The sequence below is a fragment of the Dreissena polymorpha genome, chromosome 3, assembly GCF_020536995.1.
Source record: "Dreissena polymorpha isolate Duluth1 chromosome 3, UMN_Dpol_1.0, whole genome shotgun sequence".
Taxonomy (NCBI): Eukaryota; Metazoa; Mollusca; class Bivalvia; order Myida; family Dreissenidae; genus Dreissena; species Dreissena polymorpha.
In genome coordinates, this window is record NC_068357.1 from 144551643 (window position 1) to 144612590 (window position 60948).

A 60948-nucleotide genomic window follows, 5' to 3' on the forward strand; every position below is an offset into this window, starting at 1 on the left:
AGGCTGGCCAAGAGCAACGCTGACTGCATGTTGATTAAGACCCATTTTCGCATTTTAAGATGCTTTAATCTATTCGCAAGGTATTTTTATACAATAAATCGTGATAAAATAAGAAGTTTGAATATGCATATTGACATATAAAATACATATATTTAATATAAAAAAATTGCCTACAAAATGACCAAAAAATAATTTTTAAAACAACAAAATAAATATGTTATACTTCAATGTATATGCTTTTATGTTATTGCGTGTCATTAATTAAAAAATCCATTAATAACATACCAACATTTGATTATAAATGATTAAAAAAATCTATTGATAATTTATTAGAAACGATATAAAAAAAACAAATCATATAACGCTATAAAGATGCATTTAAATGTGAAAAGTTGCAAATAAGAGAGACATATCTGAAGGATATTAACAAAAACAGCAACACTTGATTATATATGCAAAAATTATTCATGAATAGTACTAGAAAGTGTAAACAGTTAACAATAACTTAAGCTCTCAGTGTTTCAACCTCGTTCCATTTAAGCATTTTTTTTACATTGATACCATTGGATCCTCCTATGTACCCCATTGCTATGGACCCCGTTGCTATGAACGCTTTTGGTTTCCGCTTGTTGATATCTTTCTGATCTCCGACACCCTCGATTTCCTCGGAGGGGTTTACCGGGAACGGTGTCTCTTAACGCGGGAGTAGGGTCCGATGGCGGGATCGTAGACGAAGTCCCATATGACATTGACCCAGGACGTGAGGAACGGCAGGTTGGCGTAATACTCTGGCGCAATATTGCGAACCTGCAAACGATAATAAATGGATTTTAGAAAAGTGAAAAACTTGCATATAACTCGAATTTACCGTCCGCGTATTACTGCACAGCGCAACATGTGTGCGTGCATTACAATTTTACAAAGATTTTGTATAATCAGTAATTAAAAGAAAGCTAACGAACACACGTTTTGCTTGAAATCCGTGCTCAATATTTCAATGTAATTAACACCGGGTTTGCTTCTCAGGAACATACTTGATGTACTATCGTGTAATTCAACTTGTGATTTACTTCTTACGAAGGTCATTTGACGATAAGTCTCAGCCTTATGTAGGTCGTTTGGTCTAGACTTATACAACCAATAATTGCGCCGAGTCATGATACAAAGGGTCTTATGCGAAATGCGTCTAACGTTGCTCAATAGCAGCCTGTGCATTCGGCAGTCTGGTTAGGAACATCCCGGTCCATAAACGAGACTACGCAACTTTGCTTGAGTTTATAGCGCACAGGAAAAACGCTAAACGCATATGATATAAGACACATTATCGCACGACGAAAGTGCACTCCAAGTTTTGCTTCAAAACGATTGCCTTACATAAGAGAGCGCTTAACAATAGCGAATCCAAAAGATCACCAGTTCGTTATAATCAGCTCGGATAATCTAAAGTACAACAAATAAATTACAACAGTTAATTACATATTTCAAAATGACATTTTGAGGGCCGAGTTGAATCTGTAAATGTTTAAATCTGCAATTGCTCAATTATTTGAGTGTCAGCTAATATTGACACAAATACGTTAGCTAATATTGACACAAATACGTTCACATTTGATAACATCGAATCATCGAAACAGATATTAAACTATTCCCAAAAGTTCACTTTACCAGCAGCGTAGACAGGCGTACTCAAGTACTTATTTGAGTACAATTCGTTTGCATAGATGGAAAAGTCAAGTGGTCGAAAAATGCAATAAAAATATAATCCTAAGGGCAGAGGGGGTAATCACGTGATAGTCAAGATGGCGACGTCCATACCGAGACGGTCATTTTGCGCCGTTTTATACCCTTTATTACTTCTGTTTTTTTTTAAAAGGACGCTCACTTTCCAGCCATATCATTTAAAATGTGATTAGCGTTTATTTCGTATTTAAATTCGCTTTATATCTCGACTTTACTCCCCGCAAATTTTCTTAGTGGAGCCCTAATTAGGTCATCCCGGTAAGAAATTTCGCACCGAGTAAAGTCGAGAAATAGAGTGAATATTACTGTGAAATAAAAGCCAGTAACTTTCTTCCTAATATGACTGGAAAGTGAGCGGAATAAAAAAATAATACAAGTAATACAGGGTATAAAACGACGAAAAATACCTGCCTCGGGATGGACGTCGCCATCTTGTTTGTCACGTGATTACCCCCTCTGAAGGGGGGTCAGGTTTAAGGCATTCAATAAAGTCAGTAATTTTCGACAAAAGTCACATGTTTAAAGATCGGGTATTTATTCATTATTTACGATTTGCTCCATTTACTTTAAAACCCCTTACACTAACCTACTGTAATCGTATGCGATTAAAGGTGCACAAACTGTGTTAATAAATAGGTAGTTATTTAAGATGCTGCTACATGTCACTCGGTGTTTCGTCTACACATGCACACCATTTTAATTTTATAACGCGTTATCTGGTTGGTTGTTCTAATAGCCAGCATTGTGCTGGCCAATGATATGGCGTTTTACAGCCGAGCATTCGGTCGACAAAAAATGGCAGCAAAACACATACCTATGCGAGGGGTATTTTTTCACCATACACAATAATAGTACATTTAACAATCTTGAACCCCTGGAGTAACCTCGGGGGGGGGGGGGGGGGGCAAATATATGATACTGCTGCCTGTGACAAGAAATACCCGTCCATGGAATGTTTGATCTACTGAAGCATTAAGTTATTGTAGATCTATTATTATCTTTTTCATTACAATGTTGAATTAAAACTTATTTATTATATTTTAATCATTAAATCAAAATATGGAAAAGCTGTTTTTGTGAAATTATAACAAGTATTTGATTATATATTGATTTAATTTTTCGTCTTACGCAATTATGGCTCAGTGATTAGAGTGGACAACTAGAAATATGGCGATGCGAATTCGAATCCTTCCAAAGGCATGTATTTTTTTTCGTTTTTTTTATTGTTGAATTTGTAACAGGATAAGCGGCGACTCATTAAGAAAAGCGCAACAAGCCTTGTTTCAAAAGCACACCTTGATGCGATATTCTCTAGCTGCAGATGGTATATTATGTGCACAATTGTTGACTTTTTTGCTAATACTCAAAATAGGAGGCTTGCACTGTTATTTAGAAACGAACATTGCAATCAGTAAATATTCAGAGGTTGCTGTTAGAAATGATGGTTTTGTTATACTGCTTGTAGATTTATAGCAATCACTAATTGATTGGTTTGCATGAAAACATTGACATTTGAAAGGTGCATTTGTTATGTGTTAAACCCTATCCTTTGTGCATAGGAAGCGATTTAAAGGGTCCGCCGATGTTTGTTTTTTTTGCGTAGCTTCCAGGGGCCTCCGGCCGACGGACCACTGGCCAGGGCTTTAATCGAAAATAAATGGTATCATACACGAGTTTATCACGCCATATTTTGCACTAATATCTATTATATTGTCTGAAACCTCTCTAGAATGCACGTACGGCTTCGTAGAGATTAAAAAAATACGGGGAGCATGCCCCCGGACCCCCTAGCATGCCGTTTGCGTACACTGAATATCAGCCCAGCTACGCCCCTGTTTACGTTTAAAACTGTTACCGTCTAACCTTTATCTTGACATTGGGGGAAAACTCTTATACGGATAAACTCAAATGCAAACACTTAACTAATTTTGTTGAATGACACTGAGTCAAAAGTAATGTTAATATAAGTTAATGAAGCGCTAAGCATACATAAACCATCTTCAGTGTTAGAGAAGTAGATTGCGGAAAAGCATTTTCATATATGCTGACGCTATCGCCTTCGACTTTATTTTCTTTGAAAGTTTAAGTAACCGAAAGAAGTTTTTCTTAACTGATTGTTTGCATGATGGGAAATAACTAATTCATTTCAATTTCAAGACAAGGATTATTATTTAAGATTAACTTCAAGCATATCAGTTATTGGCGCATAACCCATACACTCGAGGTTATACAAGCAAGTTCAAAAAGGAGGCCTTCTCTGTTAGAATTATGTAAGGTCGCATACAGGTGTGCGCCTACAAGTGATTAAACGTAAGGCCGGGTCTAAAACAGTATCCCCATTAACCGTTTAAGTCATTGACTATTAGCTGTAAAGAAAACACTGTTAAATGTACATATATTTCGACCATGGCGTGACCTCGATTTAAAAGATACAGCAAATAAGTAAGCGGATTGTTGTCGGTATATAATCCTAACCCTTATGAACACATTGAGACCCGGGGATATCATAAGCCATTGACTACAGACCATGTTGAAGCAGGTGGACCCAATCGTGGTAAATGTCAACAGACAACGCGATATACAAGATTGAGTTCGCGGCATGCTACATTCCGTGGCTGTCCGGTAAGCGTACTGGTTTGTTGGTTTGTTTACGACACGATTTCACTTCCGATCCAGACGGGGTTTTATAATTGTACGCGTGAATTTCATTTGACACAATGTGAGCGCATCGGGCATTTGATCCTATCCAAACATTAAGTCCAATAGACAAGTAAATTTAAAGTTAGATGACTGCAACATGTACAAATTAATATCACATGAAGATATTTTCCGAAAGTCGGGCGAAATGGACGTTTTCTGATGATTATCAACTTGCATTTTTTCTGCATTTTAATTACATTTTTGTTTACTGACACACAAAATCTTTGTTTTGACACATATTACGGGCTCTTTTTAACCTATGGCGGTATAATAAGTTTTTCCTTAAATTTGACATAACCTCTTATTCTTTTATATATGAAAGACATGGCTCTGGTCTAAGGCTCCCATTCAAACTCATGTGTTATCGACATGTTGCAAAAACATACAATAAGGCCTAATCGGTTCTACAAGGGTGAGGCCCCAGTAGCTCACCACCAAGTAGTCTATTGTCAACTGGAGGGATAGATTGACAACATCTAAGGGTTGCAATGACTTAATTTGTTCTAAAGAAGAACGGTTGAATAGCGTTAATGAACGGTTTCAAGAGCACCAGATGAATTTGGTTAAAGTTTTCACGAATAGTTTGGCTTCAAGGTCGGTGGGAATGTCCGCATCATTTTAATTGCCGCACTTGTCACGGTGGTGCTCGAGATGATACTTCCGAAAACAACTCGAGACGGGTATTCCAAGCGGTATGTTCGTGATGACGCGGATGATTCGGATCGCCAGCGGATGCGCGTGTCCGAAGGCGAGATTGTGTGAAATCCCTTAGATGGTGAGAGACATGGAATGGTTGATGTTCCCCCCCCCCCCCCGAGGTAGTAAGCGAGGGACTGGACGGTCACCCAGCTTGCGCCGCGGATCACGTACGTCATAAACATATAGAAGGCGACGGCGTCCACTATGATGTACTTGATGCTCGACTCGTGGCCCATGAGCTTCTTTATTTCCGGGTACTTTTCTGAAATAGAAGAAATGTACAGTTTGTATACTAATAAGTTTTCTTTTTCTATGCATATGAGCCACGCTCTAGGGCTTAATCCATGTGCCTAAAGTGTAGTCCCGGATTAGCATGTGCAGATTTAGGACATACTAGTTTGTTTTCTTGTCTGATTTTAGGGTGGTTGGCCAGTGGGCTCCAATTCATTCCCACATCTGCTGTTGCATATGCAATATTAAATTATATTAGAAGAAATCGAACTCAGTTTGGTCCACAGTAGAAACAATGTTTTAGTTCAGTAAATTCACTCGGTATATTCAAGTACATGGGATCGGTTTGTGTTGAAATGATTTTCTTGCATTGTGTTTGTTTTCTAATGTTAATTGCTGTGATTGAAATTAAAGTATTTCGTAGTTTTAAAAGGTTGAAACATGTGCTCTTTGTTTATTGTTACTCTAAAAAATCATAATTACGTACACATTCACATAACGCTTCATCGGACCATGCCTGTTTTCCCAGATAAAACATAGTATAGTTCAATTATTAAGCAGTTCCGGTTTTGTTTTTAAGTGTATTGTAACAAAACCGCACCAATCAAGAACAGATGTGGCCGAACAAAAACGCATCAACATATTTACTTGTAAACACATGATCAGTTATACAACATATACATGTATATTGAATACAGATTAAGCCAAACACTTAAGAGGGCAGGTTTTTCAATTCTGGGTTGCGATAGGTTATTTTTTACCATCGTCTTTTCACATTGCAACCCTGAAATCTGAACATGTAAACAGTTTTATTCAAACTCTATAATTTCGTGTTCAATATAAATTACTACTAGTGTAAAGCTTATCCCTCCTCCAACGGTAAAATCGTCCTTTAATGTACATTACAATGTAATGCATGAATGTTTATAGCGTGGTTTGTTGCGTTCATTGTATCAGTTCACTATTTCACAATATTAATCAGTCGAGTAGTCATGGGCGAAATGTATCCTTAACTCACGTTCATTGAAATTCAAAATAAAGTATATTATATATGAGTAACGATCTAAAAAAATAATTAGGCCTTGTGCGTACAGTGTCGTTCCATATTAGCCTCTGCAGTCCAAAACAGGCAAACCATGGACGACACTTTCCGCTGTTATAGAACTTTTATTTAAAGGAAGTATCGGTCACCATAAATCCAGTTTAGGCGGAAAGTGTCGTTCCGCATTAACATATGCGGACTGTATCGGCCAATCTGGGGCAACACTTAACGCACATGAATTACGCCACATTCCCGAACAGCGAGACTAATGTTTCTTATTCATCAATTTTTTGCGCACTAACATATAGGAATTTAAATCGCACCAACTGGAAAACTTCCTCATTCCATTTAACATTCATTTTGTGAAAGTTGTGTTGTGAAGTTGCTATTATTTGTGTGGTTCAAACGCACAGGTTATTTCTATACAAAGAATTCACATTGAAAAAGCAAAAACAACAATTATATAAAACTAAAATGATCAACACATTATTCCCTATATCCCCTTGTGAGACACCAAAGTAACGTCAGAAAGGACTAATTGTAAAAACGCTCAGTTTTACCATCTTAATATACACATAAGAAGGAGGCGTGGATTGGGTTTTGAAAAAAAATGTTTACATTTTGCACATATCATTACCAAAAAGAACGAACAGAAACAAACATTTACATGCGTGCATTGTCGGAGATGTTTGCAAAGCTGTCAACTTGAAGTCAATAGATACAAATTTAGTTCACATTTATGAAAGTCTACCCATAATTGGAACTATAGGCAGAAAATATTATTATAAATGTTTTGATTGTCTACCGGACGTATATTTTTACCTGTATGAATCAATTGTTTTACATTTGCAATGATTTTCAAACAATAAAAAAAGATACATATAAGCTGGAAATTAACTTATCTTCAGAACGGATATAATTATAAAACCTCAAAGTTCAATGAAAATGATCTACAGTGCATCAGAGTGGGCATAAATCAGCTGTAACAGTGATCTTTTAAGTATATAAATGAACTGCACTCATGTCATATCTCGACATCTTTGTACAGCACCATGTCATATCATTTTTTCATCAACATGTTGAATGTAAAGTCGAATTTTTTTAAGAAACCCTGGCGGATATTTTACTCGGGGACATTGGTTAATATAATTGTCGGTGCAAAAACTTTTTCACTGGCATACCTTTAAAGAAATTTGTAAATTAAGTGCTAAATATGGGACAAATCCCTGCATCGTCGATATTAAATAGTCATATTTCAATAAATCGTGAATATTAATAACCAGGATTTTTCTAACATACACGGTAATACCTCCTTTGCATACACCAAAATATATTTTAATTAAAAAATGCCGTTAAACCATTATAGAACTGGATTTACTTACCCTACCGAAATTCATCGAAATCTATCGGCAACTTCTCCTAGCACATCCAACTTCTCACAGCATATCAGGTTTCCGGGGATGATTATGAACGCTCCTGAACTATATTGATGTTTTCTGTAGGAAATATCTGTTTAATTCAACACTACCATACCCGTAGCCAGGGGGGGGGGGGGGGGGGGGGGGGGGATGGCGTTCGCACCCAATGTTTTCTGACAAGTAAAATAAATGTGTACTAAAAGTTGCACCCAACTTTATTCGACGCAAAAACGGTTGTTTACCTTTTCCCTGATTCCAGTGAGTCTTCGTATTTAAGCGTTACAATAATTTTGAATTCAATAGGCTACCGACAGGTAACCATATAATTACATTTCTCTATGAAGTCATTTCCAAGATAGACCGTGATTTTTATTTACAATTTTTAACAGCAGAATTGCTGAAATCAATAGAAGTTTTAACAGCAACATGTGAGCAGATCTATGCTGTTATAATGAATTTAAACCGTTATAACATTTGATCAGGTGGACGTTAATGTTTAATGTTCATTAATTGTGACGGATCTTGAGCATAAAGGGCAAATACGTCCTTTGTTTAATGTCCTGGTATACACTGTTAAGGACTTTGAGACCCAAGGGCCAGGAGTTTGTGGTTATATGGTCTATATGAAGCCTTAAGTTTTATATGTTTCTGAAATTCGTTTAGAAAACAGTTAAAAATAGTGGACAAAAGTAAAAGTAACCAGTTATACCATTTTGTTTCTGTTTAGTATTCAGGGTGCAAAATAAGACTGGTTTTCAGGTATTTTACACACGGGCTGGACAGAATGTAAACACACCGTTCAAAACTTTAGTTTTACAAATATGTCACGTTATTGAAATATATTTGCACAAATCTTTAGTGCATAAAAGAAAGTTTTTCTTGCAGTTTGTGCCGATCCTTGAGAATACGTCTGAAATCGGTGACAACACTGCAATTTGCGTGAAGCATATTTGTGCAGTATAAAATTATAAATGAAATTTTTGATAAAAGAACACATGCTTATTATATAAAGTAATTCTGATGTATTTCACATTGACATACGCAGCTTAAAAATCTATCTTTTATGCACAAGTTGAAATTCTTATAAAAAATTGTTACAAATTGTTTTATTTGGAAAAAAGCAGCACTTACCGGTGTGTTGACTTTCATTAAAAAAGTCGCGTGATCCTGCACCCTGGTATTGATGCAAATTAGAGATGACCCATTTTTGTTAAAGCGGGTATATACGATTTTGTCAAATATTTATGAATTTATATAAACTGTGTAAAAAACTTATTATATATATATTTCAATATAAATTAAAATAAAAGTTAAGAAGAACATGTGTCGAAAAATGCGAAATAAGCCAGACATTTAATTCTGAAATTGAAAACGGCTGTACAGCCGAATTCGCCAGCATGTATACCATACATGTACGATGTGCATCTAAACTTAGTTTAACGGTTTATTTGAATTCCTGCAACGATATCTATTCATACGACACACGAATACTATATCCGATTCTACTGCAAAGACGAATGCTTCGGTTATTGTAGGAAAATATGTACGTCACTATCGGCTCGGGGCGCTAATTTGCGTTTGCTGCATTTTATGAAATTCGGCTTTAATGTATAATTTTTCTTGCCTATTTTGTGTTATTGTAACATATTTTATCAATATATTACAATTAAACACATATAAAAAAATCGTATATACCCGCTTTAAACAGTGTTTGTTGTACAAAACACTGTTAGCACGATTAGAGCAATGCTAGGCCTCTGGTACTATCATCCATAGTAGCAGACACATAATCGTTTAGAAAAAAGTCAAATATTTCCTTTCAATTTACTTGACTTATGAATGGTAATATTTTGGAATGGTAAAATACACTAATTTTATCAAGATTCCAATAAATAATGATATTTTATATCGTTCTTATTGTTGATTTCACTTTCTATAAATGTGTTGTTGCATATGTAAACAAAGTATGTGCGCATACTAGTGGGTTAAACGCCGTATAATATAATGTTTTTTCCGTGACTGGTCGATATAGGTGGTAAATGAAAAACGGTAATGGGAAATACATGTATGTTATATTATATACATGTTGCTCAGTCACTGAGTATGGTCAATGAAAGGGAAATTTCTTATAAAAATGCTCTATGACTTCAGTCTCTAAATACAGTTAAAAGTCACCAGAATGCAGTGTTTTACGTTTCATTTCTAAAATGTTTCTATGGTGAGGACCTTCAAACCCCCGATTGCAGGAGGGGAACATCCCCTCCCGCACCTACCCCCTTCGCCACTTCGTTGGTCAATATCATTCGTTGATGGGAAAATTCGCAACCCCCTTTTCAAAACTCTGGTTATGGGCCTGACCTTTTATTTTTATTAAATAATGTTCATAAAACAAGTGGCTTTACATATTGGACATATTTTCCACGCTTTCGTACCACATTAGGGCCTAATCACTGCATTTCTCATAGAAAAAATGTAATGTTTGTCTTAAAATAATAACATTGTATTGTGCTAACATTGATAAGGAGCTAAGTGAAAACCGACCCTTTCATCCAGAATTTCATATCAACCTGTTACCTTCAGTCGCTGCATACAGGCGATTAAGAATTGAACTTTACCGACAGGATCTGGTAAATGTTTGACTAATCCATTACTCATATTCATGACCTCTCGATTCAATTCAGCACACTTTCAAACAAACATACTCAACATTATTATATTGCAAACAAACTCATTTATGGCAAGCGCATACGAAATACTTCGAAAAAAACATCACTCTAACCCATTAAAGCCTAGTGGACTCTCCCATCCTTATAAATTGGATCAATATATTTCCAAAATTAGGGATATCTAGTATATTTATTTCTATATTTAGAATATTTTTACAGAAATTCCATTAAGCAAACAGCGCAGATCCTGATGAGACGCCGCATCATGCGGCGTCTCATCTGAGTCTACGCTGTTTGCCAAGGCCTTTTGTCGTCTAGGCATAAATGGGTTAAACAAAAGAAAATCGAGCTTTAAATGCACAGCTTCCTTAAGACACAAAGGTTTGCAAATCTTTATCAAATATTTAACTTAAATCACTTAGAACCTTGACTGATAGTAAAACCATGACCGTTCAAACATTATTGAATATTCAAGAAATTATCGCTGATCTTCATGTGAGCCGCGTCATTCGAAAATGGGTCTTATGCCAAAATGTGGCCAACGAAGCCCCATACCAGCCTGCGCAATTACATATAGGTAAATAACACATTTAGCAAATATGCTTTTAAAAAACACAGGCTATCGCTTTCTACACGCATACCTTATTGTTCTGCTTTGGCAGATATATAACGATGTATTGACATTTTTTAAACACAATACTGCCAACTTCAAACATGCATGGGAAAGTTAATTCACGTTCAATTGCCTAAAACCTCTTCAATAAGCTGAATATTCACCAACATACAAGAATTTTAGACCCCGTCATTTAAATTCAATGATATTCAATTGCAAATTATCGGGGAAACACTAGACAGACTAGGAGCCATATCAGCTTACCATATTATGTAACACAATTTGTACAGGTCGTTATGTTTATAAATCGAACAAGGTATTTTTTCACGTTGTAAAATCAATATCAAATACAGACCAGTTTTTAACTTTTTTCGGATCAGTATAAACGTTTCTTTGTTAAACGTTGTACATATATTTCAGGTTTTAATGCACACACGATACTTAAAGAATCAATCTGCGTCGTGCGACAATGGGTCTTTGCCGTAAGCGGCCAGAGCTTAGACCAGTTTCAGACCAGTATGGACATCAGCGAAGAATGATCAATGTGTCTGCTTATGAGACCACAAAATCTTGCGTGACTTTATAGCAAACAGCGAGGCTAAAGGCCAGCCTGCGAATGTGGCAAAAGACCCATTTTCGCATTTCATTGGTCACAAGCTCTGTTTTGCATATGACCGAAAATGTTAAAAATTGGATTAATTCTTTACACAGACTAACACCGTTCCAACGACTTTTGTAATTTAACGACAATAATCAACTAAAGCCGTGACGAATACCCCCACATGCCGCATTGACACATAATATTTTGCATGTCGTCTTCACAAAAAACAGCGGACACCATGCTCAATGTGTAAAACGTACTAAGTGACCATGTGACCTAGTTTTTGATCTGGCATGGCCCATGTTCGACCTTGGCCTTCAGATCATCTAGATACAACTTCTGACAAAGTTTGGTGCAGATCGGATGTAAACTTCTTGAATTAGAGAGCGGACACCATGCTGAATGTTAAAAAATGCACTTAGTGACCCCGTGACCTAGTTTTTGACCCAGAAAGGCCCATGTTCTAAATTGGCCTTAAGATCATCTCCATAAAACTTCTGACCAAGTTTGGTGAAGATCGGATGTAAACTACTTGAATTAGAGAGCAGCCACCATGCTGAATGTTAAAAAACGCATTTAGTGACCCCGTGACCTAGTTTAAGGCCCGGAATGGCCCATGTTCAAATTTGTTCTAGAGATCATTTAGATAAAACTTGTGACCAAGTTTGTTGAGGATTGGTTGAAACTACTTGAATTAGAGAGCGGACAACATGGTGATGTTTAAAACGCACTAAGATACCCCGTGACCTAGTTTTTGACCCGGCATGACTCATATTCAAACTTGACCTAGATATCATATAGATACAGCTTCTGACCAAGTTTGGTGAAGATTGGATGACAACTACTAGTACTTGAATTAGAGGGCGGACAAGATTGTGATGGTTAAAACGCACTTAGTGACCCCTTGTTTTTGACCCGGTATGACCCATATTTAAGCTTGCCATAGACATTATCAAGATACAACTTCTGACCAATTTTGGTGAAGATTGGATAAAAACTACTTGAATTAGAGAGCGGACAATATGGTGAGGTTTAAAACACACTTAGTGACCCCGTGACCTAGTTTTTGACCCGGCATGGCCCATATTCGAACTTGACCTACACATCATCTACTTACAACTTCTGACCAAATGTGGTGAAGATCGGATTTCAACTACTTGAAATAGAGAGCGGACACCATGCTCAATGTGTAAAACGTACTAAGTGACCCTGTGACCTAGTTTTTGATCTGGCATGGCCCATGTTCGACCTTGGCCTTCAGATCATCTAGATAAAACTTCTGACCAAGTTTGGTGAAGATCGGATGAAAACTACTTGAATAAGAGAGGGGACACCATGCTGAATGTTTAAAACGCACTTAGTGACCCCGTGACCTAGTTTTTGACCCGACAAGGCCCATGTTCGAACTTGGCCTTAAGATCTTCTAGATACAACTTCTGACCAAGTTTGGTGAAGATCGGATGAAAACTACTTGAATTAGAGAGCGGACAACATGCTGAATGTTTAAAACCCACTAAGTGACCCCGTGACCTAGTTTTTGACCCGGCAAGGCCCATGTTCAAACTTGGCCTAGACATCATGTAGATACAACTTCTGACCAAGTTTAGTGAAGATCGGATGAAAACTACTTGAATTAGAGAGCGGACAACATGCTGAATGTTTAAAACGCACTAAGTGACCCTGTGACCTAGTTTTTGACCTGGCAAGGCCCATGTTCGATCTTGACCTAGACATCATGTAGATACAACTTCTGACCAAGTTTTGTGAAGATCGGATGAAAACTACTTGAATTAGAGAGCGGACACTTAATACTGACCGACAGACAGACAGACCATCCGACAGACAGACAAGTTCACTCCTATATACCCCCTTAAACTTCGTTTGTGGGGGTATAATAATCATCGTCTTATCTTTAAAAGCTTGTTGATTCAGCCGCTACTAAAGTATTGGCAACTCAAGCTTCATCGTAATAAATACGGTACGCACCACAACAAGATTTGATTCCAATTCAACAAACTTTACTTTATCATAAAGTTCATAAGTTAATCTTCAAAATAGTAAATTAATTGAAACATAGACGTAAGCATGTTACCCACTGGTAGCCAGTTATCTACATCATAGACAGTCATTTAAAACAAACACAAGGTAAAACAAGGGACAAAATTGTCACAAAACCAGGTTTTCATTGTGAAAAAAAAATCTGATAAAGGGAGAAAACTCAAACTGAACTTTTGAAATGAACAAACAAAATAAACCCCCTTTGTAAGTTTGTTTTTAAAAAAAATATATTTTTAGTCGTGGCGACCTTGACATTGGAGATATTGACGTGATTCTTTCGTGCGACACACCGTCCCATGATGGTGAACAAATGTGCCAAATGATTTTAAAATCTCACAATGAATGACATAGTTATGGCCAGGACAAGCTCATTTATGGCCATTTTTGACCTTTGAACTCAAAGTGTGACCTTGACCTTGGAGATATCGACGTAATTATTTCGCGCGACACACCGTCCAATGATGGTGAACAAATGTGCCAAATGATTTTAAAATCTGACAATGAACGACATAGTTATGGCCCGGACAAGCTTGTTCCGCCCGCCCGCCAGCCAGCCCGCCAGCCCGCCAGCCAGCCCGCCCGCATTCGCCAATCTAATAACCAGTTTTTTCCTTCGGAAAACCTGGTTAACAACAAAATATTCTCGTCTACAACCAAAAAAAACCAATTGTTCACCACATAAACAGTGGTCGTATACATCGAAAATCGTTTACAAAACATACAAATGTCGACAACATACTTAGTAGACAGTCGTCAACATTTAAGACGAAATCTGTTTATCATGCAATAGTTAAGGAAGTAAATAATTTCGGCAAACAAGATATATTTGTTACCAAGACATGTGTCTACACTAAAGAGAATTGTAACATATATCAAATCGGTTAGACTGTGTATAGCATGAAAAGCTTCGACATAAAATTCCAATGAGCACTGCAAAATTCGCTCAAGGCTGTCGAGAACACTCCACACAAGATGTTTTATGAGATAAATGAAATGTAAAGAGCGGATTGATATAAATCTAAAGAGTCATTGATTTTTTTCCATAAAAACCCCCAAGAAATTGGCAAGTGTTTTGGCGATTAAATATTAACAGAGATTAAATAAAACATACAACGAGAGTTAGTTTGGCTACAGTACAAGCATGAATTATGATTTTTCTTCAACCATTACTTTAGTACATCTACAACTAATGATTTTGAACACTTAGCACTTCAAACAATACTTACATTAATTGTTTTATATTCAACATTAAATCAAAACAAGATAGTCAAAGGCCCTAGATCGCTGACCTGTAAACCAAAGGAACAGAACTGTCCTGGGCAACTTTTGTCAAGTTTAAGTTACAATTTCAACAATCAGCAGAGAAATCATTAAAAGGCGTTCTCAGCAAGTTAAATGATGATTGTGAAAAAATAGAATTTTGCGCAATTGTAGATGAAGTCTCTTCGTAGCAAAAATCCATTTTAGGCACAGTTTCGTCCCTTATTAGCCTGTGCAAACTGCACAGGCTAATCTGGGACGACACTTAACGCACATGCATTATGCCCAGTTTTCTCAGAACAGACTCAAATCTGACCAGAGGTTTAGGAAAAGAGGTTGTTTGAAAAAAAAACTTCTACCTCACCCACCCACACACGCACTGACTGATGACTGACATCACATTATCCTTACAGCTTCCAGTGAACATAATGCGCTCAGAGGAGCTAATACAACAACAACATACTGAGCTGTACATGAGCAATCAACCATTCAATCCCACAGTGACCACACACTGCTACACTAACTGTGCTCAAGATCTAAATAGTGCAATGACTTTCTACACTGACTTGTTCTTCATGGAAGATCACAAATACTGTAAAACAAATACTGTAAAACAACATCTGAACAATCTTTGGTGATGCCATAAGAACCCACGCTTGATAAATATACTTTTCCATAACCCATGAATTTGTTCAAGACAGGTTCAATACATGGTTTTCTCTTACCAAAGCATAAATTAATACTTGAATCCTCACAAAATAAATTCAAACAAGGCTTTCACTGTATTGCACCAAACACACCAGTCCCCTACCGGTAGTGTGAAAGGCTCTACCGCTTAACTCTTTCAGTGCGGGAACCGAATTTTAAAGGCCTTTGCAAACAGTTTGGATCCAGATGAGACGCCACAGAACGTGGCGTCTCATCTGGAACCAAACTGTTTGCTTTTCTGATAGTATTCTTTGAAAAAAAATCGAAGAAAATGCTAATTTTAGAAATTCAACAGATGACATTTTAGCAGACGACAAATTTCCCAGCATGCAAAGGGTTAAATAAGTACATAACCTGTATAACACCCTTAATCTGTACGCATTTTACGGTACGTTTCCAAATCAAATTCACTGTCAATTATCAGAAAAATTCAACAAACATCTGACCTTATCTAAAAAAGCACTTCATATTACCTTTACGTTGCTTTTGATGTGTGTATATCGAGTTTTAGGATGTACAGAAAGACTGACGGATTAACAGAGGAATGAGTAACAAACAGACATAAAGAAAACCTGTAACTTAATAATAATATGTATATTAAGTTTTATTATTTCGTAGTACTTTGAGTCATTAAAATTTCGTCTTTTTTTATTAATAGCGACCTGACTTTTAACCTCTGCTGAAAACTCATTTAAGGGTATGTATTGTAATAAAATCCAATGTCAATTAGCAGAAAAATGCAACATACATTTGACCTCAGGTGAAAAATAGGTCGTGCATATTAACGTAACATTGCTTTGAGGACGGATTAACAAAAGTGACAGACAGACACACAGAAAACCTATAACAAAAAGGTGCATATAAGGTTTCATCATTTCATAGTACTTTGAGTCATTACAATTCCGTCTATTTTTATTAATAGTGACCTGACTTCAAAACCTCTGGTGATAAAAGGGGTCTGACATTTTCGTGTTAAATGATATATCAAGTTTCCTCATAGAAGTTTCATACAGTTTACATAAATCGCAGGACTGACTGACGGACAGACAGAAAGACATGAAGGATGAAAAGATAAACATATAATAGTCCCTTTTGGTGAAATAGCTATGATACTGACCATTTATTGGAAATGTATCTTTATACAATACATCGTGAAATCAGAAATTTGGATATTTATATTGCTAAGTTTACATAAAATGCATTTACCTCATAAAAAATATATATATTAAGATAATTAAAATATTTGCCTACAATATGAACAACAAAATAAATTCTTAAATAATTACTTTTAAAACAACAAAATAAATATGTAATACTTAAAGAATTAGTTTTAATGACTTTGAAGGTATTGATTGACATTAATGAATAAATCCATTAATAACAATCAATCAATCAAAAATTATAAAATAAATAAATCAACTAACAGTTTATTTAAAAGTGAAATAAAATGCAAATCAGTAGGAGTAAAAAAGATGCATTTACATATGAACAGTTGCAAACAAGAGTGACCAAGTTGTAAGAAACATTTGTATTAACAGAAAAAAAAAGATTATATATGCACAAATCAATTATCATGCATGACTATTACTAGTATTTGTATAAAGTTAACACTAACTTAAGGCCTGAACTTAGTGGTCTCACTCAATTTAATCATCTTTTTTGCTGACATGGAAACCATTGGACACTCCGTTGCTTATTGCCCCGTTGTTATGCACCCCGTTGCTATGAACCCCGTTGCTATGCATGCCATTGCTTTCCGCCTTGTTGATAACTTCCTGGTCTCCCGCCCCCTCGATTTCCTCGGAGGGGTTTATGGGGATAGGGCGCCTCTTGACGCGGGCATATGGCCCGATGGCGGGATCGAAGATGAAGTCCCAAATTACCTTGACCCACGAGGTGTGGTACGGCAGGTTGTCGTAATATTCGGGCGCAATTTTGCGAACCTGCAAACAATTATAAATGTATTATATTAATTATATGTTAAGGGTAGCTATTATTTTGTCTACGCCAATTGTTGGCTACCTTTCCTACGTCAATTCTCGAATCACAAATAAATGCCGCTTAAGAAGACTGGGGGTCGAAAGCTACGGCAAATTTAATCAAAGCGTTTTTTTTTATAAACGGCTAGAAGCGACATTGTCATATATATCTGTTATATATATTAATATATAAAGTGGGAGAAATTTGTGTACATGAGTTATATATTTACGATAAGTTTTCATTTTTAGTTATTGAATGAAAGCTACCGAAATCACGTTTTACTTGAATTGCGTACTTTATATTTAAAGATAATTAACATCGTATTTGCTTATTAGGACGTTCGTGTATTTCAACTTATGAATATTCGGAACTTATGTAGGTTATTTGGACGATCTGCAATCATGTATGCAACTAAGACTTATGACGTTATGTAGGTCGTTTGGTCGAGATTTATAATGCGCCGCGTCATAAGAAAAAGGGTTTTATGCCACAAGCGGCTAACAAAACTCCATAGAGCAGCCTGTGCATTCGGAGGATGGTCAGGCACTTCCCGGTACGTTAACTAAACTACGGAATTTGCGATTGCACACGAGAATTGCGCTGATCGCAAATAAGAGAGTGTCTTAACATAAAGCACGGATAATCTAGAGTTCCACTTAGTCATTTATTGAACAACAAATAAATAACAACGAATCACAAATGCATTTTGATAGGCGAATTTAAATATGTAAATATTTAAATATGTAATTGATCGTTCATTAGAGTGTCAGCTAATATTGACACACTCACGATCAACGACCGTTTAACCAGTTAATTGACACTGTGGCAAACTCAAAAACAAACAATTAGATAATCTTGTTGAATTAAGCTCAGTAAAAATGATCCTCAATATAAGTTAATTAAGGGCCAATCAATCATGAAACATAATCATGGTGTTATATTAAAGGGATCTTTTCACGGTTTGGTAAATTGACAAAATTGAAAAAAGTTGTTTCAGATTCGCAAATTTTAGTTTTAGTTATGATATTTGTGAGGAAACAGTACTACTGAACATTTACCATAGTCCAATATAGCCATTATATGTATCTTTTGACGATTTGAAAACATAAAAATTATAAAGCGTTGCAACGCGAAACGATTGAATAATTTGGAGAGTTCTGTTGTTGTCGTTTAAATTTACGAAACAACGTAGATTGCTTATATAAGGTATAAAATACTTAAATTGTGTATACCCGGCGGAATAGCCAAGAGGGTTAATGCGTTTTTACTTCAGACTAACTCTAGGGCTCCTGGGGTCACTGGTTCGAGCCCTGGTACCGGCTACTTTTTTAAATTTATTTTTTAAATTTTATTCTTGATTTTTTACTGGAGCTTTTAAGATCCAATGTTTACATTTATCAATATAAAGCATTTAATGACAAACTTCAAAAATATGCCAACATCTGTGAAAAGGCCCCTTTAAACAAAACTTATTTCTATATATACTGACAATATCTCATCGGATCTGATTTACTTTGAAAGTTCAAGTATCCAAAAAGCAGTGCTTCTTAACGGAATGTTGGCATGGGAAAAATAAATTATGTATTTCAATTTTGAGATGATGATGATGATGATTATTATAATAAAAGACTAACTCCTACCATATGTGAGATCTATACCGAGCGCATAACCTAAACACTCGAGAATTAGGCAGGCAAGTTAAAAAAGGACGCCTTCTCTGTAAGAAATATGCAAGGCCGCATAGATGACATAATTGGCCTACAAATTATAAAACTTAAGGCCGTGACAAAAACAATTTCACATATTAAACCGCTTAGGACATTGACAATAAGCCGAAAGGAAATCAATGTTCAAATACATGTATTTCGACCACGGCATGACCTCGAATTAAATGGTACGGCAAGTAAGTTAGTGTATTGTTGTTGCTATAGAACCATAACCCTTATGAACGCCACACATATTACATCCGGAGAGAACACACGCCATTAACGACAGGCCATGTAGAAACAGGTGGGTCCGATACTGATAAATATCAATGGACAACGTGATATAAACGAATTAATCATTCTATGAATGGGTGGGGGGTATTCTTATTTTACACGTGCAAATCATGTTCCACAATGTGCGCACATCAGGCATTGGACCTTTTCAATTATAAAGATCAACCGACAGGTACATTTAAAGTTAGATCGAGTGCAACATGTTCAAATAAAATTAACAAAAACATATTTTCCGAAAATCGGGAAAATTAAAATTTTCAGTGGGAAATCAAATTGCTTTTGTCTGCATTTAAAATACTGCTTTGTTTACCGACATACACTATCTTTGTTTGGAAACCCATTAATTGCTCTTCATAACCTCGTGTAGTATAATATCGGTTTCAATTCGGTCTACGGCTCCCATTCAAATATAATATTTTTTATTATGTATTTTTAAATTGAAATGTTAAGCGTCACTATAGTTAGATGGATACAAGGATCGAATATACAGCCTAACTTCAGATCTAGAAAAACGAACCTACAGTACCAACCCATGCGGTCGCAAGAAACATTCAATCAGGCCTAATCGTTACTACACGGGTGGGTGATCACAAGCCTTGTTGTGAAACAGATTATAGTAAGTAGCGAGTAGTTGAGACCTTACACTAATCAAGAATTGAAAAATATGAAACTTTTTTTCTTATAATGTTAATAAATCACTGCCGTTATAGTCATATTTATGAAACACTCAGTACAGTTAAGTCACTGCCGTTACAACGATACTTACGAAACAATTATAACTACATGTATAAAGTCGCTGCCGTTTATTCGATTATATATTGATTGCAACCTTCACGGCAGCAGAGCTGACACGAACGTCTACATGCACTTTTACAAAATGTATGAAAAATTTATATTCCTTGCTCTACAGATGAACCGACTAACACCCATCAAATCATTAAGCATTTAAAAATACGACAAACTTCTCTTCAATGCTTTATACATGTATCTGACAATCCATAAACATTTAAATCATTCGCGTAGATACTCAACCTACGTAACGTACTCTTATGTATGTAACATATATAGGGAATAACAGGTTACTGTCCCATCGTTTTGTAATATATCAGGCGAGGCTAAGAACAATATATATTGCCCAGCCGTTATTTTATTCGTGCCGAGCCTGATATATTACAAAATGGTGGGACAGTAACCTGTTTTTCTGTTTATCATACCACATTTTCCTAAAAATCTGCAAAACAATTCATTTTTTATATTTAAACTGTACGGATCCCCGCTGATTTTGCTGATCCGGCTTTTACACGTTGACATACATCATGTAGCAACGACGTTCGAGAAGATGATACAAATAATCGCTTATTTTAAACATCGTATTGAGAAAAAAAGTTATTTGCACTACGAATGGGAAGAGTACACCCGCTTTAATTATACACGTCTTGAATTGGAGATCAGGAATGGACTGCAGCGACAAATTTATTTGAAGAACACACATCACCGAATAGTTTGGAGACGCCATTTTGGAGATGTGTATTGAAATTGACATTTTTTTTTTGACATTTTGATGATGGTGTCAATATTGAAATAAGCGTGTTAAATTGTTTGTTAAAGTAGTTAAGGATTACCATACAGTTATCATTTGTCTTGACTTCCGTGCAACACTTGCGAGTGCAATGACTATATCGATATTTAAGATGTAGTGTCCCATTGATGATGTCATTAAACTTCTGTAGTGCGGGCTGATGTATTTTTTTTTAATAAACGTTTTTGTGATATATGACTTAAACTAGAATGAAATATGTACGTTCTTGGTAGCAAATTGTTTGTTTTGTTGAACCTGATTCATGTTGATAGAAATAATTGACTTTATTGCAAATCCCACGTAACTCCAAACATTGACTGATATAAGAACTTCCTGTTGACCATGATATATAGAGAATATTATGTGAGTTTTGGATAAAGATCAAGTTTATCATGCGAGGCTTACAACCGATGTAGCGCGAGGCTTGCCGAGTGCTAACATGGTTCGGGTCGAGCAATGTAAACTTGATCTTTATCCAAAACTCACATAATGTTATATTTATTCTATTATTTTGTGGTCGTTTATCGTTCTAAAAGAGTAAAAAGACTTTAAAATTCAAAGAAACAGCGCTGGTTTTCCAAGTTAACTCCGAAGTGTTTGTTTACTTTAACGTCATCATTTGCTATGACGTCACATTGAAACATATAGTGTTCTTAAGATAGCGATCGAGATCGGAAAACCATGGTCTAAAAATAGCGATAGTATAAAGGTAAAGTTTATACGATCGTTGTTATACTGTTGATTTTCATCTGGTAATAGGAAAAAAATAATATTGCAGGCAACGTTATATCAGGCAGATATCAATACGGTGGAATGATAAAACACGACACACAGTTTTCGTAGTATAAGATTAGAAGACAAAAAAACTTGTATTCGGTTATCTAGAAAATTTAATGATGCACAGACTACAATCGAATATTATAAAAATATTCTACTAAGATAATAGTAGCAAGAGCTGTCTCCCTCGGAAGACATATACCCACCGAAAAAAGCTTTTTCGAAACCAAAAACGCAGATTTCGAAACCTAAGTTCAAGGTCAAAGAGGTAAAAAATTGTGTGCGTATGGAAAGGGCTTGTCCATATACACATGCATACCAAAATGAAGGTTACATCTGAAGCGACATAGAAAGTTATAAGCATTTTCGAAACCTAAACGCAAAAGTGTGACGGACAGACGGACGGAGATACAGACGGACAGTGCGATCACTATATGCCCTCCTTCGGAGACATCACTCTAACAATCACAAACGCCGATTGGTTACCAGGCAAAATGAGTCAACAAACCTCAGGTTACCATATCTCAATCACAATGTACAGCTAACCGCCAACTCACCTGCGGTAACCGAGTGCCTGGTATGCTAGGGAAGTCATGGTGCTCGTTGTGGTAGCCTACGTTGAAGGTGAGATAGTTGAGCGGCCCGTAGTACGAGTAGGTCTCGTAGCCCTTGTTGAACATGTAGTGTTCAGAGATGAAGTGTCCCGCCATCGGGTGAAGGCCGGTCGCCATCAGGGTTCCGGCCGTCATGTACACGAGGGACTTTGGGCCCCAGTAGCACACCACCATGTAGTCTATGGTCAACTGGAGAATTAGATTTATCACTTCCAGGGGTTGCAGTGCCTTTGGTCTGACGAAGAACGGTCGTATAGCGTAGAAGAACGGTTGCAACAGTACCCAGATGAATTTGGTGAACGTGTTAACGAAAAGTTTGCCTTCAAGGTCGGTGGGAATGTCCACATCCTTTTCATTGTCGCCCTGGTAGCGGTGGTGCTCGAGATGGTACTTCCGGAAACTAATCGAGACAGGTATTCCAAGCGGTATGTTGGCAATGAAGCCGAGTATTCGGTTCGCTAGCGGGTACGCGTGCCCGAAGGCGAGATTGTGTGAGATCTCGTGAATGGCGAGAGACATTGAGTGGTTGATGGTTCCCCCTAGGCAGTAGGCGAGGGCAAGGACGGTCACCCAGCTGGCGTCGCGGATCATGTACGCCATGAACATCTGGAAGGCCACGGCGGCCACTACGATGTACTTGGTACTCGGCTCGTGGCCCATCAGCTTCTTCATTTCCGGGTACTTCTCTGAAATAGAGGGAAAGAGATATTTCGAAGTTTTATTTATACATATGTTAACATTCGCAAGATTATACTTACAGAGATTCTACAACAGTTTTATTCTAATATATAAGATTGCGCCCTTCGCCGTGGATACGTTTTGTACATAAGACATACTGATTAAAGCTCCATTGGTCATTGTCGGCTCGGGTACTACTTAAATATACCCCGGGTACTCTTAATTATACTTAAATGTACCCCGGGATAATTATATTTCTCGTCTGATTTTGAGGCGATCGGCCATGGCTGATTTCCGCATCTGCTTTTTCATTGTACAAAGTGTGGTTTCTTCCTACAGTACAATAAATACACTCGATATATTCAAGTACATGTATTTAATGACAACGGTTTGTGCATAAATAACGATTTTCTTGCATTTTGTTTGTTTGCTAATATTTATCGCAATGATAGCAATTTTAAATATTTTGTAGTTTTAAATTGTAGTTTTAAATTGTGAGAAATGTGGTATGTGTTAATTGCTGCTCTGAAATAGTGCGTCTTTACGAACACAAAATGTTGCAAAAAGCACCTCTATATTCCATCGAATCAAACTGCGTCTTTTAAACTGATAACTGCGTTCGAATGGCAACCCATATTTCTCCATATCGCGTGCCCTATCGACTTATCATCAATATGTAATGAATAAAACATTAAGCAAAGCAAACATGTACTTGATGAGATACACGTATGGGTGTCCCATTTTAAGTTCAACGTTCATGTACGTTCACGTTTACATAAATTAACGCTACATCGGACCAAGAGTGTTGAACATAAATTAGTTGGCTTGAGACTACATTTTAGTGTACCACTATTAAAACGGGTTCGGTTCGGTTTTGTTTTGGTTTTGTGTTCTTTATTATTTGTCGTAACAACCCCGCACTAATCAAATACATATTCGGCCGAACAAAAACGCATCAAGAAAAACATGTTTACTTGTAAACACATTTTCAGTTATATAACATATACATGTACATAACGAATACAGATTAAGCCGAACACTTTAAATGGCAAGTTTCTCAATTCTGGGTTGAGATAAACATTGGAACCCTTACAACAGGACATGCATATACAATTGTATCCATATTCTATACATAATGTCATTCCTGTTCAGTATATACCGGTAATTACAAGTGTTATGCTTATCCATATGGTAAATGTGGTATATAAAAAACAAGAGCACCGCATAACGGGTGCCAACGCTCGGCTGCGGGTGCAGTTTTGAATAAATGAAAGCTTGTCAGGATATTTTTATAGCTCAGTGACCTTGACCTTTGACCTAATTACCTAAAAATGGGTGTGGCGTTTAGAACTCATCAAGGTGCATCTACAAATGAAGTTTCAAAGTTGTAGGTGGACGCACTTTGATTGTAGAACAAAATGTCAAAGATTTAGCACGACGCCGGCGGACGACACGACGAGCTGGCTATGACAATACCTCTGGGTTTTTCCGAAAACGCCGAGCTAATTATTACAAGTGTAATGTTTATCCAGCCTCCAACTGTTAAACTAACCTTTCAATATACACTATCAATTTAACGCCTGCATATTTCATTCTAGTTTAACAATTCAAAACGTGTGGTTTGACGCGTTTAACTGATTAACTTTCAGTGTTTTACAGTACATGTATTTTTCATTCTAGCAGCCACGGGCGATAAATTGTCCTTAACACGTCTTCATTTAAATTTAGAAGGAAGTAAAATACATGTATATATATGAGCCGCGCACTGAATAAAAAACGTTTCATAAGACATGCGTGTAAAGTGTCGACCCAGATAAGCCTGTACTCGCAGATTAGCTTTTGCAGATCGTACAAGCTTATCGGCGATGCCACTTTACGCTTTTATGGAATTTTCATTTTGAGGAAGTCTCTTCTCACCGCAAATCCAGTTTAGGCGGAAAGTGTCGTCCTTAATCAGCCTATGCGGACTGCACAGCTAATCTGGGACGACACTTTACGCACATGGATTACGCAACATCTTTCTCCACAACGAGACTCAAGTTTATAAAAATAACATACAGGAATATAAATCGCACTATCTTGTAAACTCTCTCATTCCATTCAACAACAATTTTTCGAAATTTGTGTCGTGAAATTGTTATTATGTGCGTGGTTCAAACGCACAAGTAATTGTTATGAAAAGAAGTATAATTGAAAAGCAAAAACTACAATTATACAAAATTAGAATTATCAAAACATTGCTCCCACCCGCATCCCCGTGTGAGACATCAACAGTATTTAAAATGCTAACATCGATACATGTATATAAAAACGAGATACAGGCGGAATGAATTTGCATATCAGATATTTGTGTTTCCTGTCCGTAAGATTTTCACACTTATGCATGTGGAAGATAATACATACACCGGAAAAAAAGCCATGATTTGGAAATCAATGTTTTCACAGCTAAATCACGTCATAAAGAGCGATTCTTAATACGCTCGTTTAACCTTTAAAAGGTGTGGTGAAACAATTTGCAATTTCTGGAGAAAAAAAACACACACACGAGAATACCGATACAGAAACAAACAATCCTCTAATTTGAGTGTTGAAATGCAAGCAACTAATCCTAATACCGTGATATGATTTTCACAGACAGAATCTGATTCCTTCAGTTAAATATCAATCGAGCTAATTTGTTAAATAGCCTGTTGACCTTCAAGGCCTGCAGAGCGAGAGAACGGATTATATAGCAAGTGCATTTAGAGATATTTATCGTAGTGAAAACAATCCGTGAGCATCACGAAAACATGCAGTTCATACCGAGCACAATAAATTAAACTCTTAATACTTTGACATTTTAACTTCATAAAATGTTACTTTTTAATACCCAAAATAGATGTACAGTCGAGTCGCAAATAGTGGAAATTCCCCAAAGGCGGACCGAAATAATGTTGCATGATTAACGGTTTTCATACCTCTTTAATTAAGGAGTGGAGTGCGTCACTGTGACAGCATAGAATCCCAAGAATTCGCGATCCATAAAATAATTTTCAACCCGTCTCTGCATCCCTAAAGACTTGAATTAAAATATCCAAGCATTCAATCATAAACTACGATTTTCGTATGTTTCCCCTACGTTTTAGACGTGATTTCTTTTAGTTACACAACAGCATCAACGTTTGACCGAATGTTGTCTGTAAGGGTAATCAGTCTAGATTCAATCAACATAATGTACTTTTCATAAATTTTTGCAACGCAAGAATTCGATTTGAAATCCTGCAGGATCAGTCTTATGAGGCGGTGCAACAATGTGTGAAGTTTTTGCGGTCGTCTCGACATTTCTTCTACCGACAATGTAGGTGTTACGCTGGCGTTTTTCAGTGCTTGTCCGCATCTGACCACGGCACAGCCACGGAAAATACAGAGGCAATTGATAACGTTCTATAAGTGTCTCTATATGTGATAGAAGTCAAACATCAATAACAGTAGGCCATTGCTATTACTTTTTAATACATTTGTGTCTTGTTCTGTGAAAATTGGGCAAAATGCATGTGCGTAAAGTGTCGTCCCAGATTAGCTTGTGCAGTCCGATCAGGCTAATCAGGGACGACACTTTCCGCTTAAATGATATTTTCCGTTTAAAGGAAGTCCCTTTTTACCGAAAATCTAGTTTAGCGAAAAGTTTCGTCCCTGATTAGCTTGTGCGTACTGCACAGACTAATCTGGGACGACACTTTACGCACATGCTTTATGACCAGCTTTCACAGAACAAGACACATTTGTAGTTGAGCTTCTAACAAATTACGTTCAGTGTCCATGTTTATCACTTACATTCATTGGATATCGCAAGATGTAAAAATACAATCAACAATTTATCTGGATGTGATTATTGTCAACTAATTGTTAATATTAGCAATTACCAATAGCCTTTAAACTAATTATCAGTCACAAAAATAAGTATTCTGCTTTGGAAACTAGACCCTAAACAAGAGAGGGTATGTTACGAGTGCATCCAAATACAGGGTCTGTTATTTGCAAACAATTAAATCTGTTCTGCGATGTAAAAAGTTCATATAGAATATGGTGTTTCGTCATCTTTGCATATTATTTTAATGTTGACAGTATTTAAATTGTCAGCTGTTTCGGTATTGGGCTTTTTACTGTATGGCTTGTGGTTTTCAGTGCCACGTGTTTCCGAGGCAGTATGCACGTCTAAGGGGGCGCGTCGCATAGGTGTGTTGTATACACTGTCATCGTCAGCTTTCGTCGAAGTGTAGTAGGCCTTTTGCATTTGGCTGAAGCCTTTTCAAGTTTTTTCTTCCCCCAGTGCAGTCCAGTATTGCTAACCACAAAAAAACAACGTGTGCTCAAGATCGGGTTTCTTTCAGGGAATTTTCCTCGCAGGAGTTTTTTTATTAATATTGTGCGTGGTATTTTATTTTAACTTTATTTTTGTTACGTGCGTCGTTTCTTCTTAAGGTACGATATAATTTTCTACCAGGATTCGATATTTCGATTTGATAGTGTCGATCAACGCCGATGCCATTACCTAGCATTTTAAAGAATATAATCTAGTTGTCCTCATAGTTTAAAAACGGTACTTTGAGTAACTGGCCCATTTTGTCAGCTTTCTCAGTGAAAATATTTTCCCTTCGATCACCAACTCATTTTCAATCAAGCTCAGTATCAGTCCGATACCATATGTGTCCCAATAGTTTAATCTAATTATATCATATAATACAAGGTTGTTTCGAATACTTTTGCTTCGTTATCGATTGATATACATGGAAGTAATTGAGCTAACTATCTGGGCCGAGTCTCTGTCCACAGTTTCTTTTCAACGCTTCCATATAGCAATGTGACTGTTGTATGTGTTCATGTAGTTCTTAAAGGTAGTTTGTTTGTGTTGACGGTACAAAAGTGTATTTAATGTTTCATTAATTGTTTCAAATATGTATATTTATTTGTCATGTGTCCACTTTATGAAAGCTCTCCGGTATTCATGTTATACCAAGGCTAACCTATTTCACATGGTTTCACTATGTCGTCTACAAGTGTTGTTGCAATAGGTCTAGATATTTTAGACCAACAGTTATTTATACTCACAGGTGGTTAGCGTGTGGCTATGATATTAATTAGTGAAAACATCATTTTGAATGATAAATAATCATATTATAACGAAAAATTAACTTTTCTGAAAAAAAATATTTCACTATCAAATATATATATAACAAGGTATGCAACTCAAAATCACCCCAAAACGGGGTGCATCGCTTTGAACAGCCATATCTTCATCAATTGTGCAGCGATTTTCACGATCTCGGTCTTATTCAACGCAGAAATGAATTTCCTTTCTGGAAATGTATATGTCTTGCAATATTTTTACAAATGCTGGGTCAACTTTTAAGAAATAACACGATACACAACACGCATGACCCAGTTGACAGTGATCATGTATTCTTTATGAATGAAATCTCCGGTTGTAAAGACACACCTCCGCATTGGACCAATGAAATCACTCGTATGTTTAAAATGTCAGTTAGTTGAAATGTATGTAAACAAAGGTTTCAAACGGCGCTGGACAGTTAGTCTTGATGCAGAATGTAACGACAAGAACGGTAATAATGTTTTTTCATACGTTTTATTGAATTATGGTATCGAACTACATGAACTTTGTAGGGAAGTTGCCCTTTACTCCGTGAAGATTTCAGTCTTAAAGACAGCATGATCACTGTCAACTGGGTCATGCGTGTTGTGTATCGTGTTATTTCTTAAAAGTTGACCCAGCATTTGTAAAAATATTGCAAGACATATACATTTCCAGAAAGGAAATTCATTTCTGCGTTAAATAAGACCGAGATCGTGAAAATCGCTGCTAAATTGATGAAGATATGGCTGTTCAAAGCGATGCACCCCGTTTTGGGCTGATTTTGAGTTGCATACCTTGTTATATATATATTTGATAGTGAAATATTGTTTTCAGAAAAGTTAATTTTTCGTTATAATATGATTATTTATCATTCAAAATGATGTTTTCACTAATTAATATCATAGCCACACGCTAACCACCTGTGTTTATACTTAGCCCGAGTGGCCTCAATGTTTCCTTGTCTTTTGTTGCAATAGCTCTTAATATTTCTACACATCTCCGTACCATTGTTTATTACGACAAAACATTTAACACAAAGACTCAATAGGAAATATGCTTACTTAAGTAGTCAAGATGATCACAATCCGCTCATTGTATTAACACAGGAGTTTGAAATTCTATCCATAAAGCTAATCTAATGGCTAAAAAAATGGTATTAAATGCTCGTATTACGACAACGTAATCTCACATTTGTCTTTTCAACTGACAAACTTGTAAAACATAATTTAACTGTAATATGAGACACTTCAATGCTTACAATAACCTATATATTGATAACAGTCAATAGTGGAGTTCATTGCGAATCTAGTCAGCACCAACGCGTGCGTCAATGCTCTTGACCTTGAAACGAACGCGTCTCGGTGTCTGCACATGATGGATGGTGTACAATGCCATTTGGCGTGCATCATCCTCTTATCCATATATTTACTCATACCAAGTTTCAATGAAATCCGCCAATGCACGTCCAAGATGTGGCTCTGGACACTCAAAAAAAGCATTTTTTCAAGATACAAAGGGCCATTACTCTGTTATTAACTGATGGTGTACAATGCGATTTGGCTTGCATCATCCTCTTATCCATTTACATACTCATACCAAGTTTAAATGAAATCCGCCAAAGCATTTCCAAGATATGGCTCCGGACGGACGGAAAGATGGAAGGACGGGCGGACAACGCCAAAACAATATCCCTCCGCCTATGGCAACGGATAACAAGTAAAAACATCCTTATGAATGAAAAATAATCAAATTATAACGAAAAATCAACTTCTCCACAAAAAAATCACTATTAACAAATTATGTAACAAGGTTTCCTACTCAAAATGCCCGGAAAATAGGGTGCATCGCTCTGAACAGTCATTATTTCGTCAATTGAGCAACGGTTTACACAAACTCGGTCTAATTAAACGCAGAAATGAATTACTTTTCTGGAAATGCACATATCTTGTGTTTATAGGTGATGTTTTCGAAAATAGCAAGCATATCTTGTTATTAAAACCAACAAGAACACGGGAATGTTATATCGCCGTATATTATTATTTCTCAAATCCAAATTTTTAAAGAGTTCATTTTCTCTTCTGATATAAGAGCCATTTATTAATCGCACATATGCCTTTTGCGGCATTTACTTCATTCTATATTTGTCAGCAACATTTTGGATTTTTTTTGTTCATATGGATTTTTGACAAAATGGGGAGAATTTCGAAAGAAGACATTTTATTCGTTAACTTGATACAAGACCTGCACAATTTGAAATATACGAAAGGCCATAATATGCATTGAAAGTTGGCAGTTTCAAAATCGGAATGGATTTAGTCTGTTCTGACAGTCCTCAAGAAATAACCGTGAATATCATTTATATGTATGAAAATAATTATGTCACAGGTCAAACTTTCCTATAATAAAGCTTAATACTTTTTACGTTAGTGGATGATACTATATGGTAGTAAAAAACACACAAAATAGTTTAAGGTTGCATTGACAATAAAATTCGCTATTGACAATGACATTCGTTTCGGTTGTGTGCCTGCCAATCAGACCGTAGTTTACACCCGCTAACCTAGTGTCTGCACAGCTGATCGTTCACAAGTGTTTAACCCGGCGGTGGCGCGATCTGTGAACCAATCGGCTTCGTGCTAAACGCGGAATCCAATAAATTATCTGCTGTACCAGATTGAATGCACACAACGAAATACTCCACTCAATCGCTTCGATACGTTTTAATTCATACACAAATCCCAGTAATCAGATTTCGGAACCTCGCAAGTTTAACCTCCTTGAGCGCGGTTTATATTGTAACCTTGTCTGTAAGTATCGTGTCCCGATTACCATAATATTGTCGAACGCTTTAGAACTTGTATCGTTTTCAAAATGTGGGCATTTATGATCTGCAGTCAGTGTGTTCCGTTTCACAAATTAATTGATATATTATTTGATAATCAATCATTATTTGAATCACAACCCTAATTGAAGAAACTTCGCTAATAACGGCGTGTGGAAATTTCACATATCACTGCGTATGTATAAACTGTTGCCACACATCTTCAATAAAGTGTTCTGGAAACCATGCCCAGCCAATTATCAGTCATCACAGAATTCATTAATGTTTAACTAACCTGGAAATCAAGCAGTTATATTTAATCAGTAAACTGTATAATACTCAAACAAAATAAAACAAGGGCTGTTTGTAAAACATGCATGCCCCCCATATGGGCTGTCCGTTGTAGTGGCAGCCATTGTGTGAATACGTTTTTTATCACTGTGACCTTGACCTTTGACCTAGTGACCTGAAAATCAATAGAGGTCATCTGCGAGTCACGATCAATGTACCTATAAAGTGTCATGATCCTAGGCAAAAGCGTTCTAGAGTTATCATCCGAAAATCATTTTACTATTTTGGGTCACCGTGACCTTGACCTTTGACCTTGTGACCTCAAAATCAATAGGGATCATCTGCGAGTCATGATCAATCTACCTATGAAGTTTCATGATCCTAGGCATATGCGTTCTCGAGTTATCATCCGAAAACCATTTTACTATTTCGGGTCACCGTGACCTTGACCTTTGACCTAGTGACCTCAAAATCTATAATGGTCATCTGCGAGTCATGATCAATCTACCCATGAAGTTTCATGATCCTAGGCGTATGCGTTCTTGAGTTATCATCCGGAAACCATTTTACTATTTTGGATCACCGTGACCTTGACCTTTGACCTAGTGACCTCAAAATCAATAGGGGTCATCTGCGAGTCATGATCAATCTACCCATGAAGTTTCATGATCCTAGGCGTATGCGTTCTTGAGTTATCATCCGGAAACCATTTTACTATTTCGGGTCACCGTGACCTTGACCTTTGACCTAGTAACCTCAAAATCAATAGGGGTCATATGTGAGTCATGATCAATCTACCTATGAAGTTTCATGATACTAGCCCCAAGCGTTCTTGAGTTATCATCCGGAAACCACCTGGTGGACGGACCGACCGACAGACCGACCGACCGACATGTGCAAAGCAATATACCCCCTCTTCTTCGAAGGGGGGCATAAAAATTGTGTTTACCGGTACTAATCATTAAAAAAATAAAGTTTCGATCGCGCATTTACAACTCTTAATTGTATACAAGGCACGCAATGTGCAAATATTTTGACTATGTATTGTTAAAAAATTAATAATATGACGCGCGTCATGCGAAAATGTGTCTTATGCCGTTTAAGACTATGGCCCCAAGACCAGATTGCGCATGCACGCTACCATGTCCTCTGTTAAGCCACACAAGCTTAGTGGACACATAGCTTAGATCAAATCTATAATAATAACTATATAATGGTGTACGTCCCGAGGAAAAATGAAAGGATTGATTTGACATGATTTTGTATGAAGCAAATTCGCAAGGTAAAAATCTGCGGCGAAATATTTATAAGCTTATAAACACATTCCGATCAAATCCGTTTGACTATAGAAGATAACACATGGTCATCGCTGTTACAGCCACAGGCTACACGATAAATTATATCTGTCGACTATTGCGAAGTTGTTAAGATCATGTCAGATGGCAAGAAAATCTCGAGGATGAAACACTCGATAAACTATCCCTGGTTGGCGTTGGTACGTTTCGTAACAATAGTATCTGTGTGACAGGTATAACTGGTTTTGATAATGATGAATAGGCTAGCATATACATAAGACGCAAATATTAATGGAGATTGCTCATCTATGTATCTCAAAACATAACATTGCATTTACATGATGGGGTTTAAACAAAATTCATCGATATTCGAATAAATGTTTTACAATATAGAATCTATCCCCTTTTCGTGTTTTACATTTCTGCCAAGGTGAATATGGGAATCGTTTTCCATAAAAAACTATTGCAAAATCCATCCATAAAGTAAAGATCATAATATTCCGACGAAAGTCGAAGACGTTGTGCTCTTCAACGACCAACACTCAATCTGACAGTATACATAAAGAGTAAGGTTTTGGGATGACTACTTCAAGACTTCATCAAAATTATAACAGGCATATAAGTCGTAACTATGGATAACCACTTCACTTCACCATGGATAGATGATGTCCAGAGTTAACATTTTTTAATTAAACATGTTATTCAATGAAAAACTGTGACGATTGTTTACAATTAACTATTCTAGTATTAAAGTCATTTTAATAATGTGAAAGTTCTAATACGGTGTAATAGTGAATTGTGTTTTAGATTAAATTTGAAATAGGTATTAATTAAAAACAAGATGTGTTTGTGGAACACAATGTCCCCCTATATGACGTTTGACCTTGAAGGATGACCTTGACCATAGAAGGATGACCTTGACCTTTCACCACTCAAAGTGTGCAGCTCCATGAGATACACATGCATGCCAAATATCAAGTTGCTATCTTCAATATTGCAAAAGTATTCATAAAATAAGCGATTTGGGCCACATGTATTTGACCTCTGACCTTGAAGGATGACCTTGACCTTTCACCACTCAAAATGTGCAGCTCCATAAGTTACACATGCATGCCAAATATCAAGTTGCTATCTTCAATATTGCAAAAGTATTCATAAAATAAGCGATTTTGGCCACATATATTTGACCTCTGACCTTGAAGGATGACATTGACCTTTCACCACTCAAAATGTGCAGCTCCATGAAATACACATGCATGCCAAATATCAAGTTGCTATCTTCAATACTGCAAAAGTATTCATAAAATGAGCGATTTTGGCCACATATATTTGACCTCTGACCTTGAAGGATGACCTTGACCTTTCACCACTCAATATGTGCAGCTCCATGAGATACACATGCATGCCAAATATCAAGTTGCTATATTCAATATAGCAAAAGTTATTGCAAAATGTTAAAGTTGGCGCAAACCAACCAACCAACAGACCAACCAACCAACAGACAGGGCAAAAACAATATGTCCCCCACTACTATAGTGGGGGACATAAAAATACGTTCGAACATGTGCGTTTGTGACGAACTTTATGGGGGGGGGGGGGGTCCAAGGTGTAACATGTTGTGACAGTTTGTGACATGAGGGGAGGGGGTGTTAAAATGGTAAAAAAAGCGTGACGTACTTAATGGACGGCCCCCATGTACTCTGTAAAGTCTGCATTCGGAGTGCTCAAGTTAACACATATGCAGAAACAAAATAACTTTCCACTTAAGTATTTTGAAGCTTGAAAATTTTATTTGATTACTGAACACAGTGCTCCAGCTAGGCCTAAATCGAAGGGCGCCGCGCCCTGCCCTCCCGAACCTCCGCCCTGCCCCCCCCCCCGAACCCCCGCCCTGCCCCCCCCCCTCTAAAAAAAAATTATTTTATTTTTATTTTTTTTACATATGATAATTCATAAATCTCTTATTTCATTGTAATTATTTTAATCCTCGTTGTAGACATTATATTTGAATGGTTTAATAATAATGGGAATAATACAATTATTTATAACATATAAATTAACATGCAATAGGAAGCATTACAGAAACACCCGCGCGCTCGAACGTGCCCTTTTCACAAAATACTGCGCGTCGAAAGTGCCCTTTTGACAATATACTGCGCGTCGAAAGTGCCCTTTTGACAAAAAAGCCCCCCTGCCCTTTTCAAATCCTAGCTGGAGCACTGCTGAACAGTTCAAGTCCGTGGGTCATTTGACTTCTTATTTTCAACATCTATTGAAATGCCTGATGATAGTGAATTCCTTAAATCCATACGTGCTTCAGCTTCTTATCAGTTTGTTAATGCCCTTTTTTCTCTCTTTTTTATCATCAAATTCACGTTTTTGTATAATATTCATGGTTATAATTTCTACACAAACGCTTGTCAAACACTTCATGAACAAATATAGTGACAGTAACAAATATCCAGAGGGCTTTTAAGAGTATTTGATGATACGGTGACGCATTCCGTGATGGGGTCATTCCGGTCAAATTGAAATAAAGTCATGTTCCATAACAAGGAAGCTGCAAGCATACAATTCAGTAGAGATGTAATGATAATAAAACAAAACATGTAAATTTACAATCAACAATTTATCTGGATGTGATTATTGTCAGATAATTGTTACTATTAGCTATTACCAATAGCCTTTAAACTAATTATCAGTCACAAAAATAATTATTCTGCTTTGGAACCAGACCCTAAACAAGAGAGGGGATGTTACGAGTGCATCCAAATAAAGGGTCTGTTATTTGCAAACAATTAAATCTGTTCTGCGATGTTAAAAGTTCATGTATGGTGTTTCGTCATCTTTGCATATTATTTTAATGTTGACAGTATTTAAATTGTCAGCTGTTTCGGTATTGGGCTTTTTACTGTATGACTTGTGGTTTTAAGTGCCACGTGTTTCCGAGGCAGTATGCACGTCTATGGGGGCGCGTCGCATAGGTGTGTTAAATACACTGTCGTCGTCAGCTTTCGTCGAAGTGTAGTAAGGCCTTTTGCAGTTGGCTGAAGCTTTTTAAAGTTTTTTCTTCCCCCAGTGCAGTCCAGTATTGATAACCGCAAAAAATCTATGTGTGCTCAAGATCGGGTTTCTTTCAGGGAATTTTCCTCGCAGGAGTTTTTGATAAATATTGAGCGTGGTATTTTATTTTCACTTTATTTTTGAGATACGATATCATTTTCTTCCAGCATTCGATACATTGTATTTCGATTTGAAAGTGTCGATCGACGCCGATGCCATTACTTTGCATTTTAAAGAATATAATCTCGTTGTCCTCATAGTTTAAAAACGGTACATTGAGTAACTGGCCCATTTTGTCAGCTTTCTCAGTGAAAATATTTTCCCTTCGATCACCAACTCATTTTCAATCAAGCTCAGTATCAGTCCGATACCATATGTGTCCCAATAGTTGAATCTAATTATATCATATAATACAAGGTTGTTTCTAATAGTTTTGCTTCGTTATCGATTGATATACATGGAAGCAATCGAGCTAAGTATCTGGGCCGGGTGTATGTCCACAGTTTCTTTTCAACGCGTTCATATAGCAATGTGACCGTTGTATGTGTTCATGTAGTTCTTAAAGGTGGTTTGTTTGTGTTCACGGTACAAACCTGTCTTTAATGTTTTATTAATTGGTTCAAATGTGTATATTTATTTATCATGTGTCCACTGTATGGAAGCTTTCCAGTATTCATGTTATACCAAGGCCAACCTATTTCACATGGTTTCACTGTGTCGTCTGCAAGTGTTGTTGCAATAGCTCTATATATTTTAGACCAACAGTTATTTATACTTATCCCGAGTGGCCTCAGTGTTTCATTGTCTAATGTTGCAATAGCTCTTAATATTTCTACAAAACTCCGTGCCATTATTTATAACGACCAAACATTTAACACAAAGACTCAATTGGAAATATGCTTACTTAAGAACGTCAGATGATCACAATCCGCTAAGTGTATTAAATGCTCGTATTTCAACAACGTAATCTCACATTTGTCTTTTCAACTTTCGAACTTGTAAAACATAATTAAACTGTTATATGAGACACTTCGATGATTACAATAACCTATATATTGATAACAGTCAATAGTGAAGTTCATTGCGAAACTATTCAGCACCAACGCGTGCGTCAATGCTCTTGACCTTGAATCGCCGCATTTACGCGTCTCGGTGTCTGCACATGATTGTACTACGACGTGCGCATTTAACCCATTTATGCCTAATGGACTCTCCCATCCTTCTAAATTAGACCAATTTATTTCCAAAATATGGGATGTCTAGTATATTTATTTTCTAGTAAATTCCTTTAAGAAAACAGCGCAGACCCAGATGAGACGCCGCTGTTTGCAAAGTGCTTTTTTCTAGACGCTAGGCATACATGGGTTAAGGCATTACCCGGAACTCGAAAAGCGCATAAATATGTGGTTAATAAATAGTATTCACATTTCAAAAGAAGACAATAATAAATGCTTCATTATTAGTACGGAGTTACACAGAAACAGTTATAAAGACTCGGGATAGTGAATCCTTTGTAACTATTATCAGCATGAGAAAAATGGTCGATTTCTATCTTAAGGTTAATAATATATCAGTCATAATTAACTTGAGTATTTAAAAACACAGGTCACCTGGTGGTTAGCGTGTGGCTATGATATTTATATTATTAATTAGTAAAAACATCAGTTTGAATGAAAAATAATCAAATTATAACGAAAAATCAACTTCTCTGGAAAAAAAAATCACTATAAAAATTATACAACAAGGTATCCTACTCAAATTGCCCAGAAAATAGGATGCATCGCTTTGAACAGTCATTAATTCGTAAATTGAGCAACAGTTTCCGCGAACTCTGTCTAATTAAACGCAGAAATGAATTACTTGTCTGTAAATGCACATATCTTGTGTTTTAAGATGATGTTTTCAAAAATATCAAGCAGTGCTCCAGCTAGCAATAAATAGAGGGGCGCTGCGCCCCTCTAAAATTTGCCCACTTAAAAAGCGCCCCTCTATTTTTCTGTCAAATGCCCTTTTGATCTCTTAATTCCTGCTTTCAGGCCGTATAAAATCGCCAGAAACATCGACATGAATACACACATAACATGACTGCCTGGGGTGTATTAAGTCAACACATTGTGAACAAACAAGCCCCAAGGGCAAGGTTTGTTATCAGATCACTAATTAGCCTTTTGTTGCAGACGATAGTAGCATGCTGTGAAAGATTATCTCTGAGGTCACGCTTGGTTAGGCACAATCACACTCGAATGAAATCAAACTCAGCAGCACTATTGATTATTTTAAACTTCTGAATGCTTTGGCTATAATTTTTTGTTTGCAAAAATAGTGATTTCAATTCAAAATACCTATTAACATTTGAAAATTAATCATCTTTTTTTAATGTGAATATGCGGTTAATTTTTAGTCCGAAATTACGGCATGGAAAACATATTTGTGTTTTTGGATTTTATTTCTGAACTTTAAAACACTGTCTGTCCTCAATCATGATGAATTTTAACATGAATAGGGGCAGACAGTTGTTATTTCAACAAATAAAGAACTTGTTTGAAAGGAGGATTTAGCACTCTGCAAGTAAAATGTAATGTTGATATTGTCATATATTTTCGCGACCTAACAAAACTGTCAACGTTGTTGACATTAGTTGAAATAACGTGTTGTGAAATAAATATATCCTAGTATTAACAATAACAATGTGTCATTTTAATCTCCAGACTGGATGCTACTTCATGGTGACATTGATCATTGTTTGGACTTTAAATTTGTCAATATAGATTTTTGTTTTAATTTATATTATAAATTGTGGACAAACATTGGCTCAAAGTTATTTAAAGCAACGAATTTAAGTATTGACAGTCACAACGTTTTTTGACCCAGTGAAACCCCTGAATTTATTTAATGTTTTCTTCATTTCATTTTCTTCTAAAAGGCCACTGATGCTGAAAATGGAACCTGAAAGATTAACATGCAGTTCAATGATGATAGGTGATAAAAAAAACATCAAAATTCCCCCCTCCCCCACACACACACCGGAAAGAAATATGATATCTACATATCTCTAATGCGTGTAGTCGGATGCTAGCCCAAGTCGGTTAGGAAATTGGCTACTAAGTTGTTTTCCTTAGCGCCAATGTAGATAGTAATATATTTATTGTAATTTCATTACACAAAATGAGGAACAGCATACAATTGGTGAAGTCATCCAATGCACTAGTGTTTACAATTAATAAGTATATAGTATAACCAAAGTATATTTATAAATAAATGCCCTATTTTTCAAAATTACGCGTAAAATGTGCCCTTTTTGGGGAATCTCCCCTCTATTTTGAAAAGCTGGCTGGAGCACTGTCAAGCATACCTTGTAATTGAAACCAACAAGAACACGGGGATGTTATATCGCCGTATTTTGTTATTTCTCAAATCCCAATTTTTAAAAAGTTCATTTTCTCTTCTGATATACAAGCCATTTATTAATCGCACATATGCCTTTTGCGGCAGTTGACTTCATTCTATATTTGCCTGCAACATTTTGAGTTTTTTTATTTGTTCATAAGGATTTTTTGGCAAAATGGGGAGAATTTCGAAAGAAAAGATTTTCATCTTGTAATTGATACAAGAAACTGCACAATTTGAAATATACGAAAGGCAATTGAAAGTTGGCAATTTCAAAATCGGAATGGATTTGGTCTGATCTGACAGGCCTCAAGAAATAACCATGAATATCATTTATACATGTATGTATGAACATAATTATGTCACAGGGTAAACTTTCCTACGATAAATAAAGCTTAATACTTGTTACGTAAGTGGATGATATTATATGGGCGTAAAAACATACACACTAGTTTAAGGTTGCATTGACAATGACATTCGTTTCGGTTGTGTGCCTGCCCTTCAGACCTTTGTTATCACACGGTAATTTAGTGTCTGCACAGCTGATCGTGCGCGAGTGTTTAACCCATTTAAGCCTAGTGGACTCTCCCATCCTTCTAAATTGGATCAATTTATTTCCAAAATTAGGGATGTCTAGTATATTTATTTAAGTATATTTATATAAGCAAACAGCGCAGACCCTGATGAGACGCCGCATTATGCGGCGTCTCATCTGGGTCTACGCTGTTTGCCAAGGCCTTTTTTCAAGACGCTAGACATAAATGGGTTAACCCGGCGGTGGCGCAATCTGTGAACCAATCGGCTTCGTGCTAAACGCGGAATCCAGTAATTTGAGTAAATCATCTGATCCTGATTGAATGCACACAACGAAAGACTCCACTCAATGGCTTCGATACGTATCGATTCATACACAAATCCCAGTTATCAGATTTCGGAACCTCGGAAGTTTAAAGGGATCTTTATACGTTTTGGTAAATTGACAAAATTGAAAAAAGTTGTTTCAGATTCGCAAATTTACGTTTTAGTTATGATATTGTGAGGAAACAGAAATACTGAACATTTACTATGGTCTTATATAGCCATTATATGCATCTTTTAACGATTTAAAAACTTGAAAATTATAAAGCGCTGCAACGCGAAACGATTGAAAAGTTTGGAGAGTTCTTTTGTTGTCGTTTAATTTTGTGAAACTACGACGATTGCTTATATAAAGTATAAAATACGTCACTCGCACATACTTGGCAGGATGGCCGAGCGGTCTAATTGGTTTTTACTCCAGGACTCCGGGGTCACTGGTTCGAGCCCTGCTGTGGGCTACTTTTTTTCCCTTTTTAATGTTATTCTTGATTTTTTACTGGAGCTTTTTAGATCAAATGTTAACATTTATCAATATAAAGTATTAAATGACAAACTTCAAAACATGCCAAAATCTGTGAAAAGGCCCCTTTAACCTCCTTGAGCGCGGTTTATATTGTAAGGCTGTGACCTGTCTGTAAGTATCGTGTCCAATGAGTCTTATGACCATAATAATGTCGAACGCTTTAGAACTAGTATTGTTTTTAAAATGTGGGCAATTATGATCTAAAGTCGTTGTGTTCCATTTTCACAAATTGATCGATATATTATTTGATATTCAATCATTATTTGAACCACAACCCTAATTGCAGAAACGTCGCAAACTACGGCGTGTGAAAATTTCACAAATATGTAATTGTATAAACTGTTGCCACACATCTTCAATAAAATGTTCTGGAAACCATGACCAGCCAATTATCAGTCATCACAGAATTCATTTATTTCAACTGAACCTGAAATGAAGCAGTGATATTTAATCAGAAATCAAACTATATAATACTCAAACAGAATAGGAATTTTGTGTTTTCTACAACAGATTTAAGTTTACCGGTACTAACCATTAAAAACTTTAATTTTCGATCGCGCATTTATAACTCCTAATTGTATATAAGACACGTAATGGGCAAATATCTTGAATATCTATTGTTTAAAAAATTATAATACGACGCGCGTCATGCGAAAATGTGTCTTATGCCGTTTAAGACTATGGCCCCAAGACCAGATTGCGCATTCACGCTACCATGTCCTCTATAAAGCCACACAAGCTTAGTGGACCCATAAGCTGACATGGTAGCTCCTGACCAGATTGCGCAGATGCGCGGGCTTTTGGAGTACGCTAGAAGTAAATGGTACAAGACCCCTTTCAGCACAACACTGCTCTATTTCGCGTGTCACAATACAACTGTCGAAACTCACGTTGGACTTCGGTCAAACACAAGGTTTGTCAATGTGTACGTGATCATCATAGTGTGATCTTAATCTTTAAATGGATTAAAGTAATTTAATAAAGTGGATTTGTGGTTATCGAACAGCAAAGACCGGACAGCGTCGTATAAGAAGGCAACGTTGAACATTTCACATTTAAATACCGTCGTTACATAGCAGCTTAAGTTAACCCTTAACGTTACATAACATAACCTTTGCAGAATGATATCGTACGATATTATATTGAACAAAGGGACGACAACGATATATCGAATATTTCAACAATAACGAAATACCAGGATATAAAAACGATTTTAGTCAATACTCCAAAGACTACATTCAGTGGGTAAAGAAACTCTTATCTTAATAAGTTTAGATTTACTGTATGCATATGTAATTGAAAATAAGGCGCATACACATTGTCGTTATGAGCAGATTAGCATACTAAGATTGTTACTTCAAACGTATGGTTAGGGTGACAGTTGCGTAGCGGATGTGGTATTCGCCTAATGAGCGGGTAGGATCATGCGTTCGATCCCAAACTCTGAGAACGTTTCAAGATATGAATAACTCAAGTGCAGTCCATATTAAAAGATTCCGATTTTAGATACTCGTTCATTTTTTACAGGCGAGCTGCAATTTCGACTTGACATTGCTTGCAGCTTAATCCATACAATCCAAGGTGCCAGCTTCAGGTATGCCTATTCTTCAACCTATATAATGCTTTCTCGAGTTAAGTGTTATTGCACTCGTGGGCAATATCTCCGTAATATATACAAAGCAATTGTGCAAATCAGCTGCAGATAGCTTAAATCAAATATATAATAATAAATATATAATGATGCACGTCCCGAGGAAAAATAAAAGGGTTGATTTGACTTGATTTTGTATGAAGCAAATTCGCAAGGTAAAAATCTGCGGCGAAATATTTATAAGCTTAGACATGATAAACACATTCCGATCATACGATGTTTTGTTTCCCGTTTGACTATAGAAGTACCACATGGTCATCGATGTTACCGCCACAGGCTACACGATAAATTATCTCTGTCGACTATTGCGAAGTTGTTAACATCATGTCAGATGGCAAGAAAATCTCGAGGATGAAACACTCGATAAACTATCACTGGTTGGCGTTGGTACGTTTCGTAACAATAGTATCTGTGTGACAGGGGTAAACTGGTTTTGATAATGATGAATAACATATTCATTAGACGCAAATATTAATGGAGATTGCTCATCTATGTATCTAAAATTGCATTTACATGACGGGGTTTAAACAAATGCATCGATATTCCAATACATGTTTTACAATATATCCCCCTTACGCGTTTTACATTTCTGCCAAGGTGAATATGTGAATCGTTTTCCATAAAAAACTATTTCAAAATCCATCCATAAGGTAAAGATCATAATATTCCGACGAAAGTCGAAGACGTTATACTCTTCTACGACCAATACTCAAATTCAATCAGTATACATACAGAGTAAGGTTTTGGGATGACTACTTCAAGACTTCATAAAAAGATAACAGCATGTATAAGGTGTCTTATAAAGACTTATAGTAATACAATTTATCATAAGCGGAGTAACGCGTATTCGAGGATTTAATTATTTCGTGCCAACAAACTAGTGGCTTGATTATTATTAAGTTGATACGAATACATAGGGTTATTATTTATTAAACTATTTCATATTTAAGAAACAACTCAGGGATTTAAATTGAAGTAGAATCCTGCTTTTTGATATATGCTGATCGCATAGCATTGTATTGTATGCAAAACTGCCATGTTCTCTGTAAAATATGCATTCGGAGTGCTTAATACATATGCAGAAACAAAATAACTTATCACTTTAGTATTTTGAAGCTTGAAATTTTCATTTGATTCCTGAACAGTTCTTATTTTCAACATATATTGAAATGTCTGATGATAGCGAATTCCCTGAATCCCTTCGTGCTTCAGCCTCTGTATCAGTTTGTTAATGTAAATACTGACCTTTTAAAGGTTTTTTCTCTTTTTTTATAATCAAATTTACGTTTTTGTAAAATATTCGAGGTTATAATTTCTACACAAACACTTGTCAAACAGTTTATGAACAAATATATTGACAGTAACGAAAAATCCATAGGGATTTTAAGAGTATGTGATGATACGGTGACTCATTCCGTGATAGGGTCATTCCGGTCATATACAACTTGAAATGAAGTCCTGTTTCATAACAAGGAAGCTGCACGCATACAATTCAGTAATGATAATAAAACATTTTTCTTACTCAGCATTTCTTTCCTCCGCGTTGCATGAGGCTCCTGTGTATAAGACCACTCAAATTCCGTTCTTGACACAGAAGCTCCCATTTTCACAAGTGTAATATCACAATGAAGTTACAAACGCTGATCGACCCTTTAAACTACAACCCACTTCCCCACAGCCATGTGTCAGACTGCAAATATGCATAAGCTCACACGATATGACGTCACGCTGGTTAGGTTTTGCATATTCATAGGATCACGTGACTACAGTGCGTGACCCGTCAACAACCTTCGCGTCCGCCATTTTAGTAGTCAATAAAGATGGCGTCGATCATCGGTTCGGAAGTAGAAATCCAAGAAGTGGAGATTGAAACAGTGGCGGTGGATTTACCAATAGAAACTGTTGAAACTTCAGATAATACAATCGAAGTGCAGCCTATGATTGCTCTACAGCCATTACCGGACACAGGCCATGAAGAAATTGTTTTACAAACGCGAGAAGAAGTCGTTGGAGACCTCGTGGGGGACGGGATGGGAGTCCCAGCCCCTGATATAGAACTCGTCACTGAGGATGTGACTACATCGAGAAAAGGAAAGGGTGGCAAAAGAAAGACTGCCAGATCAAAATTCATTGCTGCGGAATCTGTGGCTGGGTTAAATGCTCTTGGACTTGATCATATGCCATCTTCTAACAAGAAATGGGAACAGAAACAAGTTCAAATAAAAACTCTAGAAGGCGAATTTTCGGTCACAATGTGGGCTTCTGGTATGTTTCGAGATAGTATCTTGATCCGTTTATAATTATTATCATTATTTCGGTTAAAATATACCAATTTAAGTATGTGTTGTTAACGAAAATATCGACCAAATGTCAGATATTTTGTCGTTCCTTTCTTAAGGTCACAAAGAATGTGTGACGTCAGACAAGGCGCGGGTCATCTTCTACGTACATTGTTTTACTATGATATGTAATAAATACAACGAGTCACTGCCGAATAAAGTCATCAACGCTGTATTTTAATGATTGTTTTGTTTTGTGGCCGCCATCATGATTTCTGTGGGCGCCGCCATATTCTTTGAAAGATGGCGGATTTAAGAAATGGCGGACAGACGCCATTTGCATTTCATACGATGTTATTTTCACATAATTTAGAAACAGCGGGTCATGATTAATGAACATTTTATACGTCAGCATGTTCATTATTTTTCATGTTAGTGTCATTCGGCTTTGACTTTATTTGAAAAGAATGTTACAGTGAAATATGGCCGAGAATGGTCTCTAGTCAGCAGTAAAATTTAACAAATATTAACAAGATGGCGGTCACTGTGTTAAAGCGAAGTCACGTGACCCATAACTACAACACCGCTATTTATAGAAAACCACATGTAATTGTTATTATTTGTTTTCGCATTTCGCATGCAACAAGTGCACAGTGTTTTGGATCCACTAATTGTATTCTGTTTTTGCAAATATTGCATGTTAAACATCTTTGTTGTATTTCAGATAAAACTTATTCTCATAAATTTATTTTTAAATTGTTTTCATTTCTTGCTTAGTTTTAAGAATACACAAAAATCCCCGTTAAACATAAAAATCCTTCAATGTACAGTTGATATTTGATTGACCATTGATTGAACAGATTAGCCATTTACCATTGTGTTATTTGATTAACTTACATAGCTATTGAAATGCGTTATCTTCATTCGCAACTGATTGTTTTAAAGGAGATGACAAGAAATTGGAAGAAGATTCCAGTGTGTCAGAGTCTGATGCAGACTTTACAGAGTACATGACTGGTAGGAAATTGCCACCAGGGGGAATTCCAGGCCTTGATCTCAGTGATCCGAAACAGCTTGCAGAGTTTGCAAGGTGGGTGATCTGCTCTTAAGAAGTAATATTTATCCTGATTACCCAGGTAAAAACGCACAGGCACTCAACATTTTGGGTTTTGATGGGGGGGGGGGGTAGCGTAGGGGTAGCAGCAAATGCAGAACACCTGTTAATAAAGGTTTTAACACTGTATTAAGTCAATAACACTTTGGACAATTAATTCATCAGAACATTTGTTTTCATGATATCTTGGATGAGTTTAGAAATGGTTTAGGTCTGTTAAATAACAGGGCTGCCAAAAGGCAGAATGTTTTTCCTGATTAAACTTAAGTAAAACCTTGTATCAGTAAACAATCTAAAAGTAACAGTTACATTTCAATCTTCATGAAACTTGATCAGAACATTTGTTCTTATAATATGATATCATGGGCTGCAAAGAACAGGTTTATCCCTTTGTATCTCGGTGAGAAACTTTGGGCCTTTAAGCCCTCTTGTTTGTTTGTTAATCTCGAAGTGTCAACACATACCTCATATCTAGGCTTTCATTAATATTTCAAGTAAGAGGGCCCAGTCAGTCATGCCATTTCTTAACCCCAAAACAATAAACAATATGTATGTATTGTTTTCTCCACTTTTTTTCACAAAATGAAACATTATATTACGACACTTTAAAACTTCTGTCAAAAGTGCAATAGGCAGCTAAGGCTCTGGTTAATGTGTTAACGGGAACGAAAGTAATGCCACATTTACAATAATTCTTATGCATGTCATAGTTCTAATGCCAAAATAATTAATGTGGAATTTAACTTCAGCATTAAGCAACGAAAGCCTTCTGATGATGTTCCCAGAACTGTTCCGTGTCCGCACAAAGGTTGCAACAAGATGTTCAGAGACAACTCTGCAATGAGGAAGCATCTTCACACACATGGCCCTAGAGTGCACGTATGTGCAGAGTGCGGCAAGGCGTTTGTTGAGAGCTCCAAATTGAAGAGACACCAGTTGGTACACACAGGAGAGAAACCTTTTCAGGTATAGCATTAATCCTTATCCACGCATTTTAAGCTTACCTGAGCTGTGCTCATGGTGAGCTTTTGTGATCGCCTTTTGTCAGTCGTGCGGCGTCAGCATTTGCCTATGAACACTCCAGAGGCCACATTTATTGTCTGATCTGTATGAAACTTGGTCAGAACATTTGTCCCATTGATACCTCGACTGAGTTCGAAACTGGGTCATGCTGGGTCAAAAACTAGGTCACTAGGTCAAAAATAAAGAAAACCTTTTATCCCATCATCAGACCTGCATTGTCGAAATAAACCACTGTGAAATAAATTTACCTTTATTTCAGCAGTGCTGAAATATAGCTGTCACGCGCGGCGAAGAATGTTCATATTACTCGGAATCAACTATAAAGTAATCATTTTTAGTAAAATCGAATCAGATTCAACAAAACAAACAATTTGATACCAAGATGTAATATAGTTTTTACACACAATGCAACTCAAAAAGCAAATAAACATTATTTACAAATATTAAGTGCGCGTACTCGTGACGTCATTATTAATACGTCATACGACACAATGCATGTTGTTTCACGCTAAAGATGCAGTTGTTTTGTGTCTTTTTTTCCATTATTTCTTAAAAATCGGGGACGTAGAGGTATGATTAACGAAAAACAGAATGGTTACTGATCTTTTTGTAATGTATTAGGCTCGACACGATTAAAATAATGAAACAATGTTTGCTTAAAATATCTTTGGGATTTTCCGTCTAGTTCGATTTTCCTATTCTATGTTTAAAATAATAATTAACGTCTAAGAAAATTGATGGGATAAATCGAATACTAGGTCGGTGCCGAATAAAGCAAAGTTTATCTTGCTCGGCACGAAAATCTGAACCACTCGCCAAGGCTCGTGGTTCAGATTTTCTAAGCCTCGCAAAATAAACTTTGCTTTATTCGGCACCGACCTAGTATTCTCTATGTGAACACTGTAGAAGTTAAATTTGATGCCAAATCTTCATGTAACTTTGTCAAAATGTTTGTCTAAATGATATGTTGGTTGAGTTCAAAAATGGTTCCGGTCCGTTGAAAAACATGGCCGCTAGGGGGCGGAGCAGTATTCCTAATATGGCTATATAGAAACCTTGTGAACACTCTAGAAATCACAATTTTTGCCCAACAGCGCCCTCACACTACTTTGGGGGAAGGGGTCCGCAGCCCTTAGGAGGGGGAATTTTCGCGGCGTTACCCTTTTTGGGGGATTTTTTTTACTTACTCTCTCATTATTACATTTGTACATGTTTGCACTATATTCATTACATTTTTCATAATTAAGTATGTTTGCAAAGATTAAATTGAAATAGAATTGAGATATAATAATCATGAGACACATCTTTCTATTAAAAAAAAATATATAATTTTTTAATTTTTTTGAGGGGAATTTCCCCCCCCCCAAAAGGGGAAAAAAGTATGCTTTTCAAGTGGGGGACTGCCGCCGAATTTGGGCGGCAGATTTAATAGATTGAGGGCCCTGCCCAATCATCATGAAACTTGGTCAAAACATTGGTTTCATTGATATCTCGGACGAGTTCGAAAATGGTCCAGATAGGTTAAAAAACATGGCCGCCACGGGGCAGGGTACTTTTCTCGATATCAGACCTGTTTACTTCTATGTATTCGCCGTTGTTACTATGGATTTTGTGGCTAAACTACTCACTACGGATTTGTACTGAAAAAAACTATGGATCCATCGATCAAAATGGTCAAATTTTAGTCTTTAATCGTACTTTCGCTTATTATCGGTCTTTGCAGGTAGTTTATCAATCATAATCATTTTGGCGCTTGCGTAGTAAAAAACGTTAAAATTCAAGCCTCCCGGGGAACGAGTGCTGATCGAGCTTGTCGAGTCGTCACCGAACAACAACTGACTTGCGTATACGAATATATACGATTCTACGTTGCTATCCAGTAGACATACCTCTCTCTATTGCGGAGAATATCGACGATAGTCGTTATATCGGGATTGAGCACGCCTGTTTTTACACACGACGAAGATGGCGGCAAGCAGACAAGAAATTGCGATTTACGGCGAAAATAATAAATACAACCTTTCCATGGCAACCTTGTTATTTGGCATTTTCTGAATTTGATTAGAAAGACTCTTGATTGAAATAACTTTTGTAAATTCTTCTTATTTTTTACATTTGAGTCACTGGTGTTTTCTTCTCTCCATAAATTGTGTTCTTTAGATTAAGTTAGACTTATTTTATAAACAAAATTTTTGAAGCAACTTCTAGACTAACAGTAACTAATATTTATATCCCTTTTTTTGACAGATTGTGAACTTCTTTTTACATTGATTAAGGTATTTGCCGTATTTGTTCATTTTTTTAGATGCATAGATTCTTTAGACTAAAGTTAGTTATTTTCGTTAAAGCTGCTTTGGTTTTCACTTATAGATTAATTCTTTTGAGTGTTTTCAGGCGTATCTGACTGGACGCCTTTAGTTAATTGAATTTCAACCAGTAAGTGTGTTAGAAATAAGCGTTCTCTAATTTATTAAAATAGACTCAATAAATATTTCTGTATTACATAAGTGCTCACACAGTTACATAACTCTTAACCGTCCCGCGACCGGTTCACTTGCGTAAGCGAACGAGACCGCACTACCACAGTTGTTTATAGTAAAAAACATTACATTGTGAATACTTTTAGTCACATTTTTAGTTAAATCTGAATGACACTTGCTGATTTTCACACATGGTGACAATCTTTATGAGCATAATATTTTTTGCTCATGGTGAACTTTTGTGATCACCTTTTGTCAATTGTCTGTCTTCCGTTGTGCGTCATGAATATTTGCCTTGTTAACACTGTAGAGGCCACATTAATTGTTGGATCTTCATGAAACTTTTTCAGAAGATTTGTCCCAATAATATCTTGGACAAGTTCAAAAATGGTTCCAGTCTGTTGAAAAACATTTCCGCCATGGGGCAGTTTGTTGTTCATTCTTCATGAAACTTGGTTAGAACATTTGTTCTATTGATATCTTGGTCATTTCTTTTTATCTCAGGTAAAGGACTTTGTGCCTTTCAGGCCCTCTTGTTACATGACGCTTGCAGTCCATTAGAAAATCAACTTAATTGCATACATTTCTTAATAAATAAGTTATTTGCTGGCTGTTCCAGTTTTATGCTGTTTGCATATAGCCATGTTCACTTTGCTTTTGAGCAGGAAGGGGTTTTACAGATCAATGCTTGCAGGGATAACTTTTGTGGTATGTTACCCTGACAGGCACTTATCTTTAGTACCTTGTTAGTCTGGCCTAAGAGTAAGTTTTTAATTCAAAATCGGACAATATTAAAAAGTTGTTTTCATGACTGTTATGCCCTTTATGCATTATGCCCTTTTATGAGCCTGCATTGTCATCATTTAGTAGAATAAAGCCACTTAGTGATAAAATGCTGGAAAACTGTTTCAACAGAAACTGTTTCAACACAAGGTAACTAATGTTATTATAATATAAATATAACTTCTTGCAGTGCACATTTGAGGGATGTGGAAAACGTTTTTCACTGGACTTCAACTTGCGAACACATGTCCGAATACATACCGGGGATCGTCCCTATGTTTGTCCATTTGATGGTTGCAACAAGAAATTTGCACAGTCAACAAATCTCAAGTCTCACATACTCACACATGCAAAGACAAATAGGTATGCTATACATGGTTAAAACCTCTTTAGAAAGTCATGACTAGATTATTTCCACATATCTAATTTATATCAGAAAATATGTCTTTTATCTGTTCCTCTCTATATAAAAGGCTATACGTAACATTTTGGTTATTTTCTTATTTACATGTTCATTAATTTCATTATGCTTAAGCTAGGGATATAGCTGGATGAAAAAAAATGGCAGGGTTTTTAAAGGGACAGGGCAACCTCTTTTGTGAAAATTCTTTTAATTTAAGGTTAACTTTGCATAATGTGAGTGACTTAATTGTGCTATGTCAAAAAGTACATATAAATAAATAAAGCATCCTTTCAGCATGTATTCCCAATTAGGAAAAAACTACATATTTCCAAATTGCTGTCCAAAATATTCCCAATTGAAGGTTTCACAATTTTTTTAAAATATGATTTTGACCACTTGACAGCATTAAGTTATCAATTTTAAAGTATTTGGGAGCACACAAAAAATACGACAATTTCCAAATATAAAGACAACGCAAATGTTCCCAATTTTAGGGTTTTTCGCGCACAATTTTCCTTCCTAATGGGGCTGGTACAGGTCCTTTTCCCAATTGGGCTAACAAAAATTGCTGAAGGTTGACAAATAAAAGAGGGTGGGGCATAAATAACAAAGGGAAGCCACATATTTGTTAAATAGTGGAGCATGCACATGTAGTATCCCCCTGCCATTCTGCTTCAGCTTAATCCCGATAAGCCTTGCAGAATATATCTGATCACCATAAAACTCGTGTACTCTATGCAGGTACTTTGCATGTGTCATCAGTCATTATTTGTACTTCTGGTCATTGATCATCCATGTTCACACTTCTGACCAAACTTGTTATTTTGTGTTCAATAATTGTGTGATTCATAAACAAGTACCATAGTTTACAAGATCAAGCGCATGGAACTGGTACTCACTATTGAAATAATAAACATGCAGGCACACAGTGGTGTGACGACAGTAAGTTAATTGCTGGATTATCCTGGGGTATGTATCTAGTTGATGTCCAAGCGAGACAGTGGTACTCCCATTGAATATGGTATGCGTAAATCAGGTAGCACGTTAGGGCACTGTTCTTATTCATAACATTGACCAATTAACAAGTTGATTTTAATTGAGATTAAATACAATATGTACAATGTGTAAAAATTGGCAAAAAGGTTTTCCTATCTTAATATTCTTAAATTATACAAAATGTCTGGAAAGTGTTTGTAAAACATAAAAAAGCATATTTTTTGAAAAAACAAATAAAAATTATTTTTTTACAATATTTTTTGGGAAATGTTTAACTAAGGGGAAGGAATATGCATATTCCCCAATGAGAAAGGTCTGGCAGTAGAAAATGGCCTGCATGTCTTTATTCATTATTGCTTTATTTTCATAATTCGGTTATGATAGTCAGATAGATTGACGGACAATTGATTCCAATTTTGAAGATGAAGGTTTACAAAATAAACTTTGTTTGCAGAACTATATTGAAGATAAAAAAAAGGAATACAGGCAAATAGTTCTCTATGTCTGAAGCTTTCCTATTTGCTTTCCTTTAAAAAAGATACAGAATAAATAATGTAACTCTTTAAAGCTAATCTCCAAGCTTAGTTGACCGTTGCAGTGCCTTGTGTGTTTTCAGTCAGCTCGGTGCCTCATACGCCACCTCCCCAGAACTAGATCACGCCCATCTAGAGATAGGGTATGTGCTGACAGAAACTGCCCCTTCTCAAGTCAAGGGACACATCCCAGTCTTTGAAATTAGGTTGAAATTTGGGTAGGGGTACTACTAGATAAAGTAACTGTTCTGTAAAAATGAGGGCCATAGCCATGGGGTGGTTGTGTTAATCAATTAAATAAAATAAAATTGAGTTGTCCATGGCCTAATTGGGTATTTGGTGTGTTTATTCACAGACCAATCTAATAGAATTTTTTTTTTTATTGAGAAATATGCTTCATTTTCATTCGTTACAAAGAAAGTTTATAGTTCACATGTATATAAGAGATGTTATAAGTACTGAACAATATTATTGGGGTTTTGTGTGTGAATGATTTGCGATTTTGAAGATAGACCTTTTAAATAGGTTTTCCAGGGTAATAATAATTTCAAAGACTGGATGCAAAACTGCATTTAAATTTTGGTTTCTTTTTTGTTGCAGTTTGAATAATTTGAAATTTTAAACTAACAATGCTTTGAATAACTTGTATTGTAATAAAACCCAATATTGAATCATGTCCCTCGTAATATAGTTAACAGAATATTATTATTAATGCTGGTGACTTTATGCATTTAAAGACCCACCAACACACCTTGTACCCTTCACCAAAGAGAGCCAAATTGTGACTGCAAGAGTTATGTTTTCTTGACATTAATTTCTTGGCAGTATGTTGGCACAAGCTGATTTAAAACACATCAGTCGATTTAACATTTGTCACATTTTTAACCAAGTTTTCAATGAAGTTTGAGAGCCTGATTATTACAGTATTAGATTTAGGTAGGTCAACTGGCTGGGCGGGCACATTTTTGAATAGGGGATGCAGTATTCTCTGAAAGCACTGGCAGCTGGTGATTTCACCGGTTACTAACAATCTAGCGCCAGCTAATTTTCCCCAAAATATCAATTCAAAACAGCGCAAAAAAGCCCATGTAAGTTCTTAGTTGCTGGCTACTTTGAAAATATAACTCACTACTCAATTTTTATGAAGAACACTAGTGACATCCTGTCAACAACTTTATTTTTCATTGACAAGTCTTGATTTGACTTTGGATATAGCAAGCTTGTGTGGAGATCTCACTTTGGATTGTAATTTTGTCATATCTACTCAAGGTTGAGGTCACTCAGACTGTTGCTAAAAATTCACAGTTTTCACAACTTTTGGATCAATAAATTGAGTTTGGATGAAGATAATTTACATAAATTTTGTTTATAGTTAGTTTAAACACAAAAAAAGCTTTGGATTGTATTGGGGGCCATTTTGATCAAGTTCAAGGTTACTGTTACTAAAAATAGAAACAGCAAAGATGTCAATAACTTTAGTTTGCATTGACTAATCTGGATGAAACTAAGGATATTGAATACATGCATGAGGACGTAGCCTGGAATTTAAAACATCGCAAGTCATGTTAATGTTTAAGATTTACATGTTTCTAAAAACGGATGTGGGTTTTCTGTGAATGAGTATTATTTGAATCCAGGTATTGCATTCAAATATTGTATTTTGGTTGCATATATTTTTACCTAGCTTGGATGTTCATTTGGGGCCAGTCAGTTTTAGGTTAATGACTTTTCATCTAAAAACAGAAAAACTTGTATGATCTCAAAACTTGAATATGTATGTTGTTTTTATGCTGCAATTTTTTTATGCCCCCAAAGGTAGGCATATAGTGATCACACTGTCTGTCTGTCTGTCCGTCGCACTTTTGCGTTTAGGTTTCGAAAAATGCTCATCACTACTATGTCTTTCAGATGTAACATTCATATTTGGGATGCATGTGTAAATAGACAAGGCATTTCCATACGCACACAAATTTTTACCTCTTTGACATTGACCTTGAACTTAGGGTCCGCGTTCAGGTTTTGAAATCTGCGTTTAGGTTTCGAAAAAGCGTTCTTCGGGGGCATATGCCTTCCTATGGAGACAGCTCATTTGGAGGTAACTTACATGCATATCTAGCTTATTGATCCATTTCTGACCAGTAGGGTAGAGATCAATTTTGCTATTAAAAAAACACTTTCCTTTCAAAAGTTTGATTTTTTTGGGGAATATTGTTCTGAAACTGTGTGCAATGGTGACTTACATGCTGACGTAGCTTTGGATCACACAATTATATAAAATAGCTTAAACATTGAAATCCTGTTTTTGTGCGTTGCCATGTTTCTTGTGTTCTTCTAAAGTAATTTTGTGTTGTATGTGTTGTTTATTTCTCTTTAAACTTAAGCCTTGCTCAGAAATACAGGGCTTAATGCATGTGTGCAAAATGTTGTCCAAGATTAGACTTTGGAGGCCAAACAGGCTTATCAGGGAAAACATTTACCCCTTTTATGGCATTTTTTTTATTTAAAGAAGGTGTTTTCTATGCGAAAGTCAGGTTGAGGCGGAGAGTGTGGACTTTCTTAGTCTGTGCATAAGCCGCAACCTAATCTAGGATGACACTTTATGCACATGCATTACCAGACAAGTTTTGATTTCCCACAGAGAAGCTCATATACATGTTTATATCTGGTACACAGGTTGTGTAATGACAACTGTCTATTAGTTAAAACTGTACAATATGAAGTATTCTGTTAGTCGCTAAAAACCTTATTATGTTGTATCTTATGTATATTTTATCAGAAAAGTTTGAAAAAAGCAAAGTTAAACACAAGTTACAATTGATGGGTTGATAACAAAGCCTCCAGCCTCAACTTTGTTCTAAAATAACAATCAAAAACACATATTATTTAGAGTCCAGAATATTTACTTAATTTGTATGCTAATAAATTGAAGTCTCTTAATAAAGCTAATGACTGTCAACAAAGTCATTTGCTGTTTCATTCAATGATACTATGATAACAGTTGTTTTCTTGTGACATTTGTAGAGGGCAGCAAGGCTACCAGATCCCATCCGGGTAAGTATTTTGTGGCAATATAACAGTGTACTCCATACAATTTTTAGCCAGTTATATTTTCAAAGAAGCCAGCAATTTAAAACCTAAAAAGACATTTTTTGTGCTGTTTTGAAGTGATATTACAGGGAAAAGTAGCAGATGCCAAGATTGTTAGTAACCGGTGAAATACTGGCTGCCGGTGCTTCCGGAGAAAACTGCATATAACATTATAGACTAATTTGATTTGTGTGTGTGCATTTTAACTGAATTCTTCGGCTCTATTATATAAGCTGCATCATTCAAAAATGGGTATTATGCCATACTTAGCAAGTGTACTTTCAGACCATACTACACAGTCAAGTAGTCTGATCAGGAGCTTCCCTGTCCGTTTACAAGACCCAAAAACCTTTTATGACCTAATAGTTGAAACTATTTCTCCTATCCAGACTTCGGGCGATTGTTCTACACTGGCTGCTTATAGCATAAGAACTGTTTTGGAATTACCCGACTCTTAAGATTGAAACAAGGAAGGATTTAATTTCATATCACATCAGAAAACCTTACAGAGAAAAATGTTGAGCTCATTTCACATTAGCAAGGTCCAAAATTGCATTACTTTTTCTCATAAGGAGCTGCATCTTTTCTTTGAATATTCTTGGACCAGTTACACATTAGTCCATGAAGTATGCTTTTAATACTTATCTTGATACTTGTTACATAAACGAAGGTTTCTATTGTGACAATCCACTACATCTATTGCTTTTATGTTGGGGTTTACATATGCCCTGTCAGACCTAGGCTGAAATTGAGTCTGAATAAACATACTTCCTCTTCTGCATTCATAGCATAGGTTAACATGAACAAAGCCTTTTCTTAGGTAATTGACCACTCGCCGGCTGTCAATCAAACATACGTAATAATCAGATGTCGTTTATTGCGGCCACATGGTCCGACAAACAGAAACTGTAGGAGTAATGGAATAAGCGTTTTATGAAAACACAACTTAGTGGGCATTCTGATAGTGATATAAAAAGAATTCAGACATTTTGTGCTAGTGGTTGAATGGCGGTTCAGAAATGTGATTTTTCTTTCTTTAAACCGATTCCCTCCTTTCCGCAGATTTTCTCCTTTCAGTTGATCTTCTCATTTTAAATGCTTAATGTACTGAACAAATAGTCCTTAGTTTACCTGATGAGCATTAATGGAGTGAAATATGGGCCGGTTATGTGTTTCCGAAATCTCATAGCAATACATTTTGCATGGGTGTATATGTTGTTCCAGTGAGACGATGCTCATTGGTTACACCTATGAGGAGCAGTGACTAGGAGAGGCCATAGAGAGAGCAGAGGAAATCGAATTGTAAGTCGGCCAGTGTGTAAGTGACTTACCTTAGTAATTTTTACACACATTTAACCAGTCATTTGTGAACCATTGCCGTATTAAAGAAGTAAAATGCTTTAATAACAATGACTTCTGTTTTAAGTCAACAGTAAGGTGGAATCAATAGAAGCTGCATTTTAGGAAAAATCAGGCTTCATGCTTATATGACCCCCCCCTGACGAAAATCACTCTATATTGCACTTTAGAATTAGGGTCAACTGGCTATAACGGCCAACAGTCAGTATATTTCACTGTTCATTTTTAGCTCGGCTGTTTTCAGAGAAAACCCGAGGGATTGTCATAGCTAGCCCGTAGTGTCGTGTCGCCCACAGGCGTTGTGCTGAAACCTTCACATTTTGTATTATTTAATAGAAAATATTTATGTTATTATGCTTAGGCCTAGTTATCAGCAACGAGCCTTTGTTTAACACTGATTGCGAAGACTGGGTGGGGTAACGACGTGGCATTACTACCAACTGACCAACCATCTAAAAAGAGGTGATCCGAGAATAGCAGTCACTCGTTGACAACGGTCACTTTGGTCATTTCCCTTGACTGACAGCTGTTCTCATTTTGACTGTATTCCTGGGATGGCACTTTCCATTAATTAATTTTTTTCCAGACCATGGATTATATTTTTCCTATCACAACATTTCTGCTTTAAACATATGCGCTTATACTTTTACACCAAGACAAACGTGTCTTACAGGATCATTAGCTTCTAGTGTTTCTGCTGTTACCTTTCAGTGAAAGAAGTTTTCATCAGTGATCATCGGAAAGATGTTAAGACTCGTTGCAACAATGCCTGTGATGGTTCTGTCCTAGGATCGTGTTGCTATCATGCTTTTGCTGCTGCTACAATCTGTGCTCATGTAACTGGGCACCGCATTCTATACATGGACAGACTGGTGGTCAGTTATGGTATTTGTGGTGGATTTAGGCTTAGACTGGCCTTGTTTAAGTCATGGACTTGAGGCATAACAGTGTTCACACCTTGTCTTGTACAAGGCACATACAAATCAGTTGTAGAAAAATTATTACATACTAGTTTCTAAAATTTTAAAAGTATAGCTTGCTAAGACTAACCTGATTCTCATCTTTATGATTGGATATATTAAAGAAACATTGTAAGATGTATTTGTGTTTTTAACTGTAAGCAGTTTAAATAAATGCAAAATATCCTGATAAAACACTTCCTATTGTGTCATTACCTTGAGAAACATTCCCATGAACAAATCCAATTATAAATATAAGATAGAATTGAAGCATGTAATTTTTGCCCATAGCATACACAAGTATGGGGTTAATGTTGGGCAAGCTATACCTGTATGTTCAATACTTTCATCAGAAAACATAGTAATTTAAAACTGCATTGTGTACATATATCAGAAATCCTATTTTGTAAAAAGCAAAGCAAATTTATTGAATGGGATTCTTGTAATTATGTCACATGTAATGCATTAAAAAAACTTGATAATCTGTGCATGTTATTGATCAGTTTATTGATCTCTAAATCACTTACTATAATTATAAGCAACAATTAAAAAAAGAACTGTTTGTATTTCATGATTATTTGATAATTTCAATCGTTACTCTGTAATCCATTATTGAAAAAAACTTCATATGATCTACATCTATTGCATTTATATGTAAATAGGCACTTCATAATTTATAAAATACTTTGGTTATGTATAAATGATAGGCAAGTATTTTGTGAAATGCCACAATCACATTGAATTGATTCATTTCACACCCAGCAACCATTGTTAAAAAAATCTAACCTGTGCTGGAATTGCTGATATTTTCCAATCTTAAGCACCCAAAGATCTAACATTTTTACTCTTTAAAAGAAAGAGTACAGATGAAGTTTAAGCTTTTTAGCTTACCTAAGCACAATATGCTCATACTTAAGCTTGGTGATCACCTTTTGTGTATGATGGTCAACAATATTTGCCTTGTGAACACTCTTGAGGCCACATTTATAGTTCAATCTTCATGAAACTTGAACATTTGTACCCATGATAATTGACCAGGGTTCACAACTGGTTCAAACGAAGTCATAGTGAAGAAAAAGCTTGTGCATACTCTAAAGGCAACATTTATTGCCCAATCTTCATGAAACTTTGAACATTTGTGCTAAGGAAATTTCAACAATTGAAACAGGGTCTCTGCTGAGTTCAATTCTGGGTGACATGGATAAAAATCTAGATGACTTGAGCAATTAAAGGAGAAGCTTGTGAACACTAAAGAAGTCAATTTGCTTGATCTTGGTGAACTTTGCTCTGAAGATTTGTTTTAATGATTTATTAGACCAGGAAAATATGGTTTGTGACCTTTGAAAAACATGTCCGCCATGAGGCGTACTTTTTCATTATGTAGCTATAAGAGAACTATTTGAACACTGGTTAATTCACATTTTTTACCCTCTCCTTAGAAATGTTCTCAGAACATTAAACTAAACTGATTGCTGGTTGGTCATAAACCTGGCAGCCAGGTGTTGGGCAGTTTTCTAGAAGACTATTATGAAACCTTTTAAACCCTATACCTGCTCTAAATAGTTCCTTTGGGTCTTATGTGAGCGCCTTAGGTCATCTGTTTCATCTACATCAAGATGTTTATGTAAATATATAAACTGTTAAGCACATACATTCATGTTCTTGCATATTGAAGTGTATTATAAGGAACACATTTCACATAATAGCTAATGACTAGTTTACCTAACATTGCAACATTGCCAAATGAGTTACTCATCTGACAATAATACAGCAGTCATTTTTTATAACAGGTATTGAGAGGTATATATTGTTAAAATCTCCGATAACTCTTCAATGTATGTCTACAGAATGATAACATACCCCTGTACTGTTCTAAAAAAGTTGTTTTAAATGTATGTGCTTGTTTTTACATTGTTTTTACTTTAAACCCATCTCATTAAGCACGTCCATTATTGTTAAGCTTATTTTCTAAGCTGAATACATTTGTAAATACACATGTTGTGTACTATTTAAATTTGATCATGCATGGTAATGATGGTAAATATTTGCAGATAATATATGAAGGTTTATTCCATGTTTGTTGAACAATATTGTAAATATAATTTCTGGTACTCCTTGTACCATGTTATTAGTTGACTGCAGTAAATAAAGCGAAATTGAAGTAAAATCAAATGTTGAATGTGGTTTACTCTGTCCCATATGATATTGGTATAATATTCCCGTGGGCTGTTGGCATCTTCAATTTACTGACATGAAATTGTGCTTGACCAACATTACTGAATTGTAATATGCAGCATCTGGCAGCTATTAATCTTGAAAAATGGTGTGCTCTTTAATGCTGTTTGATATATGGGAACAAACTAAAAAAGTATTTCTTATTAAAATGGTTGAGTTGTTTAATACTAAAGATTTTTAAGATCATTATATTTAAAGTGATTGCTTTTAACATTTCAAGCCATTTTTAAAATGGCTAATTTGCCTTCAAAAACCTATCAGGCTTTTTTAAGCCTCTCATCAGTTTTTTCCCACAAATTAAATATTGGTATTCGTAGACATGCGTTATTGAATTTACATGACAAGTTTATAGGTTTATTATAGTGTTAATGATTAATGGAAACTTAGTCTTGTTACATACCGGTAATTTGTTAATTACAGCGAATTGAATGATTTATTTCCCTTAAGGATCATTCCTTACATTGTTTTTACTTGTGATTGCATGGGGTGGGTGCATACTGGTGAAAAATACACATGGGCTGTAAAATAGTTTGTGTGCTGTATGAAATTGTAAAGAATTCTGCAGTAATTGAAAAAAAAAGGCAAAACATGTTATAAATCAAAGTTTTCCGCATAATTGTATTTAAAAGCTAATTTTTAGCAAGGCTGTTTTCCGAGAAAACCCGAGCTATTGTCATAGCCAGCTCGTTGTCCGACGTCCGCCGTAGGCGTCGTGCTAAAACCTTAACATTGGCCATAACTTTTTAAATATTGAAGATAGCACCTTGATATTTGGCATGCATGTGTATCTCATGGAGCTGCACGTTTTTAATTGTAAAATTTCAAGGTGACATCATCCTTCAAGGTCTAGGGTCGAAAAAACAAAGTAAAGGGAAGTAATAAGTTTTAAATGGACATAGTTATCTGACCTGCCCACGTATTTATTTTTGTTAAATAAATCAAAGCGGCGCAGTAGGCGGCATTGTGTTTCTGACGAACACATTGTGGTAAAAGGTCAATGTCATCCTTTACGGTCTACGGTAAAAAATACAAATTTAAGGGAAGTAATAAGCTTTAAAAAGGGAGAAAGTTATTCAATATTGAACATAGCCACTTTATATATTTGGCATGCATGTGTATCTCATGAAGCTGCACATTTCGTGTGGTCAATCACAGTCACGGTTGTGGCTTTTAATTATTTGCTACTAAAATAGAGATTTGTTAGAGACAATTATTTTCAAGGGAAGTTATTTATATAATTATAAATCTCATATATTTCCTTACCAGTAATTGAAGTTAATTATAACTCAAATGATATATTTGTCAAAGTGTTT

The 60948-nt window shown here is 36.1% G+C and overlaps 2 protein-coding genes across 7 annotated transcripts; one reads left to right on the top strand and one right to left on the bottom strand.

Moving 5' to 3' along the window:
* Positions 1–14148: 14148 nt before the first annotated feature.
* Positions 14149–44108, bottom strand: LOC127871844 (sphingolipid delta(4)-desaturase DES1-like). Its single transcript, XM_052415094.1, has 3 exons — positions 43907–44108; positions 22630–23372; positions 14149–17679 (listed from the first exon to the last, which is right to left on the bottom strand). Exons 1-3 carry the CDS (start codon positions 43986–43988, stop codon positions 17383–17385), a joined length of 1122 nt encoding a protein of 373 aa, XP_052271054.1. The 5' UTR covers positions 43989–44108; the 3' UTR covers positions 14149–17382.
* Positions 44109–44158: 50 nt separating this feature from the next.
* LOC127871845 (transcriptional repressor protein YY1-like) lies at positions 44159–58785 on the top strand. 6 transcript variants are annotated; one of them, XR_008045584.1, is made up of 8 exons: positions 44159–44649; positions 45609–45753; positions 46527–46743; positions 50254–50426; positions 52079–52138; positions 55017–55046; positions 56307–56400; positions 57153–58785. XR_008045584.1 is itself a non-coding variant. In XM_052415095.1 (8 exons), the coding sequence occupies exons 1-7, from the start codon at positions 44205–44207 to the stop codon at positions 56344–56346; spliced, it is 1110 nt and encodes a 369-aa protein (XP_052271055.1). In that variant the 5' UTR covers positions 44159–44204; the 3' UTR covers positions 56347–56384; positions 57153–58785. The 6 variants fall into 6 exon arrangements, 3 of the variants coding, with proteins under 3 accessions (XP_052271055.1, XP_052271056.1, XP_052271057.1); XM_052415095.1 differs by having other exon boundaries at positions 56307–56384; XR_008045585.1 differs by lacking the exon at positions 55017–55046.
* Positions 58786–60948: the final 2163 nt, after the last annotated feature.

Bases quoted from the DNA above. Each gene is read 5' to 3' on its own strand.
- LOC127871844 (XM_052415094.1), bottom strand. From the start codon at position 43,988: ATGGGAGCTTCTGTGTCAAGAACGGAATTTGAGTGGTCTTATACACAG. The intron at 23,373-43,906 runs GTAAGAAAAATG...CCTCTATTTCAG, and splicing joins GCGGAGGAAAGAAATGCTGA to AGAAGTACCCGGAAATGAAG. The intron at 17,680-22,629 runs GTGAGTTGGCGG...AATTGTTTGCAG, and splicing joins CAGGCACTCGGTTACCGCAG to GTTCGCAAAATTGCGCCCGA.
- LOC127871845 (XM_052415095.1), top strand. From the start codon at position 44,205: ATGGCGTCGATCATCGGTTCGGAAGTAGAAATCCAAGAAGTGGAGATT. The intron at 50,427-52,078 runs GTATGCTATACA...GTGTGTTTTCAG, and splicing joins ACACATGCAAAGACAAATAG to TCAGCTCGGTGCCTCATACG. The intron at 55,047-56,306 runs GTAAGTATTTTG...ATGTTGTTCCAG, and splicing joins GGCTACCAGATCCCATCCGG to TGAGACGATGCTCATTGGTT.